The following is a 60,948-nucleotide window of genomic DNA, read 5'->3' as shown; positions in this document are numbered from 1 at the left end:
CTTAGTCACAGAACTCTAAAAGAGCTGGACTCTCTGCAACTCAGGACTCACATTGACTTGATGCTCAGCCAACATGTTACCCTTTAGTGTAGGGGTTCCCTATCAAATGGATTTTCTCTAATTTACAGCGGCCAAGCCCCTGGGCTTCATTCCCCTTATCCTTGTGCTTCAAAGTCATTGCCTGTTGAGGTGAAACTCTTTCCTTCTCTCTCCTATACTTTTTATCCCTTTCTACCTTAGCTCTGTACTTCTAAAATTTATATTGCTCTCTGTTCTCCTGTTCCAGAATTCCCACTGTATTGTTAACAAACTCACTCAATCCCAGATTCTTTGACTTCACACTCCTTCCATTCTCTGAGCTTTTCCCCAAAGCTATCACACCCCTAGCTATCCTTTCAAGTAATGGGCACTCCTTTTTTGCCAACAAACACTTTGGGGTCAGGAGGAGAAGTGAGGACTCTTTACTCTCCCTTTCAGATCATCTGATTACTATCAATTTCCAACTAGCTCTTTCTTTGTATTTAAGTCCCTCTCCTTCATCACCCAGCCTAATTCTTCAGTATAGTCATCTACTTTTCTTCAGATTATTTTGCTCCATCTTTTAAAAAAAATTTGGTATAACAAAATGAATCTTTTTATTCCCCCCCTTTTTGAAAAAAAAAGATAAACAAAATGCTTATAAAAATATGAAGTCAAGCAAAACACATTTCTGCATTGGACTTTTACAGAATATATGTCCCATTTCGCCCCATCTCTTCTCAGTCAGAATATTTTCTACATCTAGGTCCCTTTCCTTTGATTTTTTTGGGGGTATAGACCGAGTACTGGTATTGCTAGTTCAGAGTATGTAGTTCAATAACTGGTTTCCACAATGATTGTATCAATTGTTACATACTCTTTCCTTTATCAAGGAGTTCAGTACCTGACGCAAACGTAGCAAGTTGTAGTATGCTGCTTTTTCTTGCTTCTCCTCCCTGACTCTTCTCAGCTTTCTTTATGAAACATCCTTCTCCTCTTGGTCATTACGATGGCCTGGATCCCATTTTTCTCTCTTTAATCTAATTGGCGACTACACAATTGAATTATTCAATTTTTTTTGTCAAATCTCTATTATTCAGTGTTAATAATTTGTGGAAAGTGATCAAGTAGGAACTCTTAAAATTGTACAACTCACATTTATCTTCCTGACTTGTTAATGATTTTGGCCTTTGCTTTATCAAGTTGATGGTCTGATGGTAGACAAAACTGACTTAGAAATAAATGGCTCCCCTATCAAGTAACCAGTTGTTTCTTGTCTATCAATTTCATTATTTGGGTGATTTTTGCTAGTCTCAGGATGTCCCTACAGGTCTTTAAGCAATAGCTGAGCGATTACATGTCAGGTATATCGTTGAGGAGTTTTTTGTTCAATTATGGGTTGGACTAGATGATCTAACATCTTCTCTGTGATCTCACATTGTATTGGGGTGAGGTTTCTCTGTAGCGCACCAGCCTTTTGATTTAATTTATTTCTGAGTAACGTTTTTCAACATATTTTTCACTATTCTCTAAATGAATCTCTAAGAGAATCATTGCAAAATGATTGCAAAAAATATTAAAGCATAGGTGACTTAAAGGATCTTATTAAATTTTAAACATAATTTCAATTCCTCTTTATTCGCTACAACAGATGTTTGTAAGAAAGTTGTAACTATTTTCATAGTGATCCTTGTAACAAATGCGCATTAGTACTGTAATATAAGATAACCAAGTATTAAATGAAGCTTCTTGTTGCCTTTGAGTATAAAAATAAAACCAATTTTCTTCTCCAAGGCAGACTAGTAAACTTCCATTTAGTTTTTTGCCTTTGTCCTTTTATTTACAATATCAATATTATATGATTCAATTTCTCTAGCAGTTAGAGACATTCATTGGTCAGTAGACAAGTACTAATGACTAATGTTTACATCGTCCAATAGATTGTCTAAAAACATTTTTGAAACTGCTTCCATTTTTCTGTTCCTGCAGTTAATAGATTTTTGTCATTCATTCTGACCGGAGCTACAGGACAATTCCAAACAGGGCTTGGACTAGATTAAAATAGGAGCAAAAGAAGTCGACAGGTTTCCATCTCTATCAATAGGAGCACCTGAAACCACTTCTCCATCCAAGCAGTATACAGATTGTACCAAGGTACGTCAAACAGACCTATCCAGACAGAATAACCAGGGAGTTAAGGCTGCACGTGGCCAAAGTAATGACCAAAGGAGAAAGTGGGCAGACGGATAAGGACATGCTACTTGCTATGGGGAGAATAGGTAGGTAGAGGTGAGTGAAGGTGGTAGAAGAGAGACCAAAGATTCACTCTAACACTCTATGGTGCTAAAAGAGGGAGAAAAAAATAGAAACCAGTCACAACTTTGGCTTACAGTTATGTACTATGGAAATAATTCTGGATAATTTCTCTTTAAAATAATAAAAATTTCACAACTTATCCAAAAGATCCCTGGTACCCATGTAGTCCGTCTTAGAATAGGCCCTCTGGGTGGGAACACACCCGGAAGGGTTCAGGAGCCTGAGTTTCTGCCCCAGGCTGGGTCCCGGTGGCAGGATCCGGGGCAAATTTCTCTTCCTTTCTAGGCTTTGGTTTCCTCATTAACAGAATGATGCAGTGATGGGTGCTGGGTCTCCGAGGTCCTGATCTGGGAGGATGAGTCAAAATGACTCCTCTGCTCCTGGAACATTTCATAGGAGAAGACATTTCCTGGAACTGGAGCTCCACATAGCAACCCAGAAATGTCAGTGTGAAGGCACAGAGTGATTGAAATGGGTGAGAAAGAAAGACAGTTCAGTTTTGTAAGAAACAATATATTTTATTTTTCTGACACCACAGCCCTGGCGAGTGGTTTTGTACCAAATTTAATGGAGGTTACACAGAACGTTTTACGCTTGGGAGGGGAATAGAGGAAAGGGAAGGAACCACAAATTAAAAAAAAAAATAAAACCCAAAAAACAAAACAAAACAAAACCCCACACACAAATAAAAATCCTGGATAGCTTTTAGCATCTGTTCCACTCCCACGTTAATAAAAATCACTTGGGGGATTCCTAATCAAAGAACAGAAAAAATCCTGGGGGGAGAAGGGAGATGGAAAGATGGGAAAGAGAAAGGCAGAGAAGAAAATAAAGAAGACCGTAAAATACCAGAGCATCCCAAAGACAGTCTTTCCCTCCTGACACCAAGAGAGTTCTAGGCATGGAGGAAAAGGTAAGGCTCTGCTAGATTATTTCCCCCCCAAAATAACACCAAGTATTGCAGCTGCCAAAGAGAAAAGGAGTGCAGGAAGGCAGAAGACAATGAGAAGGGCATCCATTTACAGAGGGTGGGCAAGGAAGGAAGAAGACCATGACCATGACTGTGTGTAGGGAAGAGGCAGAAGGTGCCGATGAGCACCCAAGCTGAAAAGAAAAAGAAATGTCCTAAACTTTATTACTTTAAAAGAAAGCCCCTCCCCCCACCCGCCCCCTGCTGAACTTAGTTCCTTTTTTGTGCTTTTCATTAATACTCTGCTCTGAGGTCGTAGTTTGGTTTTTCTATACAATGGAGTTGAAAGAAAACAGTCCAAAAGTCTGCCGATGGGATCTCCACCCAAAGTAAACAGCCCGGCATTCATTCCCATTCTCCTCTCACCCCAAAGACTAAAGTCTCTGCTAAATTCCCTTTTACAATATAGTACAGTACACAAAAAAAAATAAAATAAAAAATAAAACCCCAAATAAAACAAACAACAACAACAAAAAAAAAACAAGAGTCCTGGGAGAAGCCAGTCCGGAGGACGTAAACATACAGAGAACGGTGCAACTCATGACAAATGGCAATTCTCAAAGTACAGCTACCGAGTCTCAAAAGGAGGCGCCATCATGGGATACTCAAGTCCACAAAAATAATTTTTAAAAAATAAATCTTAAAAAAAACACACCTGTTGATTAAATGAATAATTTGTTTTCAGGTAAATTCATACATTCGAGTTTTTTTTGTTTTTGTTTTTTTCCCCCAAAGCAGCCCTCGGGTCTCTGTTCTCCTATTGCGTGACCAACCGTACTTCCCGGAGCTCCGTCACAGAGCTCTCAGGACCTGGAATCTCATCTCGACAAGGATCAGCACATCCAGTCTTAGCAGCTTAAAACATCATGTTCCCTGGGTTTCCGGGTCCTTGGCTAAATCCACCCATGCCCACATCCGCAGCCATGCCCCGAGGCCTCATCTGGGGGGGGATCATGATGTTCTGTTGGGGTCCCATCATGCCCTGCATGGACATCATCATGCCCGGAGAGCCCACGGGCCCCGGGTGGGTGTAGAGCCCAGCAGGGGCCCGATCCTTGCCGGGGATCATGCCGACGGCGGCCGCCGGGTTGCTCATCAGGGTGGGCTGGCCTGGCATTGCAGATTGTGCTGGTGACATCATCCGATGGTGAGGGCCCATCATGCCTTGCTGCAGAAAGGCGGGCGGCCTCATGGGGTTGTGTCCCGGCATGGAGGGGGCGGTGCCCAGGGGGATGTCTGCGGAGCCCACGGGACCCGGGCCGCCCATGCCGGGTAATGCGAGTCCCATCCTCGGGGCCTGGTCTCCCATCATCCCCTGCATGTGGGAGAAGCCGGGCCCCGGCCCCTGGGGCTGTTTGCGGCCGGGGACTTCCCCTCGAGGGAAATACTGCAGCGTCTGGCTGGGCTTCTCAGAGGGGATGATGCGGGAGAGGTCGAACTCCGGGATTCCCGTGGCCCCGGGCCGGATCACCTCCTGCAGGTCCGGGTCTGTGAAGACCGAAGGCATGTTGTTTCCCAGGACGGTGAAGGAGTCGGGACCCCCGGGGCCTCCGGGCTTACAAAGTGCGGGATCGGTGGAACTTTGGGGCAGGTTGCTGGGACGGCCCAGGGGTCCTTCTCCAGGGAAGCCCATGCCTCCGGGAAAGTTGCCTTGACCCCCACTGGGGCCATTGTGGGGAAATGGCACCTGCTGCGGAGGAGACTGTACTGGAGGGAACCCCTGGGGGAACCCCATTCGTCCTTGAGGTACCATGGGAGGCTCCTGGGACCCGTGCCCCATCATCGGATTGTGTGACATCAGACCGGGCCCCACGGGCACCCCGTGAGGAGGTATACTGGGTCCCATAGCGTTCGGAGAGGGCATCTGGTTGGAGTGAGAGAGTGGCTGGGTCATTCCCATCGGGCTAAGGGTTGGCATCGGAACCCCCGGGTTTGGGCCTGAAATTCGAGGATTCTGGGGGTTAATGCCCATTCCTAGAAGAGAAAGAGAGGGGACAGGTGAGTCTGTGGTCAGACTGAGCCTGGGGGAACAATCCAGCTGATTGTTCATCGCTGAGTGTTGAGCCACCTACAAGCTGCTCTTAAAGCCCTCGTGCCCACCCCGGGACCAGAGGAATGAGAGCGTGCCCAAAGGACAGGAAAGGAGGACAGCTGCCAGACCGCGCCAGGCCCTGGATCCAGACAAGGGAAGGCGACTTGTATGAGGCAGGCCACGGGCAGCCGTGATGTGAAGCCTTCCTTGGGCAGCCAAATGCAACACGGATCAGAGATGGGGAGGCCAGTGAAGAGGCTGCTCCAGCAGTCCAGGCTGGTGGCGAGAACGGGAACAAAAGCATCAGAAAAGTGGACTCGATAAGGGACTGTAAGAGGTGAGGAAGAAACCTTGTGACCCCAAGGTCACACATGAGACCCTGGACAAAAAAACAAAGCAGCCGGAGGGAGGAGGGGGTGGGCTTGGCTTGGGCTGGGTCACTTCTGAAGTGCTGCCAGGATGTCCAGGGAGAGCCACTCTATAGGGAGCTGGAGTTGTAGAGGCTGACCACTGGGAGAGAAGTTAGGGGGGAGATGCACATACCCCTCCCCCACACGAACGTGTGTACACACCTGTATGCAGTGTGTATGTGTGTGTATAAAAATGTCGTCTGTGTAGAGGTTGTAGTTGCAGTGATGGGAGGAAAAAAACTTACCAACTGAAAAATTGTGGTCAAGGAATAGAGGGCTGAAAATCAGGCTAAATTGCATGTTATACATCATAAACTAGTATAGGAATTAAAAAAATACATATATAAAATTATGACTTTTTCCACTCTCAATGTACTTAAACCAAGGATTACAGAATTTCTGGACTGGAGAGTTTTAAAACAGAAGAGAAATTAACATCCCTGGAATGGGTTAAATATGGAGGCAAAGGGACAGATCAGATGACCAAAAGAATCCAAAAAGGGTAATGATTAATCAAAACACAATCTTATTATTTTCAATGGACACATTTAAAAGTTGTATGTTATCACCCTGAGGCTGGGACTTTATAAGCAATCAAATTTTTTTGGTAGGAAAGTACTAATATTAGCAATTTGGGGGATTCAATCTTCTCTCCACAAATAGAAAAATGCATACGAAGACTTCCACTGAAGTTTCTATATGAATTAATTTTGTTTTTTTCTACTGAGGGTACCCTTAAGATAAAGTCACAGTGGCGAAGTTTGCTATGTCCATATAGCAGGTCTCACCTAACCTGCTTATGCTGGTCTTTAAATAAATGTCACGACTAATGAATGGGATGGAGCTGGATGTTTAGCTGCAGTCTTGGTTTCCTGTTCTTAACAGCAAAGTCTTACTCAACACAACCTCATACATTTCCTCTCCTAATAGTTTTTAGAATGAAGGTGTAAGAGAGTGGGAATGTAGATTGGGTTTTGGTCATTTTTCAGATAATTTCAGTAATTTTTTAAAAATGCCTGTCCAAATAGGGTAACAAGAAGAAAACCTGACTATACGACACCTGTAGTGGGATTTTCAGATCACAGCAAAGAGCTCTCCTTTCCTTTGTTCATGTAAGTAATAAAGGATATGCACTGCCTGAAATCAAAGGAAATACTACCTAACTTAATATGGACCACTCGGTGTCTGAAGAAACTGTTTCACATGTTTCCTACTCAAGGCAAATCCCCCAGCAGACCAAGAAATTAATCCAAGTGCACCCTGGGACTGCTAAGAGCTCCTCTTTCACAGTCTGAATTTAGCGAAGAAATGGCATCTTCCTTCAGTCAAGACATTTTAATTCTTATTTGACGCCAGTTAAGGGAGACCACTCTGAGGATATGTTTCAAGATCTTCCACTACTCTGTTTGGAGAGATGACTCAGGCCTATTAATTTCTCACCTTCCCATAACCCAGTTACCAAGAAGATAGTTCAAGAAACTTCTTCTTAAGTTGTGATCACATAGCTTTTCTACCTGATTCCTTACCTGGCATGTTATTCATTGATGGCAAGTTGGGAGATCGAGCTGGAGGGGAGTCGTCATCCGAACTGGCCACAGTCTTGATGGCATCATGGTAAAGTGGGGTAGAACTGGGCATTGCAAACTTGGACATTCGAGACATCATGATGGAGAGAGGATTCTGGGAAAGGGTTGGTTCTGGAGGCATTGTGTAAGGGGTACTAGAGGGAAGACTTCCAGGAATATTCACAGAAGCAGACTGGCCAGCAGTAGGAGGTGGTGGACCACCTAGGAGAAGAGAAAAAAATACAGAAAAGATTGAAAATTAGATTCTTCCTGGGGAAAAAAAAAAAGGATACTTGTTTCTAGGATACATGAAGATCAAGAATGAATTAACTTTCCAACTAAGAATCCTGGGCACATAAAGGAAAGGAAGAAGAAAAGGGGAATTGGGGGGAGCATGAAATAAATTTAATACACAAGGTATTAAATGTTAGAAATGGTAGTCAAAGCTTAGTCTGAAGGATAATGAATGGAAAACTACTCCCTTAAAATATTCAGAAACAAATGGGCATTTCCCCCTTTCAATCAGTTTAGAATGTGCCTTGTTTTGCCGAAATAAAGAAGAGTTTAGGCTGAAGCTTCATTCTAAGCACTAATTTTTCTCCATGCTCCCTTCCCTAATTCCTGAAATCAAAAAGATTATAGAACGGAAAGGGCTGCATCCTTGTTGGATGCTACCCACTGCCAAGAGACAGACTTCAGCTGGTTGGGAAGATGGGATGTTGTTTTGACTCTGATCTCTCTCAGCTGGAGATACCGGGGCTCCAATGAGTACGTTATAATCATCTTTCTCCACTAACCAGCTCTGGTCCCATTCACAAAACTAAGTAAATCTAAATTTACAAGTGCTAGCTAACTAAGAAGTTAGAGGCGACCTGTATGAACAGCTGTTCTTTGATCTGCATGGAGTCTAGCCTGGGCTCTTGTTTCCCTTCAGTGTAAAGGCAGTACCTTCAAGTAAGTCACTAGAGTCTTAAAGATGCCCCGTTTATCCACAGCCGATTTCACATTTCGGCATAAAAGGGGATCATCTTAAACAGAACCCAGTTCACCTCCATGTGCTTTTCCTGATGCATATAAATTATTTTCTGAACTAAGACACACTCCCCCTCTCCTCTCGTGTCCCTAGTAGTACCTGTGCTCCAAAGAGAAGGACTCTGCAAGAGCATCCTCTGCTTCATCTGTGGCACTAGACAAACTGTCTTTAAAAGGGGAGGGAGGAATACTGATTACATATACTCAGATATGCACGAGAATTCTGGAGCCTGCCTCCTAACACCCAGAGTGCCTTAGTTCCAGCACAAAGCTTCCTTTGGATGGTGCTGACAAAGCTGAGTCTTCTCCTCTTCATATACTTACGGTCAGGGAGCATACTGACCTGACTCTACATTTCCCATCATGGCCGGAGAAGCCATGGTGAGAGACGTTTTGTGGTTGGGAGGGATCCCGGGACTCTGCAGTGGAGGTTTTGGAGACGAGGTCCATCCAGGTGAAGGGGCAGGAAGTGATGGAGACTTGAGGTGAACAGGTGAAGCAGCAGCAGACCCCAAGACGGGAGGGGACTTAATGGAAGCAGCAGCAGCTGGACCTGCCAGCATGCCCGCCAGCTGGGATGGAGTCTGGGGTGACTTGAGGTTCCCCGAGGGTGAGCCCAGCATGGGGGACTGGACCTGGCGCATGGTGGGAGACTTCAGAGGATTAATGCCTGGAGAATGCACCTGGCTGGCGGCGACAGAAATATCCAAGGGCTTACGTCCCAGACTGCGCTGAACGGGGGGCGCGGTGTTGAGGCTGGCAGGGTTACTGGACGGGTTGAGAGGTAGTGGTGGCATGTGGCTGAGCCGGCTGTTAGTCCTTTGGTCGGGCCCAACTGGGTCTCTAAGATTGCGAAGCCCACTGTTGCCGCCCGGACCCTGAGACATGGGGAGGAAAGGCCTGGGGCCCATGCCGTACTCCTGCTGGGGGTGGTCGCCGAAGGGCAGGGGCACCATCTTTTGTTGGGAGGGGAGCATCTCGGAGGCGCCGGGCCGCAGCTTCATCATCTCCTCGGGACCCACCCCGGCCTCCCTCATCTTCTGAGGTAGCATCTGCGGGTTGGAGCCCATGTTGACGTTCAGATTGACCTCCCCCTTCATGCCACCGGGGACCATCCCAAACTCCAGTTCCCGGCCGGGGCCAAGCTGGGGCGGCATTCCTTTAGGGAAGTCGGCCCGGGAAGGGCTGAGGGGCCCCTCCATTGGTATACGAGGGAAAAGGGGATTATTCCCAGGCTCCATGTGTCGCTGAGATCCCGGGATCATCCTGTTCATCTCGATGCTGGGCCGGATGCCTTCGATGCTCATGCCAGGGGGCAGGCCCAACTGCTTCTCTGCCAGCTGCTGTGGGAACATCTCGTCAGACAAATTGGGAGGGTTCGGGAAGCGCTCCCCTCGGCCAGGGCCGCTGAAGACCCCCTGGCCTGGAGGGAAATTTCGGCCATCCGGAATTTTTGGCACGTCATCTGGCCAACTAACTCCAGAGAGGCCCGGTCTGGAGGCAGGATTAGGGACGTTTGGCCCTTCCATCTCAGAGTTAATCATTCCTGCAAACCCCGGAAGCCGCATCTGACTTCCCGGCATGTTGGGGGGAGGAGCCACACCCCGTGGGGGCAGGGAATGGGGCATGTTTATCCCGTCGGCAAAAGGCTCGGGCCCCGCCGGCCCCCAGCCCTCACCGGAGGCCATCTGGTAGGGTGGGGGAGGGCCCCGGACCACTCCTCGGGGCCCGTGCTGATGGACCATCATGTCCTGCAGGGAGCACTGCTGCACAGCCACCTGCTCCTGCTTCCTCCTCTTCTCCTCATAAAACTCCTGCTGCAGTTTCAGCCACGCCATCTGCTCGGGGGTCATGTGGTCCAGGTGGTCAGGGCCCATGGGCCCCGGCTGTGAGTTCATGGGGGGTGGGACCATCTCCTCAGGTGAAAAGGGCACCTCTCTGTGTCCCTGAGGGCCAAAGGGAGCGCCCACGTCGGTCCTGGGCCCGGGCCCTTTGCCGAGGCTTTGGGACTGGGCCATCATGGCCTGTATGGGCCCCTCTGGCTTTTTCTGCGGGCCGTCGAGCACCCCCGAGCCCTGCTGGGGGCCCCCACTCTGAGCCCCCGAGAACTCCTTCTCGTCAGGGAAGAGCATGCGCTGGATGTCTCGGAGTGTCTGCAGCGAGCGCTCCCGGTGCTCCAGCTGCTCCTGGGACAGCCCGTCGGGGTTCTCCCCCAGGGTGGGCGGCTCTCCGCTGGAGACAGGGGGAGGGAGGGGACCTTTGGGATCCGTGGTAGAGCTGCTACTCCCCTGGGACACGGGAGTGAGCGCTCGGTTGTTGGGGGTAGAGTTTGGCCCAGAGCCTTCTGCAGGCAGTGGCGTGGAGTTGGCCGGGCTCCCCGCAGAAGGAATCAGTTTGTTTTCCACTCCGGGACTGTCCTGATCCAGGGGACAGGGAGGAGCGGCGGACTTGGGTGCTGGTGCCGGAATGGGCGGAGTCAGTTGTAGTTTGGTATTCTGGGAAGAATTCTGGTCCTGGTTGGCTGAAGCCGGAGGCTGCTGTGGTAGTGATTTGGGATCATTCCGAAGGGTAGAGATCTGTGTGTTCTGAGGAGAAAGGAAGTTGTAAAGATCATCAGTCAATCGAGTAACAAGGCAATTACAAGAATAAGCTCTGCTGGGGGCTCCACAAAGTTACTCCCAGGAGCTGGCTATCCCGGGCCACAATTACTTAACCCACACGATTCAGCGGGACTCTGACTTTCTTTCGCCTTCCCCGGCACTGAGGAAGCGGCTTCAATGGCTTCACCAGCGTGCCCCTAGATTGGAGGATGTCTAAAGTTCTGCCGGAGCGAATACATTCGAGTATCTATTTCGAGGAACAGGTTTGATATCACATGTCCTTATTTCCCACGGCTGTGTTTCCGACTCAGGGAAGGATTAGTTTCCCAAGACGTGGGAGGCTGATCCTAACACCTTCGTTTCTCTCAGAGTTACAACTAGGTGTTTAGACCTCCACCTGTCAATCAAAAGTCAATCAAAAATCTAACAGAAAGCGAACACGGGCTTTGCTGAGCGCGCAGCGCCCCGAGCAGAGGGCAGCAGGTGAGGCGGCCGGCTCAGCTTCAAGTTCTCCTCCGTGGCTGACGACTAAGTGCTCCTCCTCGAGTTTCCAGGGGGACGTCTATCTCCTGGTTTCTGCTTTCAGGCTGTGATCCCTGATTCCCTATCTGATAAGAATTTTCACATTAACTGCAGTAAGTAATCTGTCAGCAGGAAGCTGCTCTGGAGAAGTCTGCAGTCCCCTCGCTCGTGGCCCCTCTTGACCTGTCCTTTCCAATGGGCAGCAGCAGATCGACTCCTACCCCCTGGCCTGCTGCCCCACTATCACTTATTAAATACTGATGCTGCTTTCAGTCCTGCACAAAGGTGAGGGACCTTGCAATCTACAGAAATGAATGGAATACCCTGTTTTTCTTTAAAGGGATGTGGTTTGGGGTGTGTTGTTAGTCTAAACACTAAGAAAGTTAAAAAGAGCTCATGGGGATGGAGAGTTCAGAATGTTCCCTAGCAGCCTCTGGTCACTCTCCCAGCCACCACCATTCTGCCAGCTTTATTTCCAACCGATTTAGCTAAATGCCCCTTTTGCTCATCTCCCGATCCAATTTTTTTGATATTTGTTGCAGACATTTGTGCATCAATAACCAGATTTTTGTATATGAATTGTTTCCTGAATTTAGACACACACACGGATCAGGCACATACTTATACATCTTTGAATGTTTCACTTCGGTCTGTGTTCTAGAGGGTAGGATCAGGATACAAAGAACGATTTCTTTAAGCAGGAATACCGGGTGAATCTAATACGATGAAATTGAATGGGCATCAGAATAAGGTTCCATGCTTAGGGGGAACGTGTGGATAGATTAAATTGGATGGGAAAAAGATCTGGGTAGCTTACTGAGGCAGGAGGGTGATGTGTCACTTGAAATAGCTAATGCAATCTCAGACCATATCAAGAGAAGCACAGAGTCTAGAACGAGAAAGCTGAGTCCCACTGAAGTTTGTCTTAATCAGATCATATGTGAAACCCTGTGATTAATTTCAGATGACAAATTATAGGGAAGCATTTACTGAACCGGTCAGCACGCAGAGGAGGGCAACAAGGCTGGTGAAGGCCCTCAACGCTATGTTGTGTGAGAGTTGGCTGATGGGAGTGGGGAGTCTTTCTCACAGGGAAAAGAAGACTTAGGGGTAACATGACAAACAGCGTTTAAATGCTTGCAGGCAGCTCTCTGGAAGTGCTACTTTCTGCTTAGCACCAGAGATCCAGGGTGGAGCAAAGGGCAGAAGCTACTGAAAAGTAGATGAAGGTTTTATACAAGGGAACACTTTGTAACCCTTAGAGCAGTGGTCCCCAAACTTTTAAGTAGGGGCCGGTTCCCCGTCCCTCAGACTGCGGGAGGCCGGACTGTAGTAACAACAAACGCTCACGCTGGCTCCGCCCTCAGCCCGTTTGCCATAACCCGGCGGGCCCGTAAACGTCCTCAGCGGCCACATGTGGCCCACGTAGTTTGAGAACCCCTGCCTTAGAGCTTGGGCTTGGATCTTTACCTGGAAGTGATGTGAATGCGCTGCCCCAGGAAGCAGTGAGTGCCCCATCCCCAGTGATCTTCAACAAGAATCTAGATAACCGCTTTTTGGGGATAGAATGGAAGGAATTTTGGACGAGACTAGCCGGCTTTAGGTCCCTTCCAACTCTGAGACTGTGCAATACACATTTTTACTGAAGTCGGTCCGCATGTGATGTGATTCCTTTTCTAAGGCTAGAAGAGGTGACCCGCTTTAGGTTTGCCCTATGAACAATGTCAATGGTGAGTAAAAGTATTAGTCAGGGTATCGCTTGCTCTGAGGACTCTTCTTGAAATGGCTACCTCAGTTTTTGATCAGGGAGCTTTTCCAATGCCTTGTCTCTCCCCCTAGATTGCAGATTCCTTGGGGCAAGGACACTCTCTTGTTATCTTGAAAGCACCCAGCATGAGCCTGGTATAGAGACTTCTTTGATCTGCTCTATGCTGCCACCTCCCCTCTGCCCCATAGTATTCAAGGCAAGACTTTTTAACCAGTAAGCAAGAGCTCTGACATCTAGACCTCGACCCTTTCAGGAAGAGACTAGTGTTTTGGGGCTACACTAGCTGAGAGAACATAAGCTCCTTGGGGGCTTTCATTTTTGTCTTTGTATACACAGTGGTTAGCACAGTGCCTGGAACAACGGTAGGTGCTTAATAAATGCTCACTGATCCCAATTTGTGACAAGTGCCCAGTCAGTGTACCTAGGGACACACAAAGAACAAGTTTGGAAGGTTCAAAGGACTTAAAAGTGTCCAATAAGTACTTAAAAAAAAAGACGAAAAGAACATTAAGAACCACCCAGAGAGTCTTAAGACTCCTCAGAAGCCAGTGAGGCCACTGGTTGATACAGAAATAAAATACCATATTTGATTTCAGGAAGATCTGAGTTCAAATTCTGCCACAGACACACACTAGAGGTATGTGGCTCCGGGAAAGGCACCTGATTTCTTTCAGCCTCAGTTTCCTCACCAGCACCTGTTTTGAGGACACTTTGCAAACCTTCAAGCACTCTACATATGTGGGAAGACGATGATAATGAGGAGGATGAGGGGATACAGTTTTTAGTTGTGGCTTTTTTCCTGATCCTTCAATTAACATGAGACTTGGAGTCTCGTTCTACACTCAACATGTGACTGGAGACTGGTCTGGGCTTGTGACTTACAGAGGAAAACATGCCTCGAAGAACGCTTTGTTCCCAATATTAATTGTAGCACCTCCGACGTCCCAGGCACGGTGGATGTGCTAAGCACTTTTTACAAATATTCTCTCATTTTTCCTCACAACCCTGGAAGGTAAGTACCTTATTAAACCCATTTTACAGGAGTCAAACAGAGATTCAATGACTCGCTCAGGGACAGACAGTTAGTTAAACAGAGCTGAATTTGAACCCAGGTCTACTGAGCCAACACCATCCACCACGCCATCTGGTGGAAGAAGTAAGTGCCGGTGCCCGACAAGCACCGCAGCCCCCTGGCAGAACCAGTCAGAGGACCTTGACTTTGGGAGGAAATCAGATCTCCCAGAGTTAGGGGCTGGAAAGAGGAAGGGCCTTGCCCAGGGCCTGGGGGCGGTCAGGAGCCAACCCTAAGCGCCCAGCCCGGGGCCGAGCCGGCGCCGCTCTCCTCTCCGTCCCTCTCCCAAGAGCTCCCCCTGTGCCCCGACACCTCCCACTGTCCATACCAGAGGCCCGGTGCTTCTCTCAGTCTTGCTGTTGGAGATGTTCTGGATGTGGAAGGAGACGATGGTTTCCACTTGGCCCTTCAGCACTGCCTCGGCGGCCCTGTAAAGATGGGGTGTCAGGCTTCGGGTGGATCTCCCCTCCCACGAGCAGAAGAAGGCTTCGGATCCTTTCATCCCATTCCCCCCGGGTCCAGGAGGAAGGGGGGGCGGGGACACGTGGGATGCTGGGGGGGAAGAACTGCTATCTGACCCGGGGAAGGTCCTCCCCCCCTTCCTTCCCTGCTCCCCCAGGCCTGGCCCAGGTGAGCAAGGCCTACCCTGAGGCTGGGGAGCTGCGATGCAGCATGGACAAGAGGCCAAGGGAGCCCGAGAATCCCAGGGCTGGGAGCAGGCAGCCCCCACTCACTTGTTGGCCATCTCGGTAGAGAATACATAGACCACTTTGGATGGCGTCTTCTGAGTCGCAGCCGGCTCTGGCGCAGCCGCCTGGCCATGGGAGGGGGTGGAAGACCTCGGGGCTGAAGCATTTGCAGGCGTCATGGAGTGTGCGGGATGCTGGGAATCCTGGGGCTTTATGTGATCCGCAGAATTACACTCTGAAGGAAAGAAGATTTGCATGAGTGTTTCAGGAAGAAACAGGAAGGGGAAAGAGCGGAAAAAGAAGAAACAGTCTTCCTCCTTTCCCCTTTCTCCAGAGTTAGTGCTTTGTGGCCCAAACCATCTCTGAGCATCTCCAGGAATGTCACACTAAGGAAAACCGATTTCACCCTTAGGAAATCTTCCATCATCCTTATGGTTAAACTGCTCATTCTGACACCTAGGGAGGGGGTCTGACTTTACCAGAGCTTCCCATTGTGGCTAGTCCCTCCTTTAGCGCGGTCAGGCCCCAGGAAGAACGGGATTGGCAGGCATGGAGGCGTGGGGGCGGGGGGCACGGCCTCCCCCGCTGGCCCTGACTCGCCCGCCAGCCCCCTGCCACACATGGCCGCTCATTCCTGTGTGGCTGTGACTAGCCCGGACTCATGCCAGGGCCATTAAGGCTTCCTCTTGTGCCGACGAGTCTGGCAAAGCGGCAACCAGAGGGCACAAAACACGAGTCCCGGAAGATTAATCTGCTGGTGAAGAGGTGGGGGCATCAGAGTAACTACTCCAACTTGCGCTATTTGCATCCACAAACTGGAAGTACTGGCTTCCGTGTGGCTGTACCAAGGGAAGGGGCGCCGAGAACACTGTAGGGAGGGGAGCTCCAGGAAAGCTCACTCGTTCCTGGCCCACTTGCAGCCCCCCTAGACAATTCCAGAACAAACACAACCCTTCAAGTCACTCTGGAAGAACTCTTCTATCACCAGGGATGAGGAGCATCTATTTATTCTCTGCAAAATTCAGCCCCCACCGGGGAAGGCTAGCTGGCACTGTCGGGTGGCCGCAGGGCCTCCCCTCGGGGCTTCCCCGCTTCCCTAGGACTCTGGACGTTCTGGCCCACATACCTTTGATTTCAGAGTCATCATTTGGCGTCCCAGCGTCCCTCTGATCAAACGAGTCCGCTGAAATACTTCTCTCCCTTCTCCCCTTTCCCTTGGCACCATTTCCAGCCCCGTTCTTCAGCCCCATGCTCCCACCTGGGCCAGGGAGTGCTTTGGGGGGGTGGCCCCCACTCTTGGAGTCACAGGGGGATGGCTGGGACTGGCTGGCTGAGCCCCCCTGTTTACCCGGATTGGAGAATTTGGAATCCAGTTGGGGGTTTCCAGATGGGGACATCACTGTGGGGGGACGGACCATCACCTCCTGCTTAGATTTGGGGCTACTGAAACAAACAGAACAGGAGGAGGTCAGATTCCTGATGCCACTTGTCAGCACAGAGCAGGAAGACAAAATAGACACCGGAAAGGACAAGTAATTTTTCGTGTGTTTCCCATCAGCCTCTTCCTCCCCTCTCCCAGCCCAGCTCGGAGCTAGGAATGGTGAGGAAGCAGCAGTATGGCCCTCCGGCTCCCCAGAGGCCCCATCTCTAGGGCTTCTGTCAATAAAGGACAACTGTTTCTATGTACATACAGAAGTGTCTCACACCAGGACTGGCTCAAAGTAAACAAACAGGGCATGACCAAGATCACCCCGCTGGCCGTGACCGGCCTGAGGACACAGTTTGGCTGCCAAGAGAAAGGCCGCATGCGGATCAAAGGCAGGTGGGGGATCTCCCCGGGTGGCTAATCCCTCCCAGACATGCTACAGGAGAGAAGGGGCTGCTGCCGGCTCGCAGGGGGAGACCATGTTAAAAGGAAGGCTGAGAGAAGTGAGCAGGAAAAGGAGGGCCCGGGAGACCCAAACAGGTGAAAAAGGCTGCCCTTGAGCTCTGGACCTCTCCCTCTTCCCAGCCCATCTCCCGCCAGCAGCTTCCCCTTACCTCTGTGTGTTTCCTGATGGAGAGTTCCTCACTTTAGGGTTACTGGAATGCATTGATTGGAATCCTGAGCTTGAAGTCACAAACGGGGACTGGCTCGCCACACTCTTCTCGGGGGGCGGCAGTCACGGCTGCGGGGGGCCCTCAGCGCTGTCTGTCCCTAGGCCTTTTTCCTTTTTGCTTTTCTCCGCTGTGGTAGTGGGCCCTCTCCCCCTGCAGCTCCAGCATTCTCTAGGTGTGTGCTTCCTGCTGCCAAGGAAAGATCTCGCATCTCCAGGGCCCACTGTGGAGAAAGCCACCCAGAGACACAAAACACCCTCAGACGAGATGTTGAGGCAGCACAAGGTCAAACACAAGAAGCTCTTTCTTAAGCACGAGGAGCAGAAAAAAGAGACTCCAAAGACCTAAGTGTCTGGGGCACCATCTGCCAAAAGAAAGCCCTCGTCCCTCTCTACCTGCAGGCACCTTGGGTGACTACAGAAGGCCACCTCTCTCAAGTTTTTCTGCTTTTGTGAGCTAGACTTATTCAATATTTTTAGGTCAGTCTTTTCCCAAAACAAAGTCTTGATCAGCACTGGGCTCTACATTGGACTAAAACTACAAACCCATAGTGAGCACCTTAATTCTTTTCAATGGGCAGGCTGGATGCTTTACCTATGGTGATTTACCATGCCCTCACAAGAAAAAAAAAAAAAAAAGAATAAACTTAGCTCCAATTACGTCCCTCATGCTTTTTACCCCATGCCCATAAAATCAGCCCCAGAAATTGGAGAAAAAAATAAAATGAAAACCAGTTGAGGCTAAAAAAAAGTTGGATCAATACAAAATTGAGTGAGTTATACTTCTAATTTCTGTAACCATCATTAAATTTTAATGGGAATTTGTGTCTTAGATGGAATGCTAAGTATGGGGTGTATACTGTTTTATCCAAAGGAGAGGAGGGAATACAATACTGCACGGATGAGCAAACAGATCTATAATTTTTGCAGATAGAAGAACATTTCAGAAGGCTGAAACATTTCCTGAACTTATGTGCAAGGCTAATTCAAAATATAAAGGTCAAAACAGTATTAAGGAGTGAGATGAGTGTATTCTTGGTGCAGCCAGGCAAGTCAGTTCATCTTCTTTAGAAAGCCAAGATCCAGCTGTCAAGCCATGGCCAAACCCAGGGTGGGTCCAGTGAGCTTCTTCACAATCACAGGTCCAAGCTCTCTCTCTTCTTCATGTCTGAGCAAATATCAGTGGAGGTGACCACCTCCAGACACCACATACAGGGGCAGTAGCCAGAAACCGCGAGGGCCACAGCCTGTCTGATCTCGTCCTACTATAAAACAGGGCAGGAAATGGGAGAATGTGTTCCAATCTAAGTCAACAATAACTTATTGTGTGGCTTTAAGTCACATAGATATTTTTATTTATTTCTCCATTCAGAAAATCACAACCCTATTCAACTCCTTCCTATTTCACACAGGATTATAAAAATAAGGGGTATGCAACATCTCCAGTTTTTCTCTTTCTGTCTCAGGACAAATTTTAGAAGCATTCTGGAGACAGGTGAAGGAATTAAGCTAATAAATTAATTATAGGTTTTGTCTCAGAAACTGGATAGGATACTGAATATTTTGGCCTTGATTATATTTAATTTTTATTTTCACTTTCCTCCCATCACCACCACTTCTATAAGTTTAAACTTCAAAGGTGAAATGGTAGAAAGAACAAGAGACATGGAATCACATGATCTGACTTTCAATCCCAGTTCTGTCTCTAAATTTTGGATAAATGGGCCTCCATTTCCTTCTCTGTAATGTTAAGGTCACAAGATAACTTCCTAAGTACCAATTTCAGTTATTTTCACACTAACAGGAATATTTGATAAAGAAGTGGCCAAACAATCTGTTGACAACCAATCCATTGAACAGAATGGTCAAGAAAAGGTATTGATTAATGGTGGAAAGGCCACTACTATTCTGGAACCCAGGGACAATGGGAATACTTAGGCTTGCTCTACCCAACCCTGCACAGTGTTCAATAATGATAAAACATTTATTAAGTGCCTTCTGTGTGTAAGAGCAGAGGTTTTCTGGGTTTATGTGCTAGGCAGTGGGGGATATAAGGACAAAAATGACTGTTCCTGACCTCAAACTGCCAAGGATTCTGGAAACTTGTGACTACTAGGGCATACAGGAGATGTTGGATCTTCTCTCCTTTGAATCTCCTACAACGCACCTATAAGCATATATATATATATTTCCTTCTGATAAGTTTCTATGCCCTGGACTTCTGCTTTGCTGTGAGTTGATGAGACTGTGAGCTCCTTAAAAATAGGAATCATATTTCTTTTCTATTTCCTACGACGATTAAGCAATGTTAGAAACAAGGCAGATACTCCATGAAGAGTATCTGTGAAAGTATCTCCAACATACCAAAAAATATTTGGTATCTGGGCCACATTTTTTTTTTTTTTGAAGAACTTAAAAAAATATTTTACAAAAATCACATTAATCTATCAAAATTTTCTAATTATTACTATTAATTGACACTAATACTGTGTAGGTGCTTGACTTCCAAAGTAATTTCATGTTATGCTGTTTATTTTTCAAACGTGCCTTCTTGATGTCCCTAGCAGCAGGTATAGACGGGGGACAAATTTAGCAAGAAGTGATTAAATGACTAATGTTGCCTCAGGTGACAAAATGGGTGATGGGAAGACATTACTCTTTCTACCAAGATAACTCAGAACCTCGGAGCTATAAGGAACTTTCCAGGTTATCCAATCTGACCTGCCAGAGAATAAGAATACCTTCTATCACTTTCAACTCTGGCTGAGTCCCGTTATCAACCCTTTCCCCTAGCTTTTTACTTCTCTTTTCTGTTCTTCATTCTTTTGGCTACACAAAGGCAGATGGAGTAGAAAGTACACTGTATTTTTGCATCTGAGGAAGGGGATTCAAATCTCTGTCTACTTGGGTGACATTAACATAAAAGACACTTCATCTCTCTGGGCCTTAGTTTCTCATCTGTAACAGAAAAAATTTAGAGTAAATGATGTCTAAGGTCCCTTCAGTTACTAAATCCTAAGATTCTAATGAAACAGGATGAGAGGATTGTCCCACTCCTGCCTTCCCTCATTCTTTTAATCATTTCATATCAAGGATAGTTTCCAGCCTTACAATCCTCATTGTTCTCTCATAGAGGGGCTCAAGCTTTTCAATGTACCTTAAAAAAAATGGTACTTTCAGCTAATTATTAGGTTTGTAGGTAAAGTATAGAAGGCCTGTCCTTTCTACATGTCATGTTACTATTAAAGGACTCTTAACTATTTGGCAGCCATATCACATTGTTGACTCTTACTGATCTTGCAGTTCACTACAAAGCCTAAATTTTTTTAACCTGTTAAAGTTATACCCTACAAATTCTTATACGTATACTTTTCTATGTTTAGTTTACTGACTCCAAGAGTAGTACTTTAGATTTATCCCAATCATAGTTCATAGTTTTGGAGCTAGCTTTTCAATCTAACCTGAAGAAAAGTTTTTAGATCCCAATTCTGCCATTAAATATATTTGTTATCCATCCCAGTTTTAGATCACTTGAATATTGGGCAAGTACTCCTATGCCTTCCTCTAAGTCAGTGAATTTAAAAATACTGAATGTAATTGAGGTTAAGACAGATCCCTGGAGTATTCCACTAGAAACTTCCCTCAAGATTGACATCAATCCATTAATCATTTATTCCTTGGGTCAACTGGACCAGTTAAGAATCTTTCCAACTATACTACCATCTGTCTTCTTTACAAGGAAATCATGAAATGCTCTGTCAAATGTCTTGATGTAATCCAAGCATATATATCTATGACATCCTTCTCAATGATTACTCCAATAATTTATTTTTTAAAAAAGGGAATAAAATTCATCTGCTAACCTATGTTTATACCAACGATTTTTAAAATTTAGAAATGGAGATCCAAGCCCAACATGGTGAAATAATTTCTTCAAGACCACAGAAAGATAAAATTTGAGAATAAATTCTAATTTCTTATGCATTCATCTTAAGTCAATAGTGAACAAAGGACATCCTAGATCTAGCTCAAATAAGTGGATTTTATATTTACAAGTTCCCTAATGAGTCCATTTAAAGGGGACAACAATGTGACTCCCCAGGCCTCAAATATCCTGAAGAATCTTGAATCTGAACGATGTATGCAGGGTGATGCCCAAGTGCTCATCTGTTTACTGGCAAATATCTGTCTCAATGAGATGGCTAGTGCCAAGAAGAAAATTCTCTAATGTGACTATTGAGATGTTGTTTGAAAGGACAGAACTAAAGCAGAAAAGAACAGGTTATAAGATGTGTTAAGGATTTCGTTCCTACCTTGTGATTTCACTGATATAGAGAACTCCTGGGAAGTGAACTCCTTTTAGTAATGCTGATCTCTAACTGTTCCTCAATTTACAATCTTGGAGGCAGGACGTAGCCAGGATCATAGACTTAGCATGTCAGAGGCAAGGCTTAAAACCAGGTCTTGCAGGCTTAGAGGCCAGCTCTTTATTCCTTATGCCACACTGTCCTATACTCATTGGTGGCTATTATATAAAGCTCTGCTATCTATTTTCCTAGTTCTACTACAAATGTGTAAATTAGTATATTAAAATTTCCAACTGTGTTTTAACCCCTTTAAATGACAGAGATAATCCTCCAGGCAATAAGTGAAGCTGCAGCTGTCAGATGTCTCCTAGCAGACTGCCCTCCATCACACCTCCTCTTTCACTAATCTGTGACCCTTGCTTGGATGCTTCCATAGTGCCCATAAACACTCTCAAAAAGCCTTCATCTGCCCTGTCCATCCCAAATAGCTATGGTCCCACTTTTCTCCTCCCTTTTGTGCCTAAACTCCTTGGGAACAAATGCCTATGTACAACAGGTGCTTCCATGTCTTTCCTTTCCTCTTCTTAATTTTTTGTGGTCTGCCTTCTGACCTTCTTAGTCAATCAAAGTTGCTTCCTCCCAAGTTACTAATAATTTACTAATAATCTGTCAGTTCCATTGGCCTTTTGGGAATATTCGTCCTTTTTTATTTTCCTGTAGCCTTTGGCTAGTCTTAATTACACGGCTCTCTCCTGGTTCTCATCTACTTTCAGAGCGTGTCTTATAAATGCTCCTTTCTCTCCTCTGACAGGGTTGCTCCATCCTGGAGCAAGTCCTCATCACCTCATCCAAGGACACAGCAATCATCTGCTAATGGGTCTGCCTGCTTCAAGCCTCTCCCCACTCCAGTCCATCTTCCATTCACCTGTTACTATGCTTCCTAAGGGCATTCTAACCATATCCCCTCATCTGTCCCCATTCCACCATATCCAGTGGCTCCTTACTGTCTGTAGATCAAAGATAAAATCCTGTTTGGCTTTTAAAGTCCTTCTTAACCTGACCTTACTACTGTTCCAGTCTTTTCATACCTTACTCCCCTTCTTTTTACTCTTCAGTGACACTAGCCTCTTTGCTGTTCCTTTCCTAAGATATCTCACATCCTAATTCCAGGCATGGAATTCCTGGCTGTCCCCAGAATGCTCTCCCTTCTTGTCTCTGCCTTCTAAATTCCTTGGTTTTATTCAAACCTCAGCCTTTCCTAGTCCTCCTTAATCTTAGTATCTCCCATCTGAGATTATCCCCAATTTATCCCATATGTATCTTGCTTGTACATACTTGTTTGTTTGGTGTTTTCCCAATAAGACTGCGAGCACCTTGAGAGCAGGGACTCATTTGTCCTTGTTTTATATCCCCAGCATTTATCACAATGCCTTAGACACAGTAGATTTTATAAATGCTAGCTGACTTGACTTATTCTACTCTTTAGATCTTTGGATACTTTTTTAAAACAATAAATCTGTAACTGCCTGCTATCAGTGTCTGGAAATAACTGACAAATCCAACCAAATTTTTTTCTGTCCTACTTATTACAAAATAAGGGTAATTTCTACTTTAAGGGTGATCCTTCTTTTAAATTACTCACCCAAACCCCTGGGGTCACGAAACAGCAGTGCTCATCCTGGAGATGAGAGCAGATCTTTTTTTCCTCAAAAGATGCTCATACCTAGCAGAGAAAGATGAGAAAGAAACCCATGAGTGGAAACTGAAACTATTCATAGCACCATTTGGTCAATAAACATTATCAAAGAAAGACAAATCACATTTATTTTGGAACAGCAACTGAAGAGGAAGCTCCCCCATTTGTCCCTCTCCATTATCAGTGAGTTGATATCTACTCTGTAGATTAACCAAGTCCCTTGTCACTTATCCTTCCCATCATTGTCCTCGCTGGGGTGTTTTCAGTGACTGAGAGAAGCCTTCACTCTAGGAGTAGAGAAAGCCTTTAACACTTGGTTCACAGTCTTCCACTCAGTCCTATCACACCATAGTGGATGCTCAATGAATACTTGTTAAAAAAGATAAAGTAAGACTCAAGCTCCTTCAATGATACCTGTTGATAGTCCTAACATCTTGATTTTATAGTTTCTTAACTTTACTTCAGTTACCAGCTGCCTATTTCACTGCCATCTCCAAGATCCTGACTCTGACAGTCATTTTTCAATTGACAATTTGCTGTTTTTTCCTTTCTCTCATTCTCATGCTCCCACTGCAGCTGCTATTTTCTTCTGGCTAATACTGAATCCTACTTTCTCTCTCTTACTCCTAGGTACACAGCTTCTCTTCATCTCAGGGCTTCCCTTTTCCTCCACTTGGACACCCTTTCTTCAGCCCCCTTCTCATCGTCTTTCACATTCATACTTCTGTGTACAAGAGTTGACATGTATTCCCCTCACTCTCTTATCACCCTCTCTACTCAACCTCTTGCAATTTTTTAGTTCTGGTTCAAAAATATCTCTACCTGTCCAATCAACCATATTAAAAACTTCAAGTTTATATTTTAATCATGGGTAGAAAGAAACATCTATGAATTATCTATGTCTCCTCCAGCAACTTTTCCGGAGGGAGGAGAAAAAAACTTATATAAATACACTGAATCTCTTATATAGCCTATTAGCACAACTCACAAATTAGGTATTAATATCTAGTGGACTGAAACCTCTTCAATGTAGACTTCTGCATATAATAAGTGCTTAAAATTTATTAAATTCTGTAGGAATTGTGGGACATCACATCTGTCCAGCAAGAATGGACTGAAATGGTCCTCTTTGGGTCTTTATCTCAAGTATATGACTAAGGCTTAGCATAATACTCTCCAGAAGGGTAATGATTTATACAAAACAGGTATTCTAGTTTAATTTATCTGACTGGCAAAACCATTCAAGACAAACTTCTAAAAAAAAAAAAAAAAAAAAAAATATATATATATATATATATTCAGTCAGAAAAGCCCATCTCCATATATATATATGGAGATGGGCTTTTCTGACTGAATTCCTACAAAATTCTAGAGATATTTCACTTTGGAGACTGACTTTTGAGGACTTCTAAAAGGTATTCATTTGACTTTGTCAAAAAAACTCTCAACAACTCTGGTTCTCTAGTAACTTTAGCCATACTTATCCATGCTAATAAAGAATAAGTAGAACCTAAAATATTTTTCTTTTAAATTAAAGTTTTTTATCTACAAAACAAATACAAGGGTAATTTCTCCAAGACTGACCCTTGTAAAACCTTTTGTTCAAAATTTTCCCCTCCTGCCCTTCCCTCCCTCCCCTAGCTGGCAGGTAGTCCAATACATATTAAATATATTAAAGTATATGTTAAATCCAATATATGTATACATATTTATGCAGTTATCTTGCTGTACAAGAAAAATCAGATCAAGAAGGAAGAAAAAGAAAAACTGAGAAACAAAACAAAATGCAAGCAAATAACAACAGAGAGTGAGAATGCTATGTTGTATTCCACACACTGTTCAAATGGTTCTCTCTCTGGGCATAAATGGCTCTCAATGAACATGTGGAAATGAGAACCTAAAATCTTTCACCCTTTCTTCAACAATAACTGGGAACTATTTTTAAAAGTCCTGGCAGGTTGATGTGCTGGCAACAAGTCTCATTTGAGTTGACATATTTAAGTACTTACTATATAGAAAGGCTATGTTAGTATTAGAGGAGCTTTAAAAAAAAAAGTCAATGAGGCAGAGTACCTACTCTCAAGGAGCGTAAGCTCTAATGGTGCATAAATCCAGTTTAGTTAGAACATAAACTAAAATAAAAGTAAATAAGAATTCTAAATAACTTGCTATGATTGAATTCAAAGAAGGAAGAAATATTGTCTCAATAGAGGTTTTAGGGAAGATTTCATTAAAGATAACATAATTAAGGATACCTAACAGGTAGAGATGAGGGTAGAACAAGCATTAGTAAAGACAAAGAGTTAGGGAAATGCAAACCATGTTCACTGATTGGAGTATGCATATACCTTCAAGTATAGGGGAGAGAATAATTTAAGTTAGAGCTACAAACAGATTCTGGAAGGGCTGAGATTCCAGGTTGAAGAGTTTGGACATTTATTGTACGGCATTTTAAATCACCAGGTGATCTGCTGACAAAACAGTGAAATCAGAAAGACAAATAGATTTTTCTTTGGGAGAGAGGGGTGGGTGAGAATAGAGAAGGGCTGGGAAAAGTGAAGCAACTTGGTTTTAGAAGTGCTAAATTTGAAGGTGCTAGCAGACTAGCAGACACATATTATGGGCAGGCAGAGAGGAGGGTCTACAGTTCTGAAACAAGATTAGGAAGTCAGAAAGTTGGATGGAGGCCCACATGCACACCTCAACCTATGAGAGTGAATGAGAAGACTAAAGGGAAGAGTGATCAATGGCAGAATCATGGGGAACATCCAACTGGGGGAACATGGAGCCGGCAGCAGTTTTAGAGCCAGAGAAGAACCAGAAGTTTATGGTATCTCTGAAGCCAAAAACTATCTGGGAGATCATGTCCAGGAGTGTCAAATGATAGGGATATCAAGGAAGATGAGGACTGGAATTATGATAAGGCTCCTTACCTCAAGAAGCTTATACTCTCATAGAAGCGTAGGACAGGAACACAAACCAATTTGGAATTTGTATGAGAGACTAGACTTGCTCTTTTGGCTCAAGAAGACAATTCTGGAACCAATAGGTGGGACTTACAGGTGAGAAAATTTTAGTGAAGTAAAACTCAAAACAAAACGACAACAAAATTTCTTCTAGAAATGAGTCAGAAATATCTAAATCTAGAGTGGGCTTCCTGCTGAGATGAAGAAATGGGATCCATCACTGGACTATTTTCAAATGGAAGGTGAGAAATGTTGCCTGTGGATAGTGGTGGGTTTGGGATCCTATAATTTTTATAATTGAAAAGTGCATAGGAGAAGAAAGTACAGTGGGTCAGGTGAAGAAGAAATAACTGCTGGTCTGCAGCAATACCAAGATTTCATGGAGGCGGTAGTATTAGAGCTAGGCAGGATTCCAACAAGCTGAAACTGGGTGAGGAGAAGGGGAGGATGTTCTAGGCACAGGGCACAGCACAGTTGAGCCCGGAGAGTGTCAGATATGGAATGTATTCAGGATACAATAAGCAGTACAGTTTGGCTTGAGCACAGGCTATCTGAAGTGAGGTTTCCTACAGCTAGAAAGGTAACCAGATCATTCAGAGCCTCCAATACCATGATGTAGAACTCTGCCTTTGTACAAGAAGCAATAAGGAAGCTCTTGGTGATTTCTGAAGATGGAATAACTTGGTCATACCCACAGTTTAGAAAGATTGACTATAGGACGAATTAAAGGGGCTACAGTCTGTGGGCAGAAATGTCAGTACGAAGTCTCTGTAAAAGTCTAGGGAAAAAAAGAAACTAGAGCGGTGATTGAGAGGATGTGACTCTATTGGAATGGTGGAATTCAAAGGATTTGGCAACTAATGGAATCTGTGGGATGACAGGGTAAAGGAAGGGCTTTTGCCTAAAAGAACTGTGGTATGACAGATGTGAAAATGCTGAAAATGAGGAATGTGGATCAATTGGAAATAAAAGCCTGGAGCTTAGGGTCATCATTTCATATTTGGAAGTTTCACATTTAGGACAACTGCTGAAATCAGAGGATTGTTTAATGAAAGAAGGTGCAGTTAGCCATATCAAATGCTGCAGAGAAGTCAGAGGGGATGGAGACTGAGAGAAAGCCATTTAATCGGGTTATTGGAGGAGGGGGTTGTCTCTGGCAACCTTTGAGAGAACAGTTTCAGTAGCATGATAGGGATGGGAGCCAGACTGCAAGGGATTGAAGGGAGCGTGGGTGAGGAACATGTGGAGCCATGCCCAGATCTTGCAGGTTTGGGAAATGAGAATGGTAACTAAGCCTCAGATTTCCTTAGGGACCCAATTCTTTAGGGTTCTAATCTCTCGAATCATGGGAGTCCTATAGCTAGTGATATTCCACCAAATTTTGCCCAACACCCTGTTCGATTAGATGGCCAATCCACTAGGAACAATTCTCATATATCTGACCAAATTCAAAACCAAGAAAATCAATATAATTTACATGATTTCCATGTTAACATCCAACAATCTCTCACCAGATTATCTGCTCAAATAATCCAGTCATCATCAACCCATCATGCTGAACTATTTCCAGTAAAAGGCACAGCCACATTGTCTAGAACATGGTATAGGAATTCAGATGTCAGGATTTCATTCCTAGCCCATTCTGAACTTCTGATGTGCCAACTTCTCAAATGGCTTTCCTCTCTCTGAGAGCACCAGTTGAGGGAGCCAATCTCTCAACACTTACATAAAAATACCAGGGAAGAAAACTAGCATAATAGGTATAGAAAACCTTGTATTAGATGAAATTAGATGAAATAAATGTTCTGTGCTCATTGGGGCAGGGGGAAAAGAAGAAGGAAAAGCTGCATATGCTTTATGAGAAAATAGACATTATTACTAAAATTCTAGAGTCCCAAAGAAAAAATTCTAACTATCATGGTTTAGGATATCATTTTACAAAGTAAATTATACTACTACATTTACTTCACATCTAAATGCAATTATACAACCCCAATCTGTTCTCCCTCCTAGAACCTACGTATCCCTCTATCAACGCACGAAAGCTACAATTCTTTTAATGCTGGAAGTGAGTCAAAGAGTCTGGGTTCAAATCCAGCTTTTGTCTCATATTAGATATGTGAATTTAGGCAAGTTACTTAATCACCTAGATCTCAGTTTCCCCCTCTGTAAAATAAAGTTGGACTAAGAGCCCTTCTAGCTCCATCTAAAGCTTTGATCCTGGATGTATGAATGGTATAAAGTCCATTCCTGATGACATATTTTCCAATTGTAGTGTACTACAGGCACTTTGCCTCCAGCAATGTGTTCACTGTCGAGTGAACCAATCTAGTTTATCAAAAGCTATAATGGGAAAAATTTTAATTAAAAGCAACTACATACAATACTTCTCCCACTGAACCCCCAATTTAAGGGTCCATCTCTGGTGTCTTACCTTCAAAAGCTTTCAGCCTGCTTCTTGCTCCACATTGGAACACTGAAGCTCTTTTCAGGGATGATTTCAGCCTCCTTCGAGGAGGCCAGGCAAATCAAATTAGAAAAACACCAGCTAGTCACACTTTAAAGTCAACAGGCTGGAACTCTGGGAAACAAAAGAAAGCAAAATTTCAAATTCTAATCTGAATTGGTAGCACAGAAGATAACCCATAATTTGGCTACCCAATCAGTATTTGGCAAAGGGAACAAGCAGTATGCTTGGACACATAAGTTAGATCACAGAGAACAAGAAAGGAGAAATTACCCAAAATTGAGATACAGAGGAATAAGGGGTAGCAACACTGCAAATTATCAAGACTCTCTTGGAAAATTTTTGATAACCGAGGACAAACAGAATACAGAAAATGAAAATATACAGATAACATAAAAGCCTTTTTAGAAAGCTATAACTCCCCCTCAACATATTTATCAAAGCCGACTTCCTTATTTCCTTCTCTTGTGAGCCCCTGGTGCTAATTAGCAGCAACATGTACAGCAGGGAGGAAAGGGTGGTTGAATAATTCAAACTAAAAAACAGTTCACGAATAAGCAAGATTAGATTGTATTTATGTATCCTCTATCATCAAGGGTACACAGGCAGGGAGACAAGTGTGCTCTTCTACCATTATCATTTTAGAGGTGATGAATGAAATAGATTGAGGAAACTAGGTACTGTTTCTAATTTAGAGAAGAACGTGGATCATCCTCATAGCATCTCTATTGACACCTACAGCACTTCCTGCTATTGCCACTGAAAGGGTAGAGCAGGGGTTCTCAAACTATGGCCAGCGGGCCAGATGTACCCCTGGCCTGACGGGTTATGGCAAATGGGCGAGGAGCGGAGACAGAGTGTGAGTTTTTGTTTTTACTATAGTTGGGCCCTCCCACAGTCTGAGGGACAGTGAACCGGCCCCTATTTAAAAAGTTTGAGGACCACTGGGTAGAGGGACCACATCTCCGATATCGAAATGACATATAAGTAATAAAATAGAAACCCAAACATTGCCTCCACATAGCACCACAGCTGATTAAAAAGTTTTGCCTTTACAGTCCTAAGGACAATTTTTCAAATCTCTTCCCTGAACATGGTGTAAATCACTTCTTTCTCTGCCCCCATTTGCTATGAAAATTGTTCCAAAGTTGAATCTGTTCTGCCTTGAAAGGTAGGTAGGTGGGTTGTAAAGAATTGAGAACTAGGTTTGGGGTTCCAATTTTGCCTCTGACACTTACTGTCTGTGGACTATTCATATAACCCTTCTAACCTTCAATTTCCTCATGAAAATGGGGGCAGCAAGAGTCACTTCCTATGATTTCCTCAGTTGTTAAGGTGATTCCTTTCCAAAAAATTACTCTGCAGATATTCCTTATTTACTCAGTATACTTATGGAAAAGGATTTCTTTTGTTTTTGTATCCCCAGGACCTAGCAAAAAAAAAAAAAAAGAAAGAAAAGAAAAAGACCTAGTTCTTTAAAAAATTTGTGGAATTGAATACTAACTACCTCACTTAGGTGTCAAGGGACTCAAATGAGATCATTTGTGTAAAGAGCTATATAAATGTAAGCTATCATCATTTTATCATCATCATTATGCTTAACACTGCTAGGTGTTTAATGTTACTGATGATATTACTATTATCAGAGGTAAGAAAAAGTTTGGGCCACCTGTTGTTTATCTTTCATTCTTGAAAAAGATCACAACATCAGGGAGGTGATGCTAAGACTTGCAAGTGAATTGGAGTTGAAAGATTTCACAGGCAGATATTCATTTGTTGACTATTGCAACACAGGTAGGGAAGCCACATTGGTATTCCATTTCAAAAACAGAAAACTGGGCAATGAAGTGATTTATTGATTAAGTCAATGGCAGAGTCGACATCCTGATCTTAAGTCCAAAGCTTTATAACTTACACTGAGAGGCTTGTAATATAGTGTTCATGAACTCTTCTGCACTAAAAAATAGCAACTGCTCAACAAATGGAAAACAAATTTGCCTTTACATCCAATTTCATTGGAATCACCATTTCCACAGAAATCGGGGGGGGGGGGAACCCTCAAATAAAGGAAATGTTACATTATGTGGAAATCTTGTTTTCACCATTTTCAACTTAGACTCCAAGGTTAGGAAGAAAGGAAATATATATTCTATGCTGTTTTACACAGAGAAGACACCAAGCACCAAGGTTTAGTCAATTAATTCACACTCTGTATAATTCACTCCTTTAGAATAAAAAGAGTCAAACTCACCACCTGCAACCCTCAAACAAAGAATCGGATACTTAACAACATAGAACACAGATAATGCCAATCTGGGGTTTTCTGTGGTCAATCTATGTGGCTCACAGGGATTCATTTCTCTATGAGGCTGCCACATTTCCTCCAGACTATTCAATATCATCAGGCATCCTTCCACTTAGTCTGATACTCTTATTCAACTTCTTAAAGTTCATGAAGGTCACCCTCTGCCTCCACTGGACTAAATTGTAAGTATCACACCTTCGAAGCATTGTAACTTTATAACTCAGTTTCCATCCTTGAACACTCTATGTATCCTTTGAAAAAAAGCATGAGGAACCCTTTCTGAATTTTTTATTTAGGGTATGGAATTTAAAATGTTCTACTCTTGCTTCTCTCACAACTTCCCAAAGGCACTTAATTTAATCCTGTCTAGTTCTTGCTCTCGTACTCACAATGGCTATCCACCACCATACCCATGTTTCACTCCTCTTACATGCTTTTTAATACCTCTTTTACCATCATACAATCACCCAACAAGAATCCAAATCAACGCCCCAAAGCAAAAACGTTTTCTTGCTGGGACCATCTCACTCAAGAGTTACTAACAGTGTCTTCCTACAGGCAAGCTGATTCACACAGATTACCATTAGCACAGAAAGAGGTAGGCACCCAAGAATCCCTACTGAATTTAGGAAACCACTCCAGATTTTGTTTCAAATCTGAATCTTCTTCACAAGAATCTGCCCTCCGGGGGCCCCTGGTCGGGCCCACTTGAATGGATGCTCCTTGGGGGCAGGAGCTATTTGCCTTTGGTTGGCACACAGTAGGGCTCCAACAAAGATACCTATTGACAGTCCTAGACATTTAGGCTTTTTTTTTCTTCTCTGGCAACCCCCCGCTTTAAGAGGCAAGGTCCCCTTCCTCACCATTCCCACACGCCTCTTTCAGCCTTTGCTTTGGACGCTAAGCTCGCTGCGGGCAGTCTGCTCCCACGGATGTCCGTGACCAGAAGGACGCCCAGGGATGCTGGTACTGGATGGTCCAGGCCTCTCTGCTCCCTTGCTCTCCTTTCACCTTGCTCTGGCGCCCCCCGCTGTGACACCCTCCAACCAGTGGGATTCCCCACTCACGCCCACCCCCACAAGACCACTTAAGTTGGCCGGGATTCACTGACCCAAACACCGCCAACTCACCTGCTAGGGCCCCGGCTTCCCATGCGCTCGTTCCCTTCACTCAGGGTCTCGTGCCTTCATCCCGAGACCCCCGGAAAGGTGGCCCTACGTACCGGGGAGCCCTCGAGGACGGCCTTTCCTCCCCCTTCATTCTAAACTCGATCTCTCCCCCAGGATTCGCTCCCCTGAGCCCTCCCCCAACGCAGCACATTCCGAAGCCCCCCGCCCCGCCTGCAGACCCCGGCCCCCCCCAAGTGCGCCGGAGCCCTGTTTCTGGCTGCGGGCTCCCCCCTCCGACCCCGCCCCCTCCCGCGCCCCCCCCCCCGAGGCTTCTCGCAGTAGTTGAACTCCCCCTTGGCAGTGCCCTCCCCGGAGCCGGCTCCAGAACACGCGGACCTTCCCCCCCTTCCCGGGCCCTTCCCCTCCCCGCCCCTCCCCCTCCCTGGCCCTGCCACTTACCCCGACACCCGGGAGGAGAAGGGGAGGCGGGGAGAACTGGGGGCGGGGGTCGACGAACGGCAGCCGCTCTCAGCCCCGGGGGGCCGGGGCCGGGGCCGGCGGCAGCGGCGGCGGCGGCGGCGCAGCGTCTCCCCCCGGCGGCGGCGGAGCCGTCCCACTCCCGCAGGCACACATAGACTCCATTGTCCGCCGGCGCCTCCCCCTTTCCGGCTCCCCCTCGTGTGGCACCGCCCCTTCCCCCTCCCCTTCGCCCTCCCTCTGCTCCTCCTCCACCGCCGCCCTCCCTCCCGCCGGTCTCCCGCCCCGCCCAAGGCGACGGAGGGGGTGCTAGGGGCGGGAGGAGACCTGTTTCTCCATCTCCCTTCCTCCCGCCACGATAAGGAAAGGGGGACACGCTTTTGGTTTCTACGCCTGGCCCTTTTCGCCCCTTCCCAGCCCTGCAGTCCAGGAGGGCTGGCTCCAAAGGAGTGCCTCCTTCCCTCTTTTCCCCGCCCAAGTCATGCAATGGTACCAACCCGTCTGTTTCCTCCCTCCTTCTCTTTTCCCGCCCCCCCTTTTCAGATAGACCCCGCCCCTCGCGGGCTCCCCGCCTTCCTAATAGCCCCGCCTCCCAGACTCCCCTCCCCCTCCCGCCACCATTTTACTATGGAACCGCCCATCACCGTCATTGCCTCTATATTTGCATAACTCCGCCCAGCGGATCCCCTCCCCTGTTCGTCACCCCAATCAGGGTGACTCCCACTTCCCCCCTCCTAAAAGGGGTACACCCCGCTCTTAAGGACTCCCCCAAGTTTACCCCCACTACCAGCCCAGTCTCCCACTGGGGCGGCGGGGCTCGGGGGTGGGCGGAGGCCCCTTCCCTCCCCACCCCCACCTCCCTCCCTCCCTCCCTCCAGGCACTTGACCGTGGGGCCTGAGAAGTGGAAAGTGGTGTGGGAGCCTCGGGAAGGGGAGAGAGGGAATGTGGAAATGAGAATTGAGCCATCTTTGGCGGAAAGGGGACGGGGCCGGCCGGCCTCCTCCTCTCTGCCTCGCTAGTCCCTCTGGACTTCGCAGAGCCCCTCGCGGTCCCCCCGTCTCCCGGGAAGGGGCAGCTCCCCCGGGGCCGCGGTCTCCTCAGGAGCCACCCCCTCAATCAGGTAATTGTTGAAGGTGTTCCCCCCGTCGCCCCCACGGCCGCAGGTAGGCGATCGGTTTCCTCTGAGCGGAGCTCGGCCGCAGACTGAACCGGATTAGAGTGGCCACATGGTGCCTCTCCCCAGAATCCTCAATTGCTCCAGGCCCATTGCTATTATTATAGTATTACTACTCGGGAGCTTCTGAGCACCTTTCTTCTGGCAGCTCAAAGCGCAGGCATCCCTGTGAAGTAGGTGGGTGGCCCGGCCGCCGCTACCCGGGTTTTTTTTCCTTTCCCCCAAATGGAGAAATGAAGGCATCATGGAGAGAACATGTTGCTGAAAGTCATACAATGAGTCAGTGGTGAGAGAGATTGGGAGGGGGGGTGGGGAGGGAAACAGAGAGGAGGGGGAGAGAAGGAAGGAGAGACAGAGAAAGAAACGTCAGAGACAGACAGACAGGGAGAGATACAGAGAAAGACCGGGAAAGAGAGAGAGAAGAGAGACAGGGAGGGGAAGAGAAACAGGGAGAGAGAGAGAGAGAGAGAGAGAGAGAGAGAGAGAGAGAGAGAGAGAGAGAGAGAGAGAGAGAGAGAGAGAGAGACAGAGACAGAGACAGAGAGACAGAGAGAGACAGAGAGACAGAGAGAGAGAGAGAGAGAGAGAGAGAGAGAGAGAGAGAGAGAGAGAGAGAGAGAGAGAGAGACAGAGACAGAGAGAGAGAGAGAGGAGAGACAGAGAGAGAGAGAGAGAGAGAGAGACAGAGAGAGAGAGAGAGAGAGAGAGAGAGAGACAGAGAGAGAGAGAGAGAGAGAGGAGAGAGAGAGAGAGAGAGTGAGAGAGGAGAGAGACAGAGAGAGAGAGAGAGACAGAGAGAGAGATAGAGACAGAGAAAGAAACATCAGAGACAGACAGGGAGAGATACAGAGAAAGAGACAGGGAGGAAAGACAGGAGACAGAAGGAGGGAAAGGAGAAAGAGAGAAGGAGGTAGCAGACAGAAAGGAAACGGGTGAGAGACATAGATGAAGGGCAAGAGAGACAGAGAGAGAACAGAGAAAAAGAGACCAGAGAAAGGGGAAGAGAAAAAAAAAAAAAAAAAAAAAAAAAAAAACAGTGAGAGGAGAAAGGGTTGTTATTCCCTAAGTCTTCCCTTAAGGATATTTTCACCCATCTTTGAGCCAAGAGCCCCTTCTGAACACAAGGCTAATTCATCCTTCTATGAAGATGCTTTTTAAAAAATCACTCAAGGAGTTTACATTGATTACATTTTCTTTTCATTAGAACCTCACATCACCTTTTTAGGGTAGAAAGTGCAAAAATCATAAATTCATTTTACAGTTGAGTTGTAGAATAGCTCACATTTATAAATCAGTTCCCAAAGTGCTTTACAAATACTACCTCATTTCATCCTAGAGGGGCTATTATTAGTTCCATTTTACAGAGAAGGAAAATGGAAGCAGAGAGAGGTTGCCCACCTGGCTGAAATTCAGGTTTTCTAGATTCCCAAGTCCAGCACTAGTAGCTGACTCAAGGTATAGTGATTCGTCCAAGGTCAAACCCCTAGTATGGGGCACAGCCTGGTTTGGAACCAGGTCTTCCAAACCCGAAACTCCAACTTCAAGTTCTCTTCTAAAACTAGTGATGTCACGGTCCTCTCTTGGAAGGACAAACAACAAAAACAAAATGGAACGCTCTAACTCACTTGCTGGGACATAGCATAGCTTGGGAGATAGTAGCACAAGTAGCACGCTTAGAATTAGGAAGACCTGTGTTCAGAACCCCCCCTTTCCCTTAGTCACTAAAACAGCCATACCAGAGTTGAGCCACCTATACTCTGTCAACCTTAGTTTCCTCATCTGAAAAATGAAATAATAGCACTCACTTTCCAAGGTTGTTGAGATCAATTGAAATAATATATTGAAAGTCCTTTACAAAGCCTACAAGCTTTCTATTATATCCATTCTTTACAATTCAATTTGCTGACTAAAAGGACTCCAAATTGGGTAAGTAAAATGTGGAATACTAAAAATCCAGGAGAAAAAACATAGATTTATAGGAAACTTGATTTCAAGTTCTTGCTTCATTAGGGTATGTCACATACTCATGGAGCTGAATTTTCTTGTTTGAAATGAGGGTAATAATAAAATGCCATTTCTATTTCAAAGTCAGTCTTAAAGATAATAGTTAACCGGTATAATATATCTATATATATAATCTCTATATATGCACACACCAACACAAGAGACTATCATTATAACATGCTTCTTATTAGATTCCTATTACAATTATTAAATTGTAAGCCCCCTGAGGGCAGAAACTGTCTTTCTTGTTTGTATCTCAGCACTTAGCATAGTGCCTGGCATATAGTAGGTGCTTAATAACTTTAATGAATTGGACAGAATTCTTATTATCCTCTTTATAGAGATGAACAGAGGCTAATGACAAAAGAACTAAAGAAACCTTTTGTTTACTCTGACTTTAATTCACTTGTGGCTTTGGGAATTTTTTTTTTTTTTTTTTTTAGCAATTCCATACATTAGTTTCCCTTTTACGTAAGTTAGAATAATCATGCTAAACTACCTAACTGCAGTAAATTAAAGAATGACGGCAGACTATTCCCCCCCCCCAGGCAATTGGGGTTAAGTGACTTGTCCAGGGTCACACAGCTAGGAAGTGTTAAGTGTCTGAGATCAGATATGAACTCAGGTCCTCCTGACTTCTGGGCTGGTGCTCTGTCCACTGCGCCACCTCGATGCCCCTAAACTAATTTTTTTTTTTAAAATCCTGTAGAAATGAAGAGTGCTAAATGATAAAACTGATTCACTGCTCTGGAAATCCATTTAACACTCTAACCAGTCATATAAGTTTCAAGACCATGTCTCCCCATTTTGGTTCTGTGACGAACGGTACCTCGTGTATTCTAGTTAACAAAGCAAGATTTTATTCTTCTTGGCTCATATTATTACTATGGTTATAGAAGGACTAGGAAGAAAAGGGGGTGGTGATTACAAACTCATTAAATGAATGAGTGTCCAAGGAAATATTCGTATTGTAAACAAGAATAGAAATAAGTTAAATGAAAGGTTTTCACTGAATTAAATTATAATATAGCCAAGGACCTTTGTAACCAAGGAGAGATTGTCAAGTAGCAGCTGCAGAAAAGACAATCACATCCAAGATTGGGCAATACAAATTCTCAGATTGCCATTTCAGGTAGAGGGAGGGGTATATAAATTGTATTCATAATAAATGGCTAATGCCAAAATAGGTTTCAGGCAGTTGTGAGCCTGGAGTGTTTTAACACACCCCTCACCTCTGCCCAGCATGCCCAAGGATAAACTCATTATAACAGTAACGGGTATGTTATGTATGTATGCATATGTATAGACAGAGAAAATATCTTGATGCTCTCCCTGGTTGTAACTAACATCAAGCCCTATTCAACCAAATGAGTCAAAGTTCAGCATTATTTATTGAACCAGAAAGAAAACTTAAATGAATATTAAATGTGCAACACCATGGTAAAAGGAACAATAATGTTGGGAGTTTAAGCATGGAAAAAGCCAGGAAATTTAAAGGCTAAAGTTCCCATAGCAATGCTAATTTATCTGCATGGCACATGGAAAAGATGTGGCATTTTGAATGATAATGGACTCTATTAAATAGCCTTGCTATTTTCATTAGTTTCTCACCTCTGAATTATCCCACTTCTATGCCCTGCAGTCAAATTCAAGGGTTCTGTGTTCTACAGTATAATGCCCTAGACCTTGGTGAATATAAAAACACTAAATCATTTAAAAACACTCATTTAAAATATATTAAGAAAAATTTGACTTTCTTATATATACAGTCTAAGATAAGCATACTATTTTTTTTTATTTTTTTTTTGCTGAGGCCATTGGGGTTAAGTGACTTGCCCAGGGTCACACAGCTAGGAAATGTTAAGTGTCTGAAGCTTGTGCCATCTAGCTACTTTTCAAATAAAAAAAAAAAAAAAATTAAGAGTCCTGCCCTCAAGACCTTACAATCTAAAGAAGGGAGATAGCACACAAAAGGAAACTGAAAGGAGATAAGTGGAGCTTTTATTTTAGAGGCAAGAGGAAATCTTAGGGAGCAGATGCTTGAGTTTTACTTCCCCAACTTTGTTCATGATAAATAGCAAAAGATGGGAATGATGAATGGATAATATAGGCTCAATTTAAGAGGCAATGACTTTTCTTGCCCAGGAAGACAATGTATTGCTGAAGTTCACTCCCATAGAAACTTCTTTACCTCTGAAAGCTCTGTATGACTACCTTCTAATAATATTAGGTGAGTTGTAAGTTTTAAAACACCATATAAATTAGGATTATGAGTGTTATAAAGCACTATTCCTACTTCCCCAAGATTATCCCTAAAATCTTGGGGAACAAGCCAAACTTGCCCACTTACCCAATCTGGATTCTAGAAGTTTAAGCCAGAGTTGAAGGAACCACTAAAACATAATCTCCCCATTAACAAGTCATCATTAGACCTCTAAACTTGACCTCCAGTGTAGTGACAGAGCCATCTTTAGCAATTTTGCCAAGTAGATTTCTGGGCAGGGAAGCAAAAACCAGAAAGGAAATCATGGAATGTGAAAGTGTTGTTTGACAACTTCCTATTTTAACTAACGAATCCTGCTAACTAGCTACTAATCACTGCTGAAGCCTGGTCAAATGCTGTCAGGAAGCCCTTTAAATCTGGGAGTTTTGCCTATTCTGGTTTTGGATGCTCTAATTATTAGTGTTTTCCTTTCTATTGAACTAAAATTTGTCTCTCTCCACTTTCCAGTTTCCTATTTCTGCTAGTCAAATTACATTTACCAAGACCTCCCTTCCAATCCCTGAGGTCTGTGGCTATCATGTCCCTTCCATCCCAAGCCCAGCCCTGTCTTCTCATCTCCAGCCCAAGCCCGGTTCATTCAACCAGTCTTCATAAGGCAACTCTGACTCTTTTCCACCATCTTGGTTGTCTTCCTCTAAATGAGCTCCAGTTTCCTTTCCAAAACATGGAACCCAGACCTGAACCTCTAGATGCTGGAAAGAGTCAGCAAGATTATAACTTCCATTGTCCTGGATTCTCTGCTTCTAGGAACGTTAGGGGGTTTGGGCTGCCACATCATATCATTGACTCGGATTGAGCTTGCGTTGCACTAAAACTCTGGGGTATTTTTCTCATATAAATAGTTGTCACATTCCTCTCAGCCCCTACGTACAGACCTGATATTTCTTTAACTCACATGGAAGACTTAACATTTATTCCTATTATACTGCATCTTATTAGATTTGGCTTTTGTGGGATTCTAGCTTGTTGAAATTGTTCTGAATACTGACTTTGGCATCCACCTTATTAGCTTTCCCTCCTAGCTTTGTGATAAAAACAAATTTGCTAAGCATCCGTTCTCTTCTTTTCTTCCTCCCTAATTGCTCCTCTCATTCTCTGCTAAATCCAGTACTGTACTCTTTAATAGAAGGTGGATGTTATTGCCTTGTCTTGGGTTTATATCTCATTCTCCTCTCTCCTTTCTCACTTAGGGATCTTATCAACTAAATTATCATTTTATTTCAGGTGAATCCAGAACGACTCTTTTGTATATGTGTGTGTAAATCCAGATACAGACTTTCTCCAGAGCTTCAATACTGCATCAGCAACCATCTCTGAGACAATTTAAAGTAGATGTCCCTTAGGACCCTCACATGTTCAAAAAGGAACTCCATATCTCCCTTCTCTCTCAAAGATCAATACCCAGTCTCTTTCCAAATGTATTTCTGTTGAGGGTGCCGCTTTCCAGTCACCCAGTTTGCAACCTTGAGGTAACTCTTCATGCCTCATTTACCTTTTCCCCACGTATCCAGTTAGGAGGCAAATGCTATCCCATTTTCCACTGCAATGTCACACTCACATGTATGATTATTAAAAAATATATATGTGCACACATCTATTGTGTGTATATGCACAGATATGTGCACTCACAGATATATTCTAGTATGTACATGTTGTGTTCAGTCGTTTCAGTCACATGTGAGTCTTTGTAACCCTATTTAGGGTTTTCTTGGCAAAGAGACTGGAGCAGTTTGCCATTTCCTTCTCCAGCTCATTTTGCAGAAATGGAAACCGAGGCAAACAGGGGTCACACAGCTGGAACTTGGGAAGATGACTCTTCCTGACTTGCAGGGCTCTATCTGCTCCCCTAGCATCCTCCTGTGGGAGTGCTACCATCCTCTCAGACCTCTGCCTCCTAGTTATCCTTCCTAGCTGATTTGTTAGTTTCCAAGGCCTGTCACTTTCACCTTTGCAACATCTCTCCAATACTTCCCCCTTCTCTTCTCCGACCCTGCCTTCACTCTAGCGCAGGTCCTCCTGGCCTCCGGACTCTGTTACTGCAACAGCTTCCAAGTTTCTCCCACCCACCCTAGTCCAGTCTAGAAATTAGCTCCCACAGGGAAAGCTTAGGTCTGACCATTCACCCCCTCCCCCTCTCAATCAACTGCAGTGGTTCCCTACCAACGCCATGATTAAGTGCAAATCTTGTATGGGTACTACAAGCCCTTCGTCATCTACTTTCCCAGTCCTTTTACATCTTACTCCCCAACACATACTCTTTGATCCGGTGGCAGCCTTCTTGCTCTTCATCAAACCAGACCCTCCATTTCCTGGCTCAAGAGTATTTTCCATGGCAAGCTCCCATGCTTTCTCTATCTCCTGGCGTTCCTGGATACTTTCAAGTTCCAATTAAAAGCCCACCTCCTACCGGAAGTCTTTCTCACTCTCTCAATTCTAACATCTTCTTTCTGCTAATTATTTCCTATCTATCCAGTATATATAAGTTTGCTTCTTATCTCTCCCATTAGAGTGTAAGCTCCTCAAGGGCAGGAACTATGTTTTGCTTCTTGTATTCTGGCATGGAGTAGGCTTTATTGATCACTATCTTGTGTACCTGGCACATGATAGGTGCTTAATAATTTTATTAATTTTTTTTTTCTGAGGCAGACTTGCCAGGGTCACACAGCTAGGAAGTGTTAAGGATCTGAGGCCATATTTGAATTCAGATCCTCCTGACTTCAGGGCTGGTGCTCTATTTTATTAATTATTATTATTATTACTATTATTATTTTTTGCTGAGGCAATTGGGGTCATGTGACTTTCCTGGGGTCACACAACTAGGAAGTATTAAGTGTCTGACGCCAGATTTTGCACTCAGGTTTTCCTGACTTCAGAGCTGGTGCTCTATCTCCTGCACTAGCTACCTGCCCCTATTTTATTAATTATTAAAAGGAGAAGTACCATTGGCCTTGGAAATAATAGAGCTCAATTTTAGTGTTGGCTTTGATTCTTAGTAATCAGGAGTATCATAGCAATGTCATAGTTTTTTCATCTTTAAAAATGAGACTGGACTATCGGACTTCAAAAATTGTATGTATCTATATTACTTGACTCTCTTAGGTCACAGGTACTTAGTGATAAAGTTGAGAGGAAATGACAGTTTTTCTAGTTCCTACATCACATTTTTAACATAACCAATAGAATGCAATATAGTTTTGCCATTCATAACTAAATGGTGCTAAATGGGAAATTCTATTTTCCTTATTTTATACATGAAAAAACTTATGGAAGGACATTTAAGAGATGAATTTAACCAAAGCTAGAGCCAGGAGGCTCCTGAGTCCAGCATTCTATCTAGTAGGTCATACCATGTTTCATGCTAATTCATCTACTTCCCCCTAGTTCAAAAGGAACCATTTCAACCCCAAAGGAATACCACCAAGAGAGTCATTAATGACTGAAAATAGGAGGTTAGACTAGAATGGCATCTCTCAGCTTTAACTATAGTGCTGCTGCTGCCCTGACACTGTAATAAAATAGCCAGGAAATTATTTCTTCTTTAGATTGCACATGAAGGAGAAACAAATCTCTCTATCATAGCTCTCACCAGTCCATTAAAGTCAATGGGAGCCCCACAGCTCCATCCCTGCCGGGAAAATTTAGGGGTAATTGTCTCTTTTGTAAGACAGAAATCAATATCCCTATGTCTTTCCCTTCTGTAGCTTCACCTGAGGTCACTGGCACTCAGAAGGGAATCTTGAACCGTGGGTCCTGCTACCACCTTCCACATTCTAGGGAGTCACCCAGAAAGATCTATTCTGTGCAGCACTAACCAAACTGTAACGTGACACTAAGATGCTCCGATGAGAGCAAATGTTCCTCTTTTCTTTTTACTGTACTAACCTCATAGCCTTGCTTCTTACTCTGTCCTCTAAAGACATTAACTCTGATGGGCTATTTTTAATGCTCAAATGCTGATCCTTATTTATTCAGATTGTCTACTAAGCGGGCTCATGAGGTAAAAAGTGAGTTTTTGTGGGTGACTACTTGTTTAGGGAATTCTTCAGTTACAGTTAGCTGTTTTAACTAAGCTCTGAAATTCTGTGATTCTGTAATGTGTTCTCACTATTTCCCTTGCATACTTCTTAAGTCTCATTCTGGTTCTTCTTAGCTTTCTGTGTATCCCCATGTTTCTTGCTCTGCTTCTTTTCTTCTTTTCTCCTTACATAAGATCTCTATCTGTGGCACTCCCTAGATGCCCACCCTTCATCATACAGGTATAGAAATAGGATCTCAAATGTAAACTAGCACAGCCAAGGACTCACAGGTAATGGGCTCAAGCCAGTGTCCAGTGACTTTAAATCTAATGCTCTTTTCATCATACTAATGGTTTCTAAATTGTAAATAGCAATGCTACCCATTTTTTAAAAATTCACACTAAAATTTTTAAGACAAATTTAGTATTCAAAAATTCAAATGATTTTTGAGTTATTTCTATTTTTAAAATTTCAAAGTTGGATTTTTTTTTTTGGGGGGGGAACCTTGTTATCTTGTACTTACCAAAGTAAACAACAAGGAGACATATAATGTAGTATAGTATAAAGCACTTTTACCTTCCATTCAAAGTCTAGGTACTTTCAATTTTATATATTCTATATTGAAATGCATTGAGCAGCACGATGGCTTGGCCCTTCTGTGTCATGAGCCAGTTTGAATTGAAAGTGGCAGATCAGGCCCACATTGAAAACATGCCGAGTCAAATGTGATTTCTTTTACATGTATCATATTAAATAATTGATTCTCACTTTTTTCTGATTTTGATTTAAACTTTGTTTTTGTTATGAAAAAGTGGATTTATGTGGAAGTGGTCATTGAACATACCAATCATTTTGGCCATTGTTAAGTTCCCTCCAGGGAGTATATTCCATACTTTGGAAAAGTCTGCATCATACCATACTGTCTCATTATTTTCTATTATCAAACTTTTCCTTATCAATAAATTTTAATTATTCTTTACAATACTGTCACACAATAGGCACTTAAAATGATTATTGACTAACTCTATTACTTTTTCTGTCACTACTATTTTTACTATCTCCTTGCTTTTGATTTTTTTCTCCAAATATGTACATCCTCTGTATCATAAGTTTTCTCTTTATCCTTCATCATAATCTTCAGTTGTTTTATATATTCCCCTTCCCTTTGTCTTGGATAGACTCTTCACCCAACTTAAACACCACAACTTAAAAGCTGCCTTAATATTAAATTCTCTAGCACCCCAGACTCCCTCACCCTCTTGACTTGAATATTGTGCTGATACTCTTCACCTGCTAACTTGCTATTCCCACTTCTCCAAATCTAAGTCAGCCATAAAATAAACTGAACCAGCTTCCATTTCTGAGCTGCTGAGTGTTACTGGACAAAATTATTCTGACTAGGCTGATTTTTGCTATCTGACTTATATTGGGCTCTCATTACTATTTGGTAATACTTAATCATTCATTATTAACTTCCCAAATCATTTTTCATACTGATTATTTCAAATCTTTCTTATATTCTTCAGACTTCCAAATTCAGATCCCTTCTTCTTCCCTAGCTTTCTACTATGAGCTCCCTTATTTTCCATTCTCTTTTCTCATCTTTTACCATTCTGTTTTCCTTCCTTCCTGTCCCATACCTCCATGGCTAAAACTGTCCTTTCCATATATGCTCCTAATATTATAAAATCTTGCTGCATCAATTATTCTTTTCTTTCTTAAATCTTCAACTACTCCTTTACTACGTTCTGACTAAAAACACATGGCGGTCTCCTATATCATTAAAAAGAAAAAAAAGTTCCCCAAACCCAACATAACGAGCATTCCTTAAACCCTGCTGCCTTCAAATTATTATTCTATTTTTCACCTTCATTTCACCATTAACATTTTCTATTTAGTGTTTCCAATTCCTCATTGCTCTCTCCCTTTTCAACTCCTGGTATCTTGGCTTAGATGCTGCTGGAATTCCTCTCTCCAAGGTTGTTAGTGATCTGATCTCAAATCGAATGTCCCTTTTCCTTGGTTCTCCTTTTCTTGGACTTTTTTGAAGTTTTCAGTATGCCTGAGTACCCATTCCTTCTTGATTTCTTTCCTCTCTTCAATTTCATGATGCTTCATTGTTCTGTTATTCCTTATACCTTTCTATCCATTCCTTTGACTTCTTCATCAGTTCAGATTCCTTCTTCTATCTTATAAAGATGGACATTTCTGAGAGCAAGGCTCCATTCTTAGTCTTCTGCTCTTTTCTCAAGATGATCTCTCTCTCTTAAGAGAATTCAGCTCCTCTCATGGCTTTTCTTATTATCTCTATGCAAACAATTCCCAAATCAACATCTCCATCCCTGGCATCTCTCCTGAGCTTTTTAGTTCTGAATCTTTAACTATCTCTGTGCATTGCAATCTCAATGTCTTGATATAAATCCAATTTCACTATAGCTGTGACTAAACTCAATATCTTTTCCTCAAAATCAATTTTTATTCCTGCCAATGTTTCCAACATTCTCCTACTCACTGAATTTTGAACTTTATGATTGTTCCTCATGTTTCTTCTCCCTTTCTTCCTGTGTCTAATTACTCAATAAAAACGGATTTTTCTTGGATTTCTTCTTTTCTTTCCATCCCACTTACAACACATTCAATCTTCTTGATCTTCATCATCTTAAGGTTAGATAATTGTAATTACCTGTTAACCAGATACCTGTCTGTCTTCATTGTAGCACCTTATACAGAATAGGTGCTTAATAATGTCCCATTATTGATTGAACTCAGCCATGCTAGCCTTCAGCCCTTTCCATACATGGCTACATGGATGGTTTTCCTAATCATAGCTTGGTATGTATCATATTTCCTCAAAAACCTTTCATGGCTCCTTACTTGTTATAAAATATACCAAGTTCACTCTTACCTGGGATTTCAGGAATCTTAGAGTTCTTAAATATGCTCAAGTACAACCTCCCTTCTTTCACAGATAGTGATTCAATGATCTACCCCAGGTCACTTAGCTAAGAAGTTACATAGACCAGAATGTAGCTATTTAATTTCTCAACATGCTTTCCAGTACACCACATAATCCACCAGTTCTTCTCCCCTCTGTAGCCCTCTTCCTGCTCAATTTCCTGTAAGTTCTACAATTCTTCAATCCTCAATACCCGCCTTGCTCAGTGGGTAGAGCTCTCAGACATCTTTGTCCTTCCAATTCCAATAATGTTATCTACATTACTTCTTTGGCCATTAGTGCCACAGCTATACTTATTGTTGCTGTTGGCCCATCACACCAAGGAGGTCACGCTGCGGGAGGCTGTGCAAGGTCACCGGCCTCACTTTCACGGGATGGAAAGAGTATTGGGCACACAGCCCAAAAATGTGGGGTCAAGTTCTGTCATTTATTTACTCATCACCTGCCAAACAGAAATGATAATATGCTATTGACCTCATAGGGTTGTGATGAGGCTCAATGTACTACTGTATATTACTCATTTTATTCTGTAAAGCAAAAGTTCTTAGCCTGGGAAGGGGAGGTTTTATTAAAAATTATTTTGAATTATTGAAATTGAATTATTAAAATATTTTGAAATTGTATTGAAATTGCCAAGTCACTTAACCCCAATTGCCTCAGCAAAAATAAATAAAAACATAATTCCGATAAGGAGTCTGAAGATTTCATTAGATTTCTCCGATTATCTCCAAATAAATATTAAAATAATAAAAAGATGAAAACATAATTCTGAAGAAGGGTCTGTAGATTTTACTTGACTTCCAAAGGAATCCACAACACAAAAATGCCTGAGAATTCCTTCCATAAAGTTTTGGTTCAATGTGAGTTGTTACTATGCTTCTTTTCACTGCGCATATTCAATCACCTCAAAGTTTCCTAAGGGCAGGGACAAACTGTTTCTATTTCCAGCATAGCACACAAAATAGGCACTCAGTGGGTGTTTCTTCACTGAAGTTCATGGTACTTGGAACTGGAAGGGACTTTAAATGTCATCTCATCTAATCTCCTTCATTGAGAATACCCAATTTCAGAAAGAAGGGATTTGTCTTAAGGTCATCCATAAGAAGTCCAGCTGAGATTTGACCTTGTGACTTAGGGTTCCAATTTCAATTCTCTTCCCATTATAACATAAGGCTTTTGCTGCTGTTGTTGATGTTAATGCTGCTGATGATTACAAGAATGATGAACCAGGTCTTAGTCATAATAATTAATAGACAATAGTGTGGCATAGTAATGAACCAGCTTGGGAGTCAGGAAGACCTAGATTCAATTATCTTAAAAATAATGGCTACATAGGCAAGTCACTTAAATACTGAGCGCCTTCCCAAAATTCTCTAAAACTTAAATTACAGATAAATTGCTCTCTGGCAATGGTGGAGGGAGTTTCCACAACGGGACTTCTCTACTAGAAAAAATCAGGGAAAGACAAAATTGGAATAAGAATATTTTAATATGGATAATAATAGATAAGGTTAATTTGCATAAAGTGCCTAAGGATCCATCTTAATTTTTGTGTTTCTTCAGCTGAATAAAGGATGGGACCAAGTTTAGCAGAAGGGATAGAAAAAAGTTTATTCTGGCCATGGACTTCCATTTCGGCCAGTTGTGTGACCAGCTCTTGAGTATGCAGTCTGACTGGAACAAAGCTTGTGATTTCCTTTTGAGGGAACTTTTCCCCTATTACAACTCAGCTTTATATAGACTCTGAGAGCTGCCTAGAGCAGTTGTGTTTAACCCAAATAGAAACTAAACTGTATTTAGGCTCCCCTTGGGATACATATTGACTTAGAGAACCACATATTAACATGATCTATGTATTTAGATTACTTATGTATTAACATTATTTGTTGTAGTTTATTTTGTTACAGTATCCATGTATTATTAACATTATATCTATTATATTTTAATTGATTTTATATATGTATTAGTATTTCTATTGTTCTTTATTTTGTTCTATTATCCATATTATTAACATTATCTATTGTATTTTAATTGACATATTATCTATATATTAACATTATTGTATTTTATTTTGTTATATTATCTATGTATTCACATTATTGTACTTTGCTTTGTCATATTATCTATGTATTAACATTATCCATTGAATTTTAATTGATTTTGTCATGTTATCTTTATATTAATTTATCTATTATTTTTTAATTGATTTTGTTAAATATTTCTCAGTTACATTTTAATCTCATTAGGGCCTTACTTGTGTTTGAAGTTTGAGCACAAGAAGTTTACCCAGTTAGTTTTAGTCATAGGTAAGACTTAATCTCAAGTAGTCAGGGCTCCCAGGCAACCTTTCTATCCATTACACCACGATGCCTTTCTAAGTTTAATAGACACTTTGAAAAAATTGTACATAACAGACCTTTATGGTTTTATTTACAATCCTCTTTTTTTGTTCTTTGTATGCTGAAACATTGATTTTGTTGGTGATTGTTAAGTTCATAATCAAAAATAAAATTTAAATATTAAAAAAGCCTGTCCTGAAATTCTACCATTAATTATTCATTCCTCTGAATCAAGATTATTTCTCATCTTGTATTTCAAACCTTAAATATCTCTAGATGTAAGTATGAAGACACTATGGGTAGCACTCATATGTAGTCATCCTCTCAGAACAAATTATCAGATCAGTTTTTTCCCTAATAAGTAGATCAAATGAAGTTAATGAGGGAACAAGAATATATTTGGGGTGGGGAGAGGTCAAAGGAAGGTGCAAAAAGAAAGTGCTTTTCTACTTTCTCCTAATCCATGTGAGTAAAACTCAGATGCCAAAATAACCTCCTGAAAGCATATGATTGATCGTGTCATTTCCCTGCTCAAAAATCTTCAATGACTCTCTCAGCTCCATTTAATAGAAAATAAAAACTTTTCAGTCTGATATCCAGAGCCCTTCATTCCAACTTCTCCCGACTATTTTACTACTTCCTACCCACAAGCTCACCTTTCTCCCATGCTCAAAACCATCTGCTTCCATCCCCAAGAGCTCTGAACTCTTTGAGAAGATTGTCTACAGTTAGTGCCTTCAACTTCCTTCCCTGGTCCTCTTCTTAATCTTCTACTATCTGGCTTCTGATCTGGACATCCCACTGAAACTGCCCTACAATGATCTCAGTAATTGTCACATCTAATGGTCTCTTCTCAATCCCCATCCTTCTTGACCTCCTTTCAGACCCCAACCCTCTCTTCCTGGATATTGTCTTCCAGCTAGATTTTGATGGCAGTACTTTATCTAGTATGATTCTTCTCCATCTGCTTGACCACTCATCTCATCTGGGGCTTCATCCCTTAGTTAGTGCCCCCTAAAGCTGTGTCTTGGACCCTTCTCTCAAGCTATTCTATTTCCCCTGGGAAGTGAAGCTCCTGTGGATTCATTTATTGTCTCATTGCTGATGATTCTTCTTTCTACTTATCCCACCTCTCTCCTAATCTCCAGACTCTTATCTGCAACTATTAAAAAACCTTTAACTGCATGTCCTATTAGAAATCTTAAATTAAAATAGCCCATTATCTTTTCTCCAGCTTCTCCCCTCTTCCTCTCTTATTACATGAAGAACATCAGGATTCTACATCATCCTCAACTCTTTCATCTCACTCTCTTTTTATATTCAATCAGTTATCAACTACTGTCAAGTTTACTCTTGGAACTCTCTAGTCTAGGGCTTCCTTTTTGGGATGTTGCTCTTACTTCAGTAGACTCTCCTCATTTCATGAGCCTGGACTATTGCAGGAACAGTGGTAATAAATAACATTTATACAGCACTTACTTTGTGCAAGAACCATGCTAAGCACTTCACAGTTCTCTCATTTGATCCTTACAACAATTCAAGGAGACAGATGCTGTTATTTTTCCAATTTTAGAGAAAAGGAAACTGAGTCAGAAATTAAAATAACTTGCCCATTAGAATCCTTGGCTACAGTCAGGACTCCTCTTAGGAGATCACCTCCTACTTAGAAGCATTTCCTGATCTGCTAGAATGGGGAAAAAGAGAAGTCTCAAAGAAAGGTTAGGATCATTCCTGACAACTGTTTTCTTTGGAATGGGAAAAAAAAACACAGATTGCTAATAAGAAGTTGACAGCACAGAAAAGAAGAGATACCCTTGTTAAGTTTGAATTACCAGGTCTAAATAAATATTAGACACTAAGCTGAATTGGTAAAGATCATAGAAACAAAAATATATACATGACTGGAGGAAAGCAAATGTTTTTCTTGATTTTCAAAAAAGGAAAGAGATTGGAGAATGCAAAGTAAAGGCCCTTGAATTTTTTTTTGGATTCCTGGTGGAAAAAATTATATGATATATATATCTATCTATCAAAATGGCTAATAATATCTAGAAAATATTTGGAAGGTGATCTCTACTTTTTGTTACAGAGTACAATGAACTAGTTGGCCTGTTGGGTTTAACATTAACATTAACATCAATGTCTAGAATAAAGATATAAATGGCATGGTTATCAAATTTACAAATGACACACAGTTGGGAAGCATGGCTGATATATTGGATGGCAGAATCATGATTTGAAAGGATCTTAGATAAAATGCACAGAGGGATAAATGACAAGTCTACTTCATTTCCAAAACTCAGTTTCATAAGTACAAGATAGGAAAGGAATGGTTTGACAGGATTTTATCTGAAAAAAATCTGGGGGTTTTAGCGGACTGTAAGATCAATCCAAGTCTAGTATGGGATATAGCAGCCAGGAAAGCTAAGGTGATTTTAGGTTACCTTAAAAGAGGCACCTTTACAGGGAATGAAGAGGCAAAAGTCTTGCTGTACAATGCTCCATACATCTGGAGTATGGTGTATAGTTCAGTTCTAAATGCCCCTTTGGGGGAAAGACACTGAGAATATCCAGAGGAAGCCACTGAGAATAGTGAAATTCAATCCACGAATCAGTTGAAGGAATTTGGAATGTTTAGTCTGAACAAGAGAAAGTTTAACAGTGTTCACTCAAGGTACTACAGGGACTTTTGCTTCTGGGGAATCAGAGATTAAATGCTGAATACTTGTGATACTTGCAGGATTTTTTTTGGAAATACCCCATCCCTTGCTATCTGGGGATGGATCCAGAATGGACATGGAGGATGAATTTAACCCAGCACCCAGGGATTTAATCATGACATGACATTTTCTCATCATCATGTTCTCAAAAATAGGAATAAATGAATGTATGATGAATGATAAAGTATTTGTAAAATGCCTATTATATACCAGGGACTGTTAAATGCAGGAGATAAAAATAGAGGGCAAGATGGTCCCTCCCTTCCCTAACACTGCAAAGGATAGTACTAGTCCTAGTTGTCAGGTTCATGACCCAGGAGTCATCCTGGATGTTCCACAAATAATTCATTCACTCCATCTCTTGGCATTCTTCCAGACTGTCCCTCAAGCCTGGAATAATTTCTCTCTTCTACTTTGCTAACTGACTCTTCTGGCTTCCTTTAAGTCCCACTAGATGATTCTTTGCATTTGGATAGTGTGTCAAGCTTATTTTTAACTGGTTTCAACAACTACTGATTTTCTTCACTTATGAGATGATCCTGCTCATTCTTGTCTGTTATCCTTCTTTGTGAAATTTTTAAAACAAGTTGATATCCTAATCTGAGGTTGCCTTTGGTAGCTATCTCTCCATTTGGCAAGTAAATCAGAGAGTGTCAATTAATTTAAATTGGTTAAGCTTTTGGATAAAATTTTTCTATTTAGTATCAATGTCTTTTCTATTGTCTACTTCTCAGTTTTAAATTGCTGTTAGTTGCTGAAATAGTTTAAGGTTAAGTTGTTCAAATTGTAGACTTCATCATTTTCTCAGTATTTTTCTTTCTCTAGTTTTTTACTCATTTGGATCTTAGCTCTAATGAGTTGATGGCCTTACTGTAGACAGACAGCTGATTCAGGGATAATTCTCACATCAATAACAAGATTTTTCTGTTAAAACCTTATGTATTTAATTCTTAATTGTGCTTGCCACGTACTGCCAATTTTTTTCCCAAGAAAACGTTCATGATACAATTTTGAAGCAGTATTGTAATATACTCATCTCTGATTTTTTCATTTCTTCTTCCTCAACCATGCTTTCTCATGGTTTCTATACATCTTTACTTTTTTCCACGTTTGCAATGAAGTCAACAGTCATCAAAATGTATGTTGATTTGACTTAAAGGATCTTATGAACTTCTTTATAGAACTTCTTTATCACATTTTTAACAACTGATGATGATAGAAAAGCTGCAGTTATTTGCGTGGTGAACTTTTTGGTAAATATTTATCATTAGTACTACAATATGTAATATATAAATATCTTATGAACTAATATTTCTTATTGCCTCTGGGTATCTAATAAAACCCATTCCATCAATTCCTTTCTTTGTCTCTCCAAGGAATATGTGTGAGCCAGCCTTCCATTTAGTAACAACTTTCTTCTGGTTTCATTTACCAAAAGAATGTCAAGATGGATATGATTCAATTCTTTCAACGATCTGACCAGTTGGTCAATAAACAAAAATTTCACATTTAAATATCAATAGTTAGACTAAAGTTTATTAACAGTCTAAGGATTATATGATCTGTATTACTTTCTATCCTATTCCATGTCCTTCTGTCACTCTCACTGCAGAAGTAAAAGGGACTATAAAAGACTAAAGGACTTTTTTTTCTTTTTGTTTCATGAGTTGGCAGAATTAAATAACAATCCAACACCAGGAAGCCGGCCTACTGGTGACATGCCTTTTCATAGTTAGCAAAGTTAATCCTTGGAATAAATGTTCAGTTGGATGCTGGGACTCTAAAACCTTCTACACATGACATAGTCTTTGAGAATGCAGGTATACCTCCATGCCATAAATGGCCATTGAAACAGGACTTTGTGAAGCATTTGAAATGCTTTCCTTTGATTCTAGATCTCTTCCCTTATACTTTTTTCTGTCTTCTTGGGATATCAGAAATCTGGCTTTCCTCTCAAGTGTTTGGTACTTCTTTTTTTTTCATGCCCTACAAAGCACTGATCCAAGAAGAGAAACAGGTATATTCATTGCTCTTCACTTTCACTAATAGACTATCCCTTTGCCACCATTCCTCAGTAAATTCTTTCCATTCACAATTATCATTCATTATAATTCTTTGTCACTATTATTTACTGATCTCTCAGTCCTTCTCCTGCCTGTCTCAAGGAATTAAGTACTAGTTCACAATCTTTCTTTCTACTTAAATATTTCTCAAAATCCTCTCAAACTTCCTGACCTCTCAGTTCATCATCTTTCTAAACTCCATACCTGTACCTTCATGCTACCTCAGATAGTTATATTCAGAGATGATCACTACCTTGATCTATTACTCATAATTATTCTTTCTCCACAATCTAGACAGAATTCTGAAAGTTCTTTTTCTAACACAAACTCCTTCAATCTTTCTCACCCTGACTAAATCTATTTTTTTGTGCTAACTGTGACCCACAATTCCCCCATTCCTATCTATTTTCCAGTCTATATCCCTGGTCTTGGCTGTCCTTCCCTTCATAATCTTGAACCCATGATTGACCATTTCTACCATATTTTATTTGCTAGCCTTGAAATTCTTGCCCCTTTGTGCAATCTCACCAATTATGCCTTATTAAACCTCAAACCAAGGCTAACAGTGCCTATATATGCTCATACTTATGTGCTACTGTCTTCTTGGGATAGCACAAATCTGGTTCCTAGAAGAAAAAAAAGTTACTTGAGCATGGTAACTGGATTCAAAGCACTTTTATTATCTAATCTCAACTGAGCCCTTCTGGTGTCCAAGAAACTTTTATAGTCTTCCTTGATCGACTGTCCCATGCTCTAGGGCAGATATTCCGAATATCCTCTTCTTGGATTTCCTCCATTACCCCCTCACCTTACTTTTAGCAGAGGGTCTCACTTCCTACATGACTGAGAAGAGAGGGCTCCTAGCCTCCTACTTGATTGAGAAAAGAGGGGTCATTTGTAATGAACTTTCTCTCCTCTTCCAATCCACATCTCCTCTTCATCCCTCAAAACTCCATCCTTTCTTTACACATTCACTTAATTCTTTCATCTACTCCCATGAGGTTCAACTATCATTTTTAAACAGATGATGCTCAAATCCACATATCCGGCTTTTATGACTCTTCTGGGTTCCAAGCCTGCATCACCAACTGGGTCTGTAACTCAACACATCTAAAGCAGGATTCTTCTCCCAAATCCCACCCTTCAGCCAAACTTCCTCACTTTGGTTAATAGCATCATCCAAGTTTGCATTCTTGGAGTCATTCTTAGCTCTTCCCCTTTTCCTTACACAGAGTTAATTAGTTGCCATAATATTGATTCTATTTCCATACCATCACTCTTATCTGTCCCTTTTTCTTTACATACACAGCTTCTACCCCAATTCATCTCATCGTCTCTTATCTCAACTTTACAATATACTACAAATTAGTTTCTCTGCTTCCAGTTTGTCCCTTTTCCAATTCATTTTCCACAAAGCCACCAAATTGATATTCCAAAACTCCTATCTGACCATGTCACCCCCATTAGAAAAATCTTCAGAGTTTCTCTATTGCCAGTAGGATTAAAAAATAAACTCCACTTGTCATTTAAAACTCTTATCAATCTGCCACCAATACTTCTCTTTGGCCTGATTTCATATTATTCCCTCTCTCATTCTATGTTCCCGCCAAAGTGTATTTTGTTGCTGTTGTGGTAGTCTATACCATGCCTCCAAGACTCCTGCTTGAGACTCCTGCTTTGTACAGATGATCTTTGATGTCTGGAATGTCCTCCCTCCTTATCTCCATCTCTCAAGATTTCGAACTTCCTTCAACAATTTTCAGATTTCACTTCCTTCCTGTGTCTTTTTCAGATCTATATCAGTTATTATTATCTTTCTTGTATCATAGTCATAGATTAGTCATTGGAAGGAACTGGTTTTGTTTGTTTGTTTGTTTGTTTTTTTTTTTGTTTTTTTTTTACTAAAGCCTTTTATTTTCAAAACATATGCATGGATAATTTTTCAATGTTCACCCTTGCAAAACCTCGTATTCCAAAATTTTCCCATCATTCTCCTCACCCCTTCCTGTAGATGGCAAGTAATCTAATATATATATTAAATATGTACAATTATTCTATACATATTTCTATAATTATTGTGCTGCGCAAGAAAAATCAAATTAAAAAGGAAAAAACAAATTAGAAAGAAAACAATCCAAGCACAAAGAGTGAAAATGCTATGTTGTGATCCCTGCCCAGTTCCCACAGTCCTTTCTCTGCATGTATATGGAAAGGGCCTTTAGAAGTCATTTAGTTCCAAGCCTGTGATTCTCTGAGTGACCTGTCCAGAATCACACAAGTAATATTTAAGGATGCATTAGGAGAGGACATATCACATATCAAGTGCCTGAAATTGGATTTGAACTCAATTCCTCCTGACTCTAGAACTAGTGCTCACCTAGCTACCCCTGCTTAAAAAATGCTTGTTGACTTGATTTGTCTGGTTTCTCTCATATAATCCCTTCTTCTTTTAGCCTCATTAAATACAGTTTTTTCCTGATTCTACTACCTAAGTCACCATCTATCTAACATATTTTAGCAATGCTCTCCAACCACTCAACATTCCCATGTCTCTCTTGGACTTTCTTTTTCTTTCTCATTATGCTTTTTTGCTTTCCTGACCTCATCTGCTCCAGTGGGTAAAACGATCATATCTTTCCACAGCTGACTCCTGAATCTATATATCTAGCCTTAATTTCTCTTCCATAACATCCACTACCTTATGAAAATATCTTTTTTTTCTAGCTGTCTCTTACTTCATCTCAAACTTACTGAGTCCAAAATAGAACTAACTGTCCTTCCTTCCCATTAAATCTGCCCTTTTTTCAAGTTTCCCTTTTTATACTTTGGACATCATCTTCCTTCCAGTGGTAACATAGGTTTATAATGCTGACTTTATCGTTTTCTTCACTCACCACATCTAAACAATTGCCAAATCTTGTTAAATCTATGTCCACAAATTCTGCAGAATCTATTGCCTTCTCTCTAGTCACATAATTGCCATTTTAGTTTAGGATGTCATCAACATTATCCTGGACCATTGTTCAAATATTATAATTCTCCCACTCCTTCTTACTCCCATCTTTGTTCCCCATCTTCTCATCTCCATTTTGTGTGTTGTCTTCCTCCTTTAGAATGTAAGGAATGTAAGAATTTCTCCTAGGAATGCAAGTGTATTGAGGACAAGGACTATCTCTCTTTTTGTTTATATTTGTAGTGCCTGGCACACAATAGGACTTATTAAAGAAAGGCTTCTCTCCTTTCCAATTCAACTTCCACATAGCTATCAAAATAACCTTTTAAAACCAAGAGTATGAACATGTCCTTCCCCTATTCAAAAGCCTTTAAGTAACTTCCTACTATCTTTGCAAGAAAATATAAACTCTTTAGTCTGCCATTTAGTACTATTTACATTCTGGTTCTTACCCACTTTTTCAACTTTATTTTATATATGATTCCCTTTTTTATATATTTTATATGATTCCCTTTTATGAGCTCTATAATCCAAAGAAGCCAGATCACTATCTGTTTCCCAAATTTAACATCTATATTTTTTTCTGGGTTTAAAGTTTAAAGTTGTTCTACATAGTTTTACATACAGGCTCTCTTCTATGTCTGTAATGTACTTCTTTTCCTAATTTCTATTTCTAATAATCTTTACTTATTTCCAAGACTCAATTCAGCTGCCTCCTTCCCATGAAATCTTCCTTAGTTTCCCCAGCTGTTAGTGTTCACTTCTCCCTCAAATGAACTTATTTACATGTTGTATTCCCAGGGACTCTTTATCTCCCCAGTAATGAACACCAAGCCTAGGACATAGTAGGTGTTTAATAAATATTTATTGGATTTAATTTTACCCCATTAGAATTGACAGTAGTATAATAACAAATGAAGTAATTAAACTTGTACCTCAATAACCCCTCTCCTTGGGGAGCCCCTCTCCCTTTGATTGGAGAGTTCCTCCATTTAAGAAGCATATTAAGGTGCAGTCAACATTTCACACTGTTGTAGGACTTTATCAAGTAGCTTTATGAGTTGTTTTTCCCTTTTATATTGTGAACTCCTTGAGGACAAGAACAATCTTTTGCTTTTCTTAGCATCCTCAGCCTTTGGCACAGTGCTTGACACATAGAAGGTAATTAATAAATATTTGCTGACTGACTACTCTCTACCTAATACAGAATCTCACCTCTGGTGAGCCATGGTAGAACCTTGAGTCTTTAGTTCAAATATTACCTTCTAAATTTAAGAAACTAATCTTCAAAAAGTACTCAACTCATATCTTTAGAAATGGAAGGGACCTCAGAAATTATCTTTCCTCTTATATTTTTGAGGTCCAACTTTTTCTTTTTACTAGCCAATTAAGAAGATGGCCTTGGATCAATAAGGAGATGAAATATTCACACATGAAACAATAAAAACCTAACAGGAAGTAAGCAGAGACTCCCAAGAAAATATATGTGTTTCTCCTGTGTTTCAGAGTAGAAAGGAGGCATCTGCTTTGCTTAATCCCAAGAGATTTTGGGGGTGCCTAACAGCTGGCAGTGAGAGCCTCCAGGGAATAGTTTACCTCCTCACCTGGGCCCCTCCTTCTTCATTAATGGCAAAGCAACAATGGACTGTGCCAGACAAGCGAGAAAACTCCTTCTGGATTTGAATTTTCCCTCAACTGATGTTCACCACTTTAATATGAAAGAAGCAATTTGATCTATGTGATTTTTGAGATTTCAGGGAGGAAAAAAATGCAGAGAACTGAAAAGAAACCTGGTCCCATCTCAGAAATAAAGCACAGAATGAAAATTGTACATAAAGAGAATTGATAATAAAATTTGAATGTTCTGACATGCTCCTCCTCTACAAATCTCCCTTCTAAAACCATTTCTGAAATTCTAGTAGTTGAGTTTTGAAGAGTGTTCCACTCTCATAGAAAATTCTTCTATCCTTTCCTGGCCCCCTGTATGGGATTCTTGTCCCACTTTGTTCCATGGCTGCCCTTTCTCCCAGCTTCTACCACTGGGGAGGAGCTGAACAAATTGTGGTACATGAAATATTATTATGAGAAATTCAGAGTACCTGGGAAGACTCATATAAAGTTGTGCAAATTGAAAAAAGTAAAACTAGGAGAGCAATATACACAGTGACAATAGTTTTACATATATATATATATATATATATATATATATATATATATATATATATATATATATATATATTTTTTTTTTTTTTTTTTTTTTTGCACATATACGCCAATACTGAAGAACAGGTGAGTCAAACTAAATGGAAAGAGCAAATTTTATTCCATAAGAAAACTGATAAAATACTGTTTCTTCCTCTGTCCACACAGCAGGATTACAGATGAAGAATATTACATATACTTAATCCCAGTGCTTTCCTTCTTTTTTATTTCCTATTTATCCTGTATATAGCTTGCTTTCTATATATTTGTTTGCATGTTGCCTCTCCAGCTGGATTGTAAACTACAGATTATCTTTTGCCTCTTCATGTTTATCAGATACAAAGTAGGTGCTTAATAAATGATTATTGAATGAATGAATTAATAAATGAATATGCTGTTAGACACTACATCGTGTCCAATGATTTTATTTATAGTGAATAGTTTTGTTTCATTGTTTTTTGTAATGACAGGGAAGAATTCTACTAGAAGGGGGCAATGTCTGGAAATGATAGTAGTATAAAAAAAAAAAAAGGCAACCATATGAACAACAAGATGGTAGACTAGATGACCTCTCATACCTCTCTAAGACAGAAATTATGTGACAAAGGACAACTTTGGCTGGTACCATGGTCTAAAAGGACACCCAGAAAGAAAGAAACACATGAATTCATGAACTGATGCTCAGTGTCTGAACTTGGTCAGGACCCCTCCTCTACTTCCCGTGCCATAGGCAGGGGGGCTATGCTAGCAGAACCAAAGGCCCAATGGCTGGCAACAAAACACAACCAGTTACACTCAACTCTCTATTTCTTTTTAGTGCCAAGGATATCCTGGCTCCAGGGCTATGAAATTTGTTCCAAATTAGTACTGTAGCAGCTTTTCAAGAGAAAAAGAATGCTGAGTTCATTCAACCCCATAGCACCAGCATCAGAAATGCTTGCTCTAGAGCACCAAAGCAGTGAGTCTCTGAACTTCACAGCAGCTCCAGGCACTCCTGGTGCCAGTCCAGCGAAATGAATAGGAGCCATGTCTGGAGAGATTACCCAGCACTTCACCGAGGGAAAAGCTCACTATCCAGATGGGGCTATGGTCCTCCCAAAAGTTACTGGGGCAGAGACTTAAGCTAGCAAACCATAATTGATCAGCCAGTGAAAGGAGGAGACTGAGTGAGATGCTTTGCAATTCAGCTCCCAAGGAAGCCACTAAGAGAGAAAACAACCAGAAGATGCGTGATTAAGGGAAAATTAGGGGGTAGAAAGGCCAAGGTGACCAAAAATCTCAGGAAGAAGAAAACTCAAAGACCTTGAACATAAGAAGATAAATCAATAAGAAAACATTAACAACAGAATTATGGACTCTAGAACTTGCTAATGAGTTCAAACATCTTTGAACAAATAGTGCAAAACAATGGAAAGTGATCCAATCCTTGATGAGACAGAAGAACCCTGTGCAATGTGAAGAGAATATAGAACCTCGGCCCACTGTTCCTGAGAGCTTAAAAGAGAAATGAGAATTTTAAGAGCAGAGAGCAAAAATAAGGGACAAAAGAGAAAAATTAGAAGCTGCAATGGCAAGTCTCACCAAAGAAACAAAAGAGAGAATAATAAGCTGGACAATCTAGAAAAACAGAAACAAAAAACAGTAATACTAAAAGAAAATACAATCACTATGCATACACACCAAACAAACTGATCTCAAAGTTGAATGTATAGATACAACTAATGATCATGTGTCCCAGAAGAACAGAATAGGACAAAAAATCCTTAATATCATAATGCAGGAATAAGAAAGAGGCAATCTGAAACATTTTTAGAAAGTCAGGCCTGAAGAAATTATTTGTCTCTTTAACATCCTAAGAAACAGAAATGTGGGAAAAGTGAATAAATTCAGCAGGAAAGAACAGTTACAACAGAATAACAGCAGAGAAATAAGAGACTTCTTTATGAAAGTGTTTTCTCTTGAACTGCTCAGAACTTCTGAATGTAATAAGTAAAATAACAATAGAAAAAAATTCATGGCTTACTTCCAGAAAAAAGCCCAAGGCTACAAACTCTAAAACATAGTAGTTAAATTTAACAATTCTAATCGAGATAACAAAATCTGCAACTGATCAGGAGAATGACCTTCAAAAAGAAAGGAAAAGATGTTTGAGTAATACAAGACTATTCTACTTCCACCAGAAAACATAGAAAGGAATGGAAATAACATGTTCTAAAGAGCAATGCAGCTCAGAATATAGCCCAAAATGACTTACCCTTCAAATCTGAGTTTAAATGAAAATGATCATAAATGAAAAAAAGAGCAGTCAATAACAAAGAAGCATTTGAAATATTTTTAGAAAGAAAATCAGACTTGAAGAGATTGTTTGTCTCTTCAACATCCTAAGCAACAGAAATGTGGGAAAAGTGAATAAATTCAGCAGTGAAGGGCAGCAACAACAGAGTAACAGCAGAAAAACAAGTAAGAGGCTTCTTTATGAAAGCATGTACATGAAAAGTACATGAAAGTGGAAATCTGATAAAGTAACAGTGAAGAGGCAGTTCTGAGGCATTATAGAAAGAATCTGACAACATCCTTTTTACAGATAAATCAAGATTTTAGATTTGTTTGTTTATTTTTTTAAATTATATTACACCATGGGAGGGTACATAAAAGGGGAGGATGGGAGTAAAGGAATAGATAGAAATCTGTGGTATGCTAGTGTCCAACTGAGGGCTAGTAATGAGGAAAAGGTGACTTCTGTGGTCTAAGAAACAGTCAGAGCTTGCAAGGGAGTGAGTGAGAAGGGTGGGAGAAGAAACAAAAAGGGAGGAAAGAAGCAGGCCTTGTTTTGGTTGTGGAAGTAGGCTCCATTGATGAAGGCTCCTATGGGTAAAGAGAGAGATGGTCTGGCTTTTATTGTGTGAAGACCAGGGAATTTGGTGCTTGAAAAGTCTATTTATTCTACTTTGGGAGGTCGAAGTTGTATCTCTTGGAGGCAACTGGGGTCTGACAATTAGGAAAGCACGGACTCAGGGAGGAGATTTTGAAGCAAATAGGGGGAAAAAGGTAACTGAGGGAAGGTAGGGGAGAGACCTTATCATGAGACAATATCTTCTGATATCTGCAATAATTGGCATTGTTCTGGGAATGAGGCACAATGGAAAACAGAAACCATAGGGTAAATCAGTAGCAGAAACCACTTAAAACAGAGATACAATAGAAATCTTGGAAGTTTTGATTGCATGAGGAATATAGGAAATAAAGAGCACATAATTATATTAGTTATGAATTGGAGAATGAGGGTCTAGAGTAGACAGATAGGATAGATAATGAAGAAAGAGGCAGAAATTCGTTTTGGAAAGGGAATAAAATATTTTAAAACTTAATTAAAAGGACTCATTGAAGGGGAAGAGAGGAAAGACAAATTTACTTGACTGAAAAGGGGAAAAATGGGAGAATTATGTAACTGGATCAAAGTACAAGAGGAAAAGAAACTAATAAGCAAAACCCCAAAAGGAAAGGGAATAACAAATAAGAGAATCAAAGGTGAGGAAATAGGGCCAATTTAAAAAAAGGTTAAGGTAAAGTAATTGAAGGAACAGAGTCCTGGGTTTACAAAAGAAGAGGGTGAAAAGTCAATTTTTTAAAAATCCAATATTAGAGATAGATGGAAAAAATATAAGAAAAATATATAAGTCCAACTTTCACAACTTTAAATGTGAATGAAAAAAGAATGACAAATTGGATAAGGAAAAAACACACCCAAACCTGTTGCTTATAAAAAATGAATTTAAACCACAAAGACATACACAAAATAAAAGTGAGGAGATGGAAAAA

The 60,948-nt window shown here is 41.9% G+C and overlaps 2 protein-coding genes across 2 annotated transcripts; both read right to left on the bottom strand.

Annotated features, from left to right (window-relative positions):
- Nucleotides 1-2,831: 2,831 nt before the first annotated feature.
- Nucleotides 2,832-17,196, bottom strand: BCL9 (BCL9 transcription coactivator). The gene is made up of 7 exons (XM_074263270.1): nucleotides 17,035-17,196; nucleotides 16,121-16,437; nucleotides 15,040-15,229; nucleotides 14,634-14,733; nucleotides 8,687-10,928; nucleotides 7,273-7,533; nucleotides 2,832-5,278 (listed from the first exon to the last, which is right to left on the bottom strand). The coding sequence occupies exons 1-7, from the start codon at nucleotides 17,085-17,087 to the stop codon at nucleotides 4,161-4,163; spliced, it is 4,281 nt and encodes a 1,426-aa protein (XP_074119371.1). The 5' UTR covers nucleotides 17,088-17,196; the 3' UTR covers nucleotides 2,832-4,160.
- Nucleotides 17,111-17,302, bottom strand: LOC141540939 (uncharacterized). Its single transcript, XM_074264901.1, is given in 1 exon segment — nucleotides 17,111-17,302. A coding segment is annotated over 1 exon segment (192 nt).
- Between the last annotated feature and the right edge of the window lie 43,646 nt (nucleotides 17,303-60,948).

This window comes from Sminthopsis crassicaudata, chromosome 4 (assembly GCF_048593235.1).
Source record: "Sminthopsis crassicaudata isolate SCR6 chromosome 4, ASM4859323v1, whole genome shotgun sequence".
In the NCBI taxonomy this organism is placed as follows: domain Eukaryota; kingdom Metazoa; phylum Chordata; class Mammalia; order Dasyuromorphia; family Dasyuridae; genus Sminthopsis; species Sminthopsis crassicaudata.
The sequence above is the reverse complement of the archived record's forward strand: the minus strand, read 5'-3'. Positions and strand labels throughout refer to the sequence as shown.

Bases quoted from the DNA above. Each gene is read 5' to 3' on its own strand.
- BCL9 (XM_074263270.1), bottom strand. From the start codon at position 17,087: ATGCATTCCAGTAACCCTAAAGTGAGGAACTCTCCATCAGGAAACACA. The intron at 15,230-16,120 runs GTATGTGGGCCA...TCTTTCCTTCAG, and splicing joins TGATGACTCTGAAATCAAAG to AGTGTAATTCTGCGGATCAC. The intron at 7,534-8,686 runs GTCAGTATGCTC...CTCTTCTCCTAG, and splicing joins GATGGGAAATGTAGAGTCAG to GTGGTCCACCACCTCCTACT.